Here is a 60,948-nt window from a genome sequence, read left to right as displayed (position 1 = left end):
AGTCACCTACTTCTCTTCTGCTATTCACTTCCAGGCCTCAGGACAGCTGAGAATTTGCTGCAGTTATAGCCTCTTCACTCAGTTGTGTTTGGGAAGGGGCTTTCCACCACTTGTGCACATCACACACTCTTCAAAATCCCGTGGGACTGGAGTTTAATGCTTTGACACACTATGCCTCATGATCTTACTAGTCTGGTTTCCCATATCTTACTAATAATTACCATTGACTGTACAAATACACTCACAAACACAAACAAGGTTACAAATGGCTTAGAAAATGATCTTTAAGCAAATATTTTATTATAAAAATAAATCATCTTATAGTTATCACATTTCTGTTTTATTTTAGCCATCCCTGTCAATAATGTCTTATTGTCAATTGATTTTTGTTGTTAGTACCTTTAAACCCTGTAAAAGTGTGCTGCACTAGGAGGCCATTTTGTCAGACGCAGCAACTGAGACGTCACGCCTCAATTTACCAGGATGTAGGGAACTTCCTCTCTTACTTAAAACTAGAATGTTTTTAACTGCAGAGGGGGATCAAATGGCAAGTACCTCACAGTCAAAAGGTGCCTAGAAGTCTGAGAAAGTAATGACGTTATACGTCGTAACCATATAACATTTATAATCGGAAACTGAAGTTTGATATATACGGTATATGAATCAAATAGTAAAATATCAAAAGATTGTTAATAGTGTGTACTGTGCTGCTCTGTATTTCTTGGTACAAATAATGATCTGATAATTATTTAATGTGATACATTTAACCTGAAGGCAAGTAATAACATTATACCTACAAATGAAATATATAAACATTACAATATACTTTACAAATAGCACCGTGACAAAAGTATGAATTATATTCAATAGTCTAATAACAAAGAAGCTTATGAATTAAATATAAAAGAATATGTACTTTTATCATCTGTATTTGGAAATAATTATAATATAGCAAAAAGTGCAAACCAGCTGATAAAGAGAATACATATCAGTGAGGTATATGATACCCATTTTATGATCCATCTGAACTATACACAGATCTGCAATACAGCATAAAGCAAAATTTGACTGAAGCTCGTATCATGCTTAAAACCATGACACCAAACAAATGGCAAAACCCAGTGACTTATAAACCACAATTGCTTGAGATTGAATAACGTTTCATAACCAAACCATCTGCATTCTATGACAGCCATGTGAGTAAGCCTTTCAACTGGAAATGACCAACCTAAAGTCATATTCTGAGTCCTGTGCCACAAGCAATCTTCTGAACATCAACCAAGTCCACAATCGAAAAGAAAAAAGAGAGAGGAAAAAAAAAGCTCTTCCTTCGACTCCATCCTGTTTAAACGTGTCCCTGCCTTCATCAACACCCCTATCGCACATCTCACAGTCTGCAAGCTTGTAGTGATTATGTCCTCAGTGCTTTCTGTGCCCTGTGAAAAGTCAGTGAGGTAAAAGACTCACAGCTTGGCACACTCATCCCAGTGGTTTAGGTATTCGGCCGCGTGCTCATCGTCATATGTGGTGAGACACCGAGGGCACTGCAGTTCAGCGGCTCCCTGTGGTGCAGTGTTACTGATAGTCCTTTTTGAGCTAGCTTCTGGGGGACTGTTCCTTAGTGGTTCGGCAGTGTCCGTTTGTCTGGGAACTTTTTTAAGGCCCATGTGAAGTCGGCGTGAGGATGAGGCGTCTTGGACGCTCTGCATGATGAAAAAACAAGGCATGTAATTAGAAGGAAATGGCCTTTGGATTAAAAAAAGAAAAACTCATGCTAGTTGGGGGGTGGGGGGGGGAGTTATGCTGGCGTTAAAGGAAAATTAACCTATCTCTATTTGTAAATACATTACAGATATTATTGTGAATGAATCATCCATGTATATTACATTTTTTTTACCAAGTAATGTTTAATCAAAATGTCGTAATGACAGACTTTTCTCTATGATGTATACTGGACTTCACCAATAATTTAGTCAGCTTTAATTATTGAGTGCAAAGTCCATATCTCAAAATCAAATCCTCAAACGATGGACAGTGCATTTAATTGTGTATATATATTTTTTTTTATAATCCATTGCACTTGGATGTGTGTGTGTGTGTATATATATATATATATATATATATATATATATATATATATATATATATATATATATATATATATATATATATATATATAAATGAAAGAATAGATCTGTTGCTACACCAATTTCATTGTGACTTAAAAAAAAAATATATATATCCTTTTTGCACCACATGACATCTTACATCCCAAATTAATCTTGTCACAAAGATTAAAAATGTTCTTTTCAAGAATATAATTCTTATTTCATAATTTCAAATTTCATTGAGCATTTTATAAATGATACATGCCTGTGTGCGTATTTGCAGTTGAAGTCGCCCAACTTCGTCTTGAAGGTCCAGGATTTTACCCTGAGCCCTCTCTCGGTCTGCCCTCTCCGATTTGAAGTCCTCAATATAGGCCAGAACCTATGAGAGAACAAGGAAAGGACTTGGTTTATGGGCAGCAAACAAAACAAATTACTTCTCATCTTTGCTGTTACAAAAATATACCGACTTCCTGTTTAAGAGGAATTCAAACTCTGCTAGTTGAACTGATACAGACCTGCTGCTCAAGCATCTGAATGCGCTCCTGGTCTCTTCTTGTATTGTCATCACTCTCTCTGCCGAGTCTCTCGCACTCCATCATCCTGTCCTGCAGGAGGCCGTTGAGCCGTGCGATCTCCTGCTGGAACAAAGCCATGCTGCCCGCAGCCTGAGTTTGGGTCAGGGTCGGACCTGCAGATGCCAGACCGTTTGACTCTTTCAACTTTTGACACAAACCCCTCACGTACTCCTCTCTACTGGAGTCATACTTCTGCCACTTTGAGTTTAAACTTTCCACCTGAGATGGAACAAAAACATATATTTATGATGTGAACAGAAAAAAATGACATGACATTTTCCAGGAATATTTTTACATTTCCGTAAAATGTACTGAGTGACATTTTCTGACAAATGTCAGTGATCATGTGATCCTTACATAGGCAACTCTCTTTTTAAGCTGGTCATTCTCCTCTTCTAACTTGCTGATGATGACATTTAGATGGGGTATTTCAGGGGAATCTTTTGTCTTATGAAGATACAAAAAAACAAGGTCAAATATAATTGTTAAACAGCAATTTCTAAGTTTTTTAAAAGATGGTCCAGATTTTGTAGAATGCTGATAGTTTCCAACACACCTCATTAACTTGAGCTCTCTGATCGGTCATGGCTGTCTTGCTTTTCTCTTTCTCCATGTGCCCCAAAAGCTCCTGGCACACATGCACAGTGGCCCCCAGTTGGGCCCTCAACTGCTCTGCTTCTTCAGCAAGAGAGTTGCAAAGGACGGCCCTGGTGGCCTGTGTCCGATCCCTTTCGGCCAAGGTGGAGCGTAGTTGCTGGATCTCCCTCTCTTTCTCCTGCTCGGGCCTTTCCCTGATGGTCTTCAGCTCTTGATCCTTCTCCTTCAACTTTTCTTGCAATCGCTGAATCTCCTGGAACAAGCAAACAGTCAGGAGACTCTCTCATGCAGTTCAGGTGAATGTTAACAACAAATGCACTTGTTTCGCCACAGCTCAAGCATACAAGTATCCAAATACACGCAAAGGCAAACAAACGGTACAAATCTGCTGAAAGACATCTTAAACCATGATAAACTGATTTGCTGGTCGGGCTTATCTGTTTGGATTTTGAGCATTTCAAATTATCACTCTGGGAGACCACCTTAAACCATTTAAAAAATAATACTAATAATATATATATATATATAATGTATATGTATATGTGTATATGTACTTTTTTTTGTAAGGAATTCAAAAACTTTACAAAGATGATTCTCTACAGTGGGGTTGTTGGCAAAAAAAAAAAAAAAAAGTTCTTCTACATAATGGAGCAGTAGGAACACAAGTGAGAAATGTGTTGTAAGGTAACTTACTGTTTTACTGGTTTCCAGTCTCTGGGCGGTGTCCACCTCTGATTCCATGAGTTTTTGCTTTAATTTGCAAATTTCCTTACACAAACTCTCGATTAGAGATTTCGACGGCCCTACAATATAAGGGTCCTCTCCCTCAATGACCACGGTTTTCTCATACTTCCCCAGTCTTGCCTTTAAATCGGCGATAATTCCGTCTTTGGATGTAACCAAGTGATTTAAACGAGCAATTTCTTGTTGTGTTTCGTGGTTAAATGTGTTGAGTGTAGAGCAGCTGCGCAACTTCGCCCTCAGCGCCTCGTTCTCCCTCTTCATCTCATCCATGCTGAATAATCCGCTCGCGCGTTTAAAACGAGTACATAAAGTACGAATTTCCCATAGATTGTACAGGTTTGAGTGTCATAGGCTACAGACGTCTGCTGTAGACCAAAAGCAGAAAGCTTAAGCCTGTGAGAGTCTCACTCAATTTCGAAATTATTTTATGAAGAGGGGATTTCCTTGCGGGGACTTCCCCCATCTCAAATTGGGTATATTTTTTCTCGTACTTCACATAAAACATCGAAAAATTGTTAGGTAACAGTCCCTATTTTGGCATTAAAAGAGGTTAACTGTGGAGTCGCGTGTGATTTAATTGTGGTTTTAGACTTTTTAAAGGCAGTTGTCTCTCTTTGGTGTCATATCAGGTTTGGGGAGATCACAGTTCTGCTTGACGCCGCCCGGTGCGTGTGCACGAAGAATGCGCGCTACCCTTCCTGTACGTGCCAGTGACGCGACGCAAAAAAAAAAAAAAAAAATTGTGTAGACATCTTCCTGATTATAATAGGGACGTTTTAGTTTGACAGTGTAAAAACGGGCTGTATACTGGACTTTAACACTCACGCTTTAGTCATAAAGTCCTTATGTGGCGTCCACGCGCAGAGCGTGTGAAGCTGGGAGCTGCCTGTTGAACTTTGCAAGGTGGCACGGCTTTCAGATAACTGAAGACTTGAAGCTTCTCTGTCGACGAATCTAAGGCATGAATGAAAGTAGGGGAAAGAAAAACAGTATTCACATCTCTAAAGTGATAGTCCACCCAAAAATTAAGCCTCTGTGATCAAGGATACTCACCCTCATGTCGTTCCAATCCAAACCTTTAGCTTATGTCTTCTGCAGAACACAAAATATATTCTGAAGAATGTTTTTAACAATACAGCTTTGGTTCCTATTAACTCCCGCTGTTTATATATATATATATATATATATATGTATATGTATATATATATATATATATATATTATTTTTTATTATAATTTTTTATTATTATGTTATTTGCAAGGACAGTGCATATTAACATAACAGCTCAACTGTAAAATATGCCAGAGTTAGCCAAAAGGCTAGTTTTCATCTGTAGTCCTAGGCCAGATGTACAGTAGGCAACCTGAAGGTTTCCAGTATATATATAAAAAAAAATATTTTCTTTTCTTCCATACAATGAAGGTCAATAGGAACTAAAACTGTTTGGTTACCAAAATTTGGTAACCAAACAGTTTTAGTTCCTATTGACCTTTATACCAACAGTCTTCCAACAGTCTTCAAAATATCATCTTTTATGCTCCACAGAAGAGTGTTATCAAAAATATTCAACCCCCATTGCAAATCAGACTTTCAGCTGTTTGCAATGAACAAATAAAACAAAAGTAATTGAAATAGCTCAAATCAACAAATGTTTCAAGTAGTTTCCCCAAATTCAACTGAAAATGCAACTTTTAATGACTTCTACAGTCCCAAAATTATTCAACACCCTGAATAGAATCCCTCACAACAGTCTGCAAAACAGGTGTTGTCTCAAGCACACCTGATGCAACTAATCAAGGGCTTCATTAATTGCACCAGGTGTGCTTGAGCTAGAACACATAAAAAATCTGAACGGGGTTTGCTGAGTGTCACATTTGAGTAAAATGTGTGGTCCAAAAAGTTAAGAGAATATATCATCGCCATTCACAAACAAGTAATGGGATTCAATAAGATTGCGAAGTGGAAGCATGGTTCGCAATTTCAAAGTTAATGGAACAGTGGTAACACTACCTGGATAGGGCAGAAAAAGTTATCAATGGCTGCAACCAGATTTTTGAGAAGCCAAGTTCAGAAAAACCCTCTAGCTACAAAAGACCTGCAGCAAGACTTGGTGGCTGCAGGCACTGAGGTTTCAGCTTGCACTGTAAGTCGCGTAATAATTTAAATGCATGCAGTTTCCATGCCAGAACTCCACTACTGACCCAAAAGCACGAGAAAAGTCGGCTCCAATTTGCTCAAAATCATATAAATATAATATAAATAAGCCACAAAAGTTCTGGGATTCTGTTCTGTGGAGCAATGAAAAAAAACTGGAACTTTTTGGCCCTTTGAATCAGCGGTATGTCTGGAGGAAGAAGAATGAAGCATATGCTGAAAAGAACACTGTCTACAGTTCAGCATGGTGGTGCTCGTTGATGCTCTGGGGCTGCTTTTCATCCTCTGTCACTGGAAACATGCCGTCTGTGGAAGGCAAGATGAATTCATTGAAGTATCAAGAAATCCTAGGAGAAACGTCATGCCGTCAGTGAGGAAGCTGAAGCTTGGGTGTCATTTGACCCTCCAACAGGACAATGATCCCAGGCATACCTCAAAATCCACCAAGGCTTGGTTGCAGAAGAATATTATCCTGGAATATTCTACAGTGGCCATCACAGTCACCTGACTTGAACTCCATAGAAAATCTCTGGTGGTATTTGAAGAGGCCGGTTGCAGTACTCAAACCCCAGAATATTACTGAACCGGAGGCCATTGCTCATGAGGAATGGGCTAAGATTCCTCAGCAACGCTGCCAGAAGCTGGTGTCTGGTTATACGTTTCGTTTGCAGCAGGTCATAACAGCAAAAGGGTGTTATAGTACTAAATATGCTTGCCATGAAGGGGTAGAATAATTTTGAGACTGCAGAAGTCATTAAAAGTTGCATTTTCAGTTGAATTTGGGGAAACCACTTGACACATTTGTTGTGTTGAGCTATTTCAGTTACTTTTGTTTGATTTGTTCATTGCAAACAGCTGAAAGTCTGTAAATTTGAAGTCTGTAAAGCTGATTTGCAATGGGGGTTGAATAATTCTGATTACAATGGTGTGTGTGCGCGTGTGTGTGTATATATATATATATATATATATATATATATATATATATATATATATATATATAATATATATACACACACACACACACACACACACACACACACACACTTTACACATTTATCACCAAACTTTTCGGGTAAGAATATCTATCTATCTATAGCACTCACATTGGGGTCCTAAGAGCATGCAAAATGAGTGACATTGTAAATCTTAGCTGATTGGACAAACTGACAGTGTTATAATTGACCCACATTCTCATAAATCTATTGCATAACTTTAAATAAAATATCTAAATAAATAAAAAATTCCAATGTGTTATATATATCCTATAAGTATTTTATTCTGTATTCTGTTGAAACAATCAGATATTTAGATTTCCTCCTTTATGTCAGTATTATTTTTAACTGTATTTTAACTGTGAACTTTGAGAAAAAGCACATCAGACTAATTTATATTGCCTTAGGTTTTATTTTAAAATTCTTTACTCCACATTTTTGGAATTTTTTTATACATAATACACTGTTGTCTCTAAAAAAAACCCTGTATTTAAAGGTTTCATCTTAGACCATCCCTCCTTGTCATAATGGATAATGCCTACCATTATCTTGGATCACACATTATGCCAATTGTCTAGACAATGAAAGCCAATGGTGCTTAGTCTGTTATCTGAAGATTGAACCATAAAACAGTAATTTTAATTATACAGTAATTAACAAACTTACAATGTCTAAACCCTCATTCTGGAATCTTTATCCCTCTGCCAAAAGCAGCACACATGAAACAGCAGAAAGTCCCGCTCAGTGTGTAATGTTTGTGTGAGTTCATGATGTTCTTCCTAGGGAAACCCCACCTCTGTTCTTTAAAGTTTGCCACCATCTTGTGGTATCAAAACAGTAATGACATGTGTTTGACAGACATGATATATTACTTGTAAATATAAGTCAATCACACATATAATTGTTGCAATATTCCTTTCTGCTGAAAGTGCTCTTTCATAGCTTGATTTTACACAACAGTCATTTCAGCTCTCTATACACATTTTTATTGTTTAATGTTTAGGCATGCTTTTGCAAAGGTATGAGCTAAATCTGTGAAATTATAGGCAATGAAGTTGGTAATTACTCTTGGATTGCATTAGGGCAACTCTTTCATTTTATGAATGTGGAAGTGTTTGCGTTTGCAGTTTTGTAGCATGAAGAGTTCCTGGGGAAAAACAGCACTCATGCAAACAACGGCATACTTTTTCTTTACTTTATTTGAAAATGGTTAATACCAACAGTAAAAATAAATGACTATACAATCTATAAATAATAAAAAATTAAATAAAAATTCTGCACACAATTCGGTAACACTTTGCAATAATTTTTCATTTGTTAACATGAACTAACAATGAACAATACTTTTACATTTTACAATTTTAATACATTTTTAAGATAAAAACTAGGTGTTCACTGTCAATACACATTAACATTAATAAAGGTAAATCAATTCTGTAAGAATATATTGCTCCTTTATAGTTCATGTTTGTTAACAACAATGTTATGTTAACAAATGAGACTATATTGTAAAGTGTTAACAATATGGTCAAGTATAAAAACAAAATATCAATGTATGCCTATAATATATTTTTAATTTTAAGTTAAGAATGATCTAGACTGAGGTACCTTAAAAATATTATTATTAACATTTACTTAACGGTTTATATTAATATTATATCAATTTCCTTACATACCCTCCTTTAAATATTTTTATTAATAGAATATTCCCATTTTAATATGTTCCTGGGATTTCCACTTGCAGATATCAGAGCATTGTGTCATAAGATCATGTCTTAAACTGCTGCTAGGGCTCAGTGACATCGGGCATTAGGAAGCCATTGAAAGGGTCGGTTGCACCATCATCACCGATATCCTGAGGAAAGTCTTCCTCGCTGTCACATTCTTGGCTGTCAGCCCCGGGAAGGCACTCAGTTGAGCGACTTTCGCTCTCCATTGCACTGCTTTTGGACTCAGTGCTTTCGCTGCTGCTGCTGCTGCTGCTGCTGTTGCTCGTACTATACTCAGTACCTTCCATGCTTTCACTTGTGTCGGCACCGTTATTCTCTTCCTTTGTGCTCAGAACAACTGTTTCCTGGCTTTCACTTGATTCACTGCTTTCACTGGATTTGATGTCCGGCTGGCTGGTCGCTTGCACTTTGCCGCTGTTACTCGTATGGACCCATTTGAGGGTGTAGATCCAGCCCTGTATGAATGCATAATGATGGTCATTATTCTAGTGTAACCACACATTTTGTATGATGCATACAATTCGATGTTCCTTACCCTACGGACATTCTCTTTACTGCTTTGAGTGTTATCCGATGTCAGTGCAGTCTCGCTTTTTCCAATCTAGATAAGCATAGATAAAACAGGACCGTATAAACAGAGAATCCATTTCTATGCAATGTATAGGCTTTAGAGCTTTTTCCTTGTTAGATTAGACAGAGCAACATAACTTACCAAATTTTCCACAGAATGGCTTTCACTCTCTTTAGAGATCTTGAAACAAAAATGATAAAAAAAAAAAGAAAAACATTGACATTTTCAGTCATATTCATCTGTTTAGTGGTTTCGTAAATTTGGGAAAAGATATGAACAGTAATTATTATTTATAGCCTACCGTTTCATCCGAGTCAGATTCAAGCGATTCTGAGCTCTGTCAAGAAAAAAAGAGAAATTGAAGTGAGTCTGTATCCTTAACAGAAATATATTTAGTATAGTCATTCAATTTGTTGACATGGGCCTAATAGTCTTTGCACTTACATTGCTGTCTGAGACATTTTCCTTGGACTTCTGTAAAATAAATAATTTATTTTTATATAAATTAATATTGTGAAACCAAAGTTCTTTTCTTCAAAGTTTTTTTCTGTTTTTTTCACAGCAGAACTTTTGCATTACATACATGCATTAGTTGCCTATATAGTTGGATATTCTTGGTATGAGAAAATACAGATATTCTCCTGTATGATATCAGGTGAGAGAACTATTTTTTGTTATACTGTGAAGACATCCACACTGTAAAAAAATAAATAAAAATTGCTGCCTTAAATTAAGTACAATCAACTTTGATGTTTAAGTCATTTGAACTTAAATGACATTAAACTGACTTTAAAAATGAGCTGAATCTTGTATAACTTAAAATAAAAGTTAAAAATTGCTTAACTTATTTAAAGCAATGTAAAATTGTATGTTGTCATAACTTATTGATCATATATTTTTTTTTACAGTGCAGCTGTCTCTCCGTGTAGATACACATTTAAGTTAATTTTTGCATACATGACGTGGAATTTGACTGGAAGCGTACCTCTTCTGAAGGTTCTGAGGTATTACTCTGGTCGGAGGATTCAGATATTGAAGAGCTTTCCGACTGGAATATAAAAGATTATAAGAACAGAACTTTAAAGCACTCTTAAAGTTAACACAAAGTTTCTTGAAATTAAACCCAGCATCACTTACAGAGTTGGATGCATGTTGAATCATCTCCATTGCCATTTTATGCAAGATCTGTGTAATGTAATTCAAAGAAGGAAAAATCTTTACTCCTTGAAACGTATGGAAAGACCATTTAAATGCTTTTTTAGGTTATTCACTGCATACTCACTGGATTAGCATAGGCTGTTCCCAGCAGACATAGAATCAGTATGGCAGGTTTCATTCTGAAATGCAAAAACCTGAAGATTAAAATCTATATTTCTGTTCAGTATTTATTATGTTTTAAGAGTTCTTGAAACCTTTTTACGTAAAAATAATAAATAGGGTTTGAGGACCTTACCTTGCTCTTCTTTTAGTCCAAATGCAAAGTCCAAGAAAGCAGAGGAGATCGACTAAATGAACGAGTGTTTATAGCTAAAGCTATAGACTGAGTTTAATGGAATGTCTAGAGAAAGCGCTATTTAACAGGCTGACTCTTCATTAAGGTAACAGCATCACTTCCTGCTCGCCAACACTCAGATTACTGTGGGGGCACATTACCTCAAGCTGGAATACAAGAAAATGAGAGTGCCACAGTAAGAATGTTTACATAATGCAATGACACACTACAGTGTGCGCTCACCCAAACTTCCTCTCCTGTACGTGTCTATTTTAGGATGCTAAACTATAGGGTGTGTGGCCTCTAAATACTAAGTAAGAGTACAGTCTGGTCCCACACTGGGACAGGAAGTCCATAATGAGAGCATTCCAACCTCCTATTTTTTTCATAGACAAGCAGTACTGTGTATACCTTATATAAATTCAGTTTATTATATGCACCTTATGCATATGTTATTGAAAACAAGAAATTAAATCATTCGTTTGTAATAGTTTATGCTTGTAGAAAATAATCCTATATTAACATCCCATACTTAATTTTATTTTATTTCTTTTGCTAAATGAATTACATCACCACTTCCTGGAGCTCCATATTTGGAGTGCTGCAGTTTTTTTTTGTTTTGTTTTTTTTTGCCTTGGTGGAGAGTGGAATATTTCCATTTTACAAACATTCCTCACAATTTTACTCATTTAATCATTGCAGTGTACCCAGAAACCCACATAGAGATGTTTTCTGATAACGGAGCAGAGGAAATATAAAACAATGCACAGTGGTTCACAAATGAATATGCAGCTCTTGCAATTTAAGTGGAATTTGCTTGCAGTTATAATTAGATTTCCTGAGAAAGGTGAATGTGGAAAGGGTAGATGGGACAAGGATAAGTGAGAGAAAGGGTCTAATATTTAAGAGATCTAACTTAAAGAATTTATTATTATTATTATTATGAGAGAATTATTATTATTAATATTATTATTAGATTTCCAGAATAGTTGAGGTTGATTGTTATTGTTAAAACTGATTAAGAATATACCAAGCAGTTTTTCTAGTGTATAATGCAATCTTTTATATTACTTTACATTTTTATTTGCTCACAAAACTAAGATATATGTAGGCCTATATAAAATATATAATTATAACATAAACCGCGATGGTACATTTCAGTTTTCTCTGATCAACAGAAAGTTCTTTAAAGTGTGTGTGTGGGATAGAATATACTGTATGTACAGTATAAAATCATAAAAACATGAAAACCCAACGTGTGTGTGTGTGTGTAATGTTTATTTTTATTTAAATAAACCTAAATAAACTGATACTATAATCAAAATTGGTGCACAGTTAATAAAAGACGCTGATTGGCAAACCAGTTGGCAAAGATTCAAGATCTGCAAAAGCACTGGGCGCCATCTACAGGTGGCTTTTAATATCTGCTTGTAGCTTTGAATGTCAAAATTCCCTGTCCCAGGGCTGTGACAATCTGTCAAGTACCAGCAGGGTTTCTTCTGTGTTTTCCCCATAGATTTATTAAATATTTTGGAAGAGCACAACTAGACTGTTAAAATAATGTAAAAAAAACACTTAGTGTTAGTTCAAAGTATTACGGTGTATTTTCGTGTCACTCTCCATCTCTCTGTTCCTCACCCCACCCCACCCCCTCTGAAGCTTCAGTTGGTTGTCTCTCTTTGTGGCCCAGTACAGATGAAGGGAATCTGATGAACAGTGCTGAGGGGGAGGCATAAGGGAGTCAGAGGTACTTTGACTGACTGCCTCTCGGTGACTTTCTGCAACGTGAAATTTAAACATTCCCCCCAATTCTACCGGCAACCTCACAGCTCAGGTAAGTGTCAAATTTCCAATTTCTTGTTACTGTAATTGAATTAACTGAAGGATCACTTCTGAAATAATAAGTTAGTGTAAACAATAAATAAATGAAAAAACTGCATGATGCAAATCATGTTGATGTCATCATTAAGAATATACATATTGCCATTTATTTGCATTTTCTAATTGCTGTAGAGCGAGTAAAACTTTAATCTATTTATTTTTTTTAGTCTAACTCTAAGTATTTGATATGATAAATATTCGGGAATTAAAATATGCACAGACAAATCATTTAAGTCATTTTTAAGAATTTAAAGTTTTCTTTGCATTTCTGTCTTAAATCTGAATATTACAGACAAAATAGTATAAGAAAAAAAGAAATTTAATTAAATAGCGAAAAGTTATTTGTCATCTTCAGGAGAGCAGTATCTTCAGTTCATACCATTGCACCCAAGCCATTGTCTACATCAACATGGCCTATAATAGGCATATTGTCTCTGTGCAGGAGGCAAAAAGCTTGTGTACTTAGTCAACTCTTTTTCCAGTCTAGTAGCTTCTGATGTTTGCTTTGCCCCTCCGGACTTTGAATGTGACTTTTGAGCGGGGCTCATCTCTTGGGCCCTGTTGCCACAACAACTGAGATGGCTGATTTATGCCGGGGTGTCATGGCAGGGGTACGTCCAGCATACAGATGGAGAACTCTGAACCCTGTGTGAGAACGGCCCAGAGGGCAGTAAAGCAGAATTCTTAGATAAAAAGAATAGGGAATGGGGAGATCAAGACACTTCAAGTTTTTCAGGAAGTTAGAAGATAGGACACAGGACTGTGGTGACATCCATACAAATTATGTTTGTTTTGTTTTTCTAGAAATGAAGAAAGACCTGTTTCTTTTCTGCTTTTTGGTCTCTGCACTGGCTGCTTATGTAAGTAAAATATCCAAACATTCAGCACAAACATTAATTTATATAATCCTTCTCTTAATCAGAATCTACAGCATCATGTCCAAAGGCCAACCCAAAAGACATTTCCAAGAACATAGTTCAAAAAACAAGTATGTGTACTGGGAATTTGAGAAAAGGAGATTTTAGAAAGCCAGTCAAATTATATCAAGTGTACAGATAAATCAGCAGGAACATTGTAAGCAGTAATGAAATGCGTTGTAATATATGACCAGGGTCAAACGAGCGGGTTTGACACCGCTAATCACAAACATGGCTATATATTTTTCCATTGCCTTACTCTTGGGATTGGAAAGGGAGTGGACTAACTCTTAAATGGAGTTCTGCTGGGCAGTAAATCAATCCCACAGTCCCATGGCTGGTGATAATAGTGTAGGTTTAAAATTACAAAATGCCTCGCTTAAATCATAAGACTGAGGCATGTTTTGCAATTCAGCTAGGAGAATGTAATGTAAGTGGACTCTCAACATTAGTTGCTTATTAGGGTATGAAAGGCAATACTTCTCTGAAATAATAATATCTGCATTCCTCCAGGAAATTAGCACATGAAGAGAGCGGTTTGGAAAAGATAATCTCAAACAATTGAGTCGGAAGGATATTACATGAAAAGCAATATGTTGTAATTGTATGAGTTGTGTAGCTGAAACAAGATTGTTGTCTGGGTAAATACAGTTGGTTCTGTAAAGATAGCAGCGAACATAATGTGCGGTGATGTGTGCATGTGTGGCACATGTATGCAAACTATTATAAAAACTAAATTTTTGAACACTTTTTGCCACTTGGAAATGGTCAAATGAAAGCTGTTTGACAGCTTAGCCTAACTTTCATAAACCAAAACAAAAGGATAAGTTGCTTTTTTTTCTCTTTTTTTTTTAGGTACAAAGTAAGCCTCGTGGAAAAAATCAGCATGTCAAAAACAACCCAACTCCACAAGAGCAGGTGATTCTTAAAAAGTTTTAATTTTATAAACAGTTCATTCTCGAATTTGAGGACTTTTTACCGTTTGTGTAATTTTATATTTGTTTCCATGTTTGGCGTTTTTTATTTATTTATTTATTTTTATCAGTGACTCATTAATCATTTGTAAATTCGTTTAAAAACAAACAAAAAGATGGGAACATTCAGAAACAAAACAACTGACTGTCTTTATGAATGAGTCATTGAATTATTCACTCAACCGATTTGTTAACACTAATTCAATCAGGAATCATTTTATTTTTTGTATATTTTGTAAATATAATTTGCTGTCTTAAATGTTTTCAATCTGTTATATGTACTTAATTATTTATTTATTTTTATTTATTTTTAAGTCAGTGGAGCTTCTTGACAGTAAGGATGGAGTTCTGCCCACATTTCTGCCTTTTGAGTCCAGCTCTCAGGATGAGGACATGAGTGAAGAGAAGGAAAGCCATGTGGAGATGAAGCAAGCGGGGGCAGAAGAGCTTGAAGGTTCAGAGGGAGGTGAGAATAATACACCTTTGCTCCTGAGTGAGGAGGCACTGACTCAACTCCTGCAGGTCTCTGAGGAGGCAGAGGAAACTATGGAGGAGGATGAAGGTGATGATGACAGTCCAGAAATAGACAAAGAAGTTAAGGAGATTGAGGAGGAGGAGGGAAAGGAAAATGGAGAATCTACAATTGAGAATGAAGATGTAACTGAGAGTGAAGGTGAGGATGCAAAGGAGACTGACAGCAGTACTGAGTCAGAAATACCAATGGATTTGGACTATGCAGCTGACCGTGATGCGTCACAGCCACTATCCATCAAGCTAGAGGAGACCAAAGCTTCATCCATCAACACTATGGAAAAAGATGCGACGGAAACAATCGAAGATGTGATCCCCACAGCCACAGTGGATTATGATTCCCAGCAATCCATCAACGACTCAGAGGACATTGCAGAGGAACAGGAAGTGCCAGCAGAGCAAACACAAGATGAGCTGAAAGAGCCTTTTCAAGACTCTGAGAATGACAATGAAAAAAAGAAGAGTGATCAACAGGATGAGAGGGACAACACTGAACCTGAGACCACTATTCTTTCTAGTAGCAAGAAGGCAAAGAAGGAGAAGAAGCAAAAGAATGAAAGTAATACACATGGAAAGGCCAAAGCCAAGAAGCAGCGAAACAACCAGCAGCTGGAGAAGATGCAGAGTGACCAAGCCAGTGCAATGGAAGCCGATGAGGAACGTGCACAGAGGCAAGACCCAGAAAAAGTGGTGGAGCCCACTGAAAACACAGAGCCTAAATCCAAAAAGAAGAATGGGAAATGGGTACCAAATACATCACACATACATTGTTATTATAAAATATCAAAAGTGTGATTTTCTAGATTAATACAACCAGACTGCAAGCTTTGACAAGCCCTGGTAGCTTAAATTCTGCACATATGTGCTTTTTGTAGATTTGAAATTCATTTCAAATGAATTATTATTTTCCAGCTAAAGTAGTTTTAAAAATAAATTCACCAATCACTGCAAACGGTTTAACACGCTATTCACGCCATAAGCATTTCCATTATTTACATCATTGTTATTCAGTGAAAACAATATTCTTGCTGATTTTACCTCAAACACAATAGCCGGCAGTTCTGTTGTGAAATGTCCACTGATTGACAGATCTGCCCCAAACTTCACATCTTTGATAAGAGTCCTGTCCTGAACACATCTACATGACAATATTCAGTTATAGTAATAGCGCAGCCTGCTGGTAGCAGGAAGTGTGGCAAATACAAATGACTTTGACATAGTCCTCCTATATTTACATACTGCCCACCGTGCTCTGTTTTCCTAAAGCCGCCGGGTGGCGGTTGCACGGGTGCGAGGGCCCTTTTCATCGCTGCTTGCAGCTTTAATAAAGACTTGTTTGCACATGGCTCCTTGCACAATTATGTTATGACCTCAAAACACTTTTTCCCATAGTGCATGATTTGTAAACTAATATATTTTGGAGTTTGCATCACACATCACGAACCATATGTTCGGTTGTCTGACGTACGCTCGGGTACGAATCCCGAGAAAAGCCCTATTCGGACGGGATTAGTTTAACATGGAGAGGTGGGGTAAAGTAATTATTACCAGAGCTTCTCAATTATTTTAGTCCCGTCTGAATGTGCCAAAAGATGAGTCAAGGTAAAAGAGCTCAAAGACAAGTCCAAAAACCAGTTAAAATGGCATGGTTATAATCACATTTTTATGTCACATTTGCTTTTGTTAACACTGTCAACCGCTTCCAGTTTTAAACTTGTATTTGTTTTCCTATTGTTTTAATTCATTATTGATATCATAATTATCTGGTTTTTGTGTGGAAATAGTTTTACCTTTTACTGCACTTTGTTATTCTACTAGTTTACCATATAGCGGCAATGAATCGGAAGTCTCACATTCACAGGAAATTAGGTTCTTTGGAAAATGGTGAAAAGTGTAAGTAGGTGCACTAGTTTAATGTGTTTGATAGATTGCTATTGTAAATAAAAATTGGTTGTGCCTCTTTATAGACTCGTTTGGTGGGGATGAATCCTGTACAGATTAGGGCCACTATGGAGCTTTACCCTGACATTCGGCCCACACATCGGCCCAGCAGACAGGGGGAGCCAGCTGGTGAGTGTTGTTTCTGTCTCCATAGCGCCAAATTCTTATTAGGAATTTGCTGAGCAGAGTTTTTCTTTAACAGACTGTTAAACCGACCTGGCTTAAGAAGTCATTGAGAGCCTTAGCCCCTGGTTTATGCTCTATCCAAACCAACAGATGCAAAGGAATGTTGGCACTTTTTACAGGGTGGTTATATATAACCTTTATTAGATGTCTCTTTGAGAGCCTTTTTAAAGCAGCAGTGGATGCCTGAATTGAGGATACACAGTATTTTATCGAATATTTGCACATTCTTTCATTGTTTTATCCAGACCCTTGTGAGAACTTTCGCTGTAAAAGAGGAAAGACATGCAAAATGAACGATGAGAACAAGCCCGTCTGTGTGTGTCAGGAGCCGTCAGAATGTCCTCCCAGTGTAAATGATTTTGACCATGTAAGTATGTGTTATCTAGCAAATTAATTTAATTTTAATTCAACTGATTACAATAAAATGGCTTTGTTTATTTCATTACTGATCAAACTTAAGTAACATATATTGATTAAATAAAAAAGCATAATAACATTTGCTAATAATAAGCTGTTGGCATTGGGACATCTTCACTTTAGGTTTGCGGAACTGACAATAAGACATATGACACATCCTGTCAGCTCTTTGCCACCAAGTGTAGCCTTGACGGGACCAAACTAGGCCACAGACTTCACCTGGACTACACTGGGTCCTGCAAATGTAAGAAACATTTCTGACATGCTTATTTTAATTGTTAGCACATGAGATGTAAAATGTGGTTGGCAGTGATGCTAATGTGATTTAATAATTTTAGCAAACCATATTTCTCATTAGAAAAAGCCCCTATAAATATTGTGTGTCCGAAGAGATGTACGTATTTGTGTTTTAGATGTAGTTTCCAAAGAGATCTCAACAATGTCTCTGAAATTACATCTTGATTTAGCAAGACACCAAAGTCTGCAATAAAAATCTTGAATAATTTTCTGAGCTATCCAGATTAGTATTACTATTTAATATTTCCATTTAATTTAATAAGTTCTATACACTTATGTATATCTACAGTTTTTTTTAATGTATATTTTAATCCTTAAAGGAACACTCCACCGTTTTTTGAAATAGGGCTTATTCACTTTCTTTCCTACATTTAGATAGGTGGGCAAATGCATTTTTGTCTCAGTGCATGCATTGTTTTAGTTTGACAGGGTCGGCGCTAGCTTAGCTTAGCACAATGAATGGAATCCTTTGTTGCCAGCTAGCATGTCCTGAGTAAAAGTGATATAAAAAATTAAAAAAACCCACCTAATTACTTCTTGTGGCCTGCGTATTCACAAAAAGTACAAATAGTGATGCAGATTAACACTAGGCGATTTCCTAGGCAGATATTGACATATATATTAAGGACTATATTAGGGGGAAGCACAGGCGAAGCACTGGAGTGTTCCTTTAAATGCATAAATGTTTATCCAATCATTATTACATATTCAGGTCTTTTTAGCGACCTAATTCTATATCTAACATGGGTGGACCTCTACTGAGCCCCTAAAAGGACATGGTGGTGGAAAAAAATTGCGATGGGAGGATATATATAAAACATTTTGCGTTCCCCCGCAAAGACATTTGCGTTCTCTCACAAAACTTTTGCGTTCCCTCGCAAAGATATTTGCGTTCCCAGTATTTATATCATCATCACTGTCCTCATCAGAGCTCATTTCCAGTAGCCTACATTCAGCATCTGGCTCATATTCGCAATCTCAAACATATTCTCAAAACTCAATTATCTCTTTTTTATTTTTTTTATTTTTTTTATTATGAAAAATTATTTTCAACATCTTCAAAATCAATATTTTGATTTCTGACAGCTCCTTCACCAGATCCACCATCAAGTGACAGTGACTCTAATATTTGATTGCGTTTAGTAAATCGCTGAGCCATTTCAAGTTTTGCTGATGATACTTCCTATTCTTTTGTTTTCTGCCTGTGGTAACTATGAGTGAAACGTCACTTCATCATTGTATATCAGACATTGCCACCTTGTGAAATAAAGGTAAATTGCACTTATTCAGTCATCAGAGACTCAATTATTGTTGTAGAAAAAATATATACTTACACTCATGTATACCCTATACAATTTATTTTTTTATTTTTTTATTTTTTATTATATTGTGTATAATGAATTGATTGAGGAATACTAAGAAGGTTAAAGTCTAACTTTAAAAAAATGAATGGGGAGGAGGGTGAATGACGTTTAAGGGTTAATATAGTTGGATACAATGCAACATTTACTTTTGGCCTCACAACCAAATGTAACCAATTTAAGTTTAACCACCCCTGCACTTAATATATATCTTCTGTTGTTTAATTTTTGTCTATTTTTATTTCTCCTGGCAGTTATTGCTCCATGTCTAGAGTCAGAGCTGGTGCAGTTCCCTCTACGTATGCGGGATTGGCTGAAGAATGTGCTTCTGCAGTTATACGAGCATGACTCCATGTCTCCTGGCTTTCTCACAGCTAAACAAAGAATCAGGGTATGTATATCAGGGATACTGGACAGACAGTTATTTATTTAGATATCGCATGTCTTCTAAAGAGACAAATAGTAGATTTAAGACAAGAAACTGGAGACAAATTTCACTCAGCTCCCCAACTTCTGACAGTAAAAAATAAACGCAGATGTACTTCTTTGGAAAATAGCTCTTGTCTGTATCTAAACCATCAAATGTGAATGGATTACAGATGATGAATGCTCTGCTCAACAGGTTCAGAAGATCTATGAGAGCGAGAGGCGTCTTCATGCAGGCGATCACCCCGTCGAGCTTCTACAGCAGGACTTTGAGAAGAACTACAACATGTACATCTATCCAGTGCACTGGCAGTTTGCACAAATGGACCAACATCCTTCAGACAGGTGGGGTGGCTGAGGTTCTGTACAAATTCCATCTTGCAATATTGTTTTGCTTATCATAAAGGGGAAACCCCAATTATCTTGATAAATTCACTTTACATTTATATCGGCTGTTAAATGCCAGTATTGCAGAGCCAGACGCTGTGCTAAAAGACTGATCAAAAATATCTGCACACTGACTCCTGAAATTGCTTAAAGCTACCCAATCAGATCAGTGCGATTTTGGGAAATGCTTGCCATTTTGGAGTGCATTTGTGAATGGTTCATGAGCAGTTCGTGGGCAAGACGTCTGAGGCTGAGACTATTCTAATTCGAACTTACTCATACAGGAGGTTCAGTAATATTTTTAGCTGGTGTGAGGATGTGGTTGAGGGACATTTACAGAAAAAGAAACACTCGGTGCCAGTATCCTCCACAACGTCAGTGGTCAGCCTATGAGACGGAGGCCTTAAAGCTGCAGTGTGTGCTTTTGGAGAAAATCTGCTTGTGAATCAATTACTTATAGATGTATTACACTGGGTACAGGGCTTGACATACATTTTTTTCTCACCAGTTTTCCAAAGTTACTTGCCACTCATAATTTTCATTGGCTACAATTTTGACATCGATACCATAGGGAAAATCTGGCATAGAGATATTAAAAAAAAAAATCGTATAATTAGGCAGCAGGTATATTAGGCTGCTGTCACTTTAAGATCTAATGCACGGACCCATTATACTGTTTTATATAGCCAATAGTGTCATTATGTGCACACACTTTGGGTGTGAGCACAAAATCTGCAGGAATGAGTAAAATTATGCTCAATATGCGCAATCCCATGCCCAAATTCAAGCCCTGTAAGTAACACCAACAATATTCATCCGGAGCAAATTAAACCAGTGAGTAAAGGGACACGGGTTTGTGTGTCACTCGCTATCAGAGAGTTTAGAGAGCGAGAACGCGCATCTGGTATATTGTGTATATATTCTGCAGAAGAGTTTCAGATATTTCAGTATCGATATGTATCGAAAAAACTATATTTCTGACAACACTAGATTGCACTTAGTTTATTATTTCTGATGCCTTTTTAAAAGACTACAATTGAAAAATTTATATTATATAAAATCAATCGCCAAAGTGTCTAGTAGGCGTGACTGTGTTACACGCCACTGCTGAAATCCACCTGCATTTGGCTGGTTGACGGGTGTAAGTCAAGCCCTGCTTGGATAGAAGAAAATTACACACTGCAGTTTTAAGAATCTTGTGTTGGTTTGTGATTTTAAAGAAAAGGTTCTATAGAACCTAAAGGGTTTTGTCAGGCACCCATCATGGGATCTTTTTACGGATTTAGTTTTGATGAATGAATTTTGTTATTGTATACATTTTAATTGTAATTAATATTCATAAATTAAACAGGTCGTAAACATACTTTGTCACTAGATTTATTTGTATATAAATAACCTGTCAAACACAAAAGTATTTATGTAATCATTTAAGACATTTCTCCTTATATAGAACCTTTTTGCCATAATAGCACAATAATCTATTCTATATAGAACCCCATTGAACAGTGTGGACATGAAGTATGTTAATTACAAGATTTTTCTTCTTTCTTCTGTTAATTCATTTTTGTCCTCATGACAAATGGACACTACCTGAATCATGATGTTAAGTAGTTTTTTTTTTTCACCAGTGATTATTTATAATACTGTTGCAGGATTCTTTCTCACTCTGAGCTGGCTCCTCTGCGCGTTCCCTTGGTTCCCATGGAGCATTGCACCTCTGTCTTTTTCCAAAAGTGTGATGCTGACAAGGACAAGCTAGTCTCCTTCAAAGAGTGGTGCAGCTGCTTTGGCATTAAAGAAGGTAGGAGGATTTTAAAGGCCTTGCCTTAAACAGCTCAAAGAGTTTTAAATGTATTATTCATTCTCTTTAAATGCATTATTTATGCACACTTTTTAAATAAATCAAAAACTTTATAAACAACCCAGGTTGGTTTTTTAAATATATTTCTCTATATTTTTATTCCTACAGAGGATATGGATTCCAATCTGCTGTTCTGAGCATCTCTGAGCTGCAAAAGGAGAAACTGAAGGTTGTTATCTTTGAAGAAAGATATAGATAATCCTGGAGGTCTGTTTGTTCAGTGAAATGGTACTGTTTTTTTTTTTTTTTTTATGTGTAATGATCACGATGGACAAGAATATCTAAAACTCTTTTATTTTTTATGCATTATATTGTGTAGCATATTGGTTATTAATAAAATGAACTATAGTTAATTATTTAGCTAAAAAACAAAAAAAAAGTGTAGTTTTAGTTTGAGTGTTTTTGTATGCATTCCAGTGAGGGAAAAGTTTACATAGTGAATAAAATAACAAAATAAAAGTAATTTTATAAAAATGTTTCCAAATTATTTCAGATAATGAAGAAAAATGCCACTCTGATATATGCTTGTTGTTGAACAATTAGCCTACATATTTATTGCAAATTATATTAATGATTAAATGATTGAATCAAGAATGATTTTTTTTATTTTTTTTTTATGCTCATGTAAAATAAATCTTAAACATGACTTCCTTAAAAATTTATAACTGATAATATCTTATCATTAAAGTTCCGGTTCAATTTGCATAGCAAGTTTTATGTCCTCTGTCACAAGCCTTGGAAGCTTTGTTATGCACACTTACAACGATTACTGTGTTTGGAAAAGAAATGTGTGGGTTATGACCACTGTAATTAAAACAAATAAAAAACTGTGTCTGGAACAAACCCTTAGGAAGTCATTAAATTACTTTGGTCAGAACTGTGTGCCTAAGTGTGCAGCACAATTCAATGACTTCTGTGTGAGCAGTTGATGCATGGACATTTATCATCTGACAGTCTCAATGCAATGAACAGTACTTCATCATTTGAGGACAATGATCTCGAATAACCTTGTATAATCAGTTTTTGTAGCACGTAAAATCAGAAATATGTACTAAAATGATTAGGAAATACGGCGCCTAAAGCTGTATGAGATACTTGTAAGCTCCTGCGACCCTTAAGTTGTTGGTGGATGGATGGACAAATGCTCTGTTTTTGCTCTTTTTTTTTCTGTAAGATGAATGAATAGAGAAAAAAAAAACTAATACGCACGAAACGAAAAAGATTTTCATACTTAAAAGTTCACACTTTTGAACTATTTGTTTCCCTTCTTACCGCAGTCTTTTTTGAGTATTGGTGTCAGTATCTCCAAAAACTGAATTTCCACTGGAAGTTTTTTTTTTTTTTTTTTTGAGGCAGTTTAAAAGAGCTGAATAATTTTAGTTCGATTACGGATTTTGCATGCATCTCTCTGTCAGGTTTGATAAGATAAGATCACCTGGTGCTAAGATTTCAGATTTCAGAGGAAGATATAGTCTAAATAAAAAAAAGTGCAGGAAGGATTCTGGAGAAAAGTAAAAAGATCGAGGTCAGTGGTGGAACAACAAAGATAATGCAAAAGACAAGCCAACGATAAATACTCTAAATCACTGAAACATCTGCATGCGTTTTACTGTGCTGATCATTGATAGGCCTTCACACTTAAAGTGAAAAAGGGAAGCTATGAAAGGCACGACTCAAAAAGAACAATGCATTTGACTAATTAATCTTCAAATCGAAGACAAAAAGTGATCAATATTTTATCTTCAAATTGATTAAAACAGTTCATCAATCTTTAAAGCTTCTCTTCCAATTAGAAAAATGTATTGTCTAATCTATAGCTAATGTAAGACATAGTCGTCTTGCCTATGCATTTTAGCATTTCACATTTAGATGTAGAGCTTTTAAGGAGTTTCTGAGGAATGTAGCCTATCTTTTTCTGATGTAGGTTTGTTTTTATAAATAAGGGAAACGAATATTAAAACTCTTAATAATACATTCTTAATGAGAGCAATGTTTTGTGATATCATTTTCTTCTATGCTTCTTCAGATTAAACGATTGTCTCTAATGTCAATTTGGTCCTCATTAATACATAAAATAGAAAAGGCCTGGGAGTGGGAGTAATACAATACAAAGCGGTACCTAGCTACTATTTTGTTACTTACAAATATATGAAGGCCTATCAAATCAGACGCATAGGTCTACGATTGAATGCGTCAGTTCACGTGTCTGTGTCAGTTGAAAGTGCGCACGCTTGCGGCAACGTCACCCTTGGTTTAAAATGGGGCCGATTGTTTTACTTACGTGAGCGATTTTGCAGCGAGGAAGAAACCGAAAATGAATTAGAGTAAACTACTTATCGCAGTCCCAGACAGACATTGTTGAATGAGTTGAATGTCTTCATCTGAGGTAAATCCACACTCACACTCTCACAAATGTTTTTCCTCTCTCACAAGACGTTAGGCCCGTTTAACAGTAGGCCTATCTGTTTTTAATTCAGTTTATTTCCTGTTTCTATAGCCTACATAAACACGTTTACACAAATATATTTAATAAAACAGTTCAACAAACACACACACACACACACACACACACACACACACACACACTAACTTTGAACACGCGCGCTTTTGACAGTCTAGTACAAACAGCCTCTCAACAATGCAAATATTTCATATTCATGGTGGTACATTGAGTAGCCTATTCGAGTTTTGGCACAAATGGAATGTCATTTGCGGACAGTGTAATCAAGAGATTTGACGTTTATGGCTTAGGCTACTCATTACTTGGATGTGTTAGTTAGGCTACTGTAAACGGATGCTTCCACAGCTCTGAGTAGCCTATATGAATAATTAGAAATACTGATTTAAAAACTAAAATGAAATGTAAATACCTGCCCACAAGAGTGATCATTGCAAGTACTTTTCCAATAGAGGGCAGCATAACATCAGCGCAATGTTGGCCCGTGACTGCATTTAAAAACTTTGAGGCTAGTTAAGATATTGGCCTACACGTTAGCATTTATTAAACACAACTCTTATATTTCAACATTCTGTAAGAATTTAAAGTGTTCTTTTTTGGTGTGCTTTTATCAAATATTTCTGAATATGGATTTGCAAGTCTGTTTTGAAGCTCTCTGAGGTTTCATCAGGTCTTGCTCTGGTTCTTGAAAACATGTTAGGCGTCTGAATGCTAAAATTACTCTCTTAGGAGAGGATGTTCAAACATGATCTTCACCGACTTCTGAAAACCAATGTTAGCACTGGCATATTTGTTTGGCCGTGGCCCCAGAGCATTGTATGAAGTAGATGAAACAGCTAATGGTGTACAGCAGGTGAAACTTCAAGGGCTCTCTGGCACTTTAATGGAGTACGAAGAGGGTGCATGTGAGATGTGCTGTTAGGGAATGCAGTTAGAAATTGTGTGTGTGTTTGTGACTGGAGTAGCATCTGACTTAAACATCCCCCTTTGATCCCCCATCCGGCTCTTTGTGAGAGTTTCCTCCTGGTATCATCCTGTCCATTTAGCGATCACTGCTGTAAATTACAGAGGAAAGAGGTCATGTGAAACCATGCCATGCATTTGGAAAATTGTGTGTCATTATGGCGCATTATCATAGTTAGCTATTTTGTGTAAGATCATAAAGGTATGCATGGGTTTTTTGTGTGTGTGTTTGTCTGAGCTTAAATCTGGTACATTTCTTTTCTTTTTCTTTTTCCTTTTAACTTTGATTAATGAATTATTTATAGCCTATAGATGAAAAGCCTCAATATTAGAAGCCCAGTCTCCTCAGGTCATACCTAGTTGTTTTGGCAGAGATTGTCAGTTTATTGATTTCACATTAAGCTCACAACCTTCCTGCCCTTTCTAGCTCTGAATATTCAGATGAATTTTACTCGGCAAAGAAGACCTCATTAAATATTCATGCCACTTTATCAGCGCAATCAACGAGCGTATTTACTTGTTCGCTAAAATACCATTCTACAAAACCATCTCAGTTCTGACTACCCTTTTGAAACATTGTTTAATTTGACCAAGGGAAAGGATAATGAGTGTTCCTGCACATCTAAGCCAGGCTGCTGCAGTTGGTTCTTGTAACTGGCTTACACGCAGCTTGTAAATTGATTTTTTTGAGTCGCACAAGGTTCAAGGTTGGGATGAAATGTCCTTCTAATGGAATTAAAATTCAATTCAATCAAATGCAGTTGTACTAAAAGCTGTTCATCCAATTTACCCTCACCCCTCTAGCTTGTTTTTGGACACCTCTGTTTTAAATTAGGCTGTAGTTTTATTCTAGTATTTTATTGTATTTAAAAAAAAAGTTGTGTAGGTTAGCATGGCTGATGCTGAGTCTATAAATAGGCTAAATGTTGTGAAATTTAACATCTGTTACTATAGTGTTAATATGTAGTAAGTAGTATTTGACTGTTATATTTGAGTAATATAAAATATGATCATATAACACCGATTTTATCATCACTGCATTGGTTACCTATAAAGTTCCGTATTAATTACAAGGTATTGCTACTGACTTATAAAGCCCTAAACGGCTTAGCTCCAGTCTATTTAACGGATCTTCTATCGCCCTATAATCCATCGCGCTCTTTAAGATCACTAAATTCAAGGCTTTTGGTCATACCTAGGATATCCAGAACCACCAAAGGAGGGAGAGCATTTTCACATTTGGCTCCAAAACTCTGGAATAGTCTTCCTGATACTGTTCGTTGCTCAGACTCGCTCTCCCAGTTTAAAACTAGATTAAAGTCGCATTTCTTCAGCCAGGCATTCATATAATCCTACAGTTCAAACTACAATCCGGCCTCTAGCTCATAAATGCCAGAGGAGAACTGGCCCCCGACTGAGCCTGGGTTCTCCCAAGGTTTTTTTTTCTCCATTAGGTCACCTGATGGAGTTTTAGGACACCATTAGGTCACTTGATGAAGTTTTTCGGTTCCTTGCCACTGTTGCCTTTGGCTTGCTCAGTTGGGGATATTTTGGGGATATTTAATTTAATTTTATTAATTTAATTTTATCAATCAATAAATTCCTCTTGAAACAAACTTTGTTGTATTATTTTAATTTAATACTGTGAAGCTGCTTTGATACAATCTGTATTGTGAAAAGCGCTATACAAATAAACTTGACTTGACTTAATATCTGAACCTATTCAGGTTTTTTTTTCACATTCCATATGTCATCACATTGAGTGTTATCATTAACTAAAACTATTTAAAACCATATTTATTCGTCGAAATAAAGCTGAAAAAAGTGCAATATAAATATAAGATAAAAAAAGAAGCAATTTCTGAGAAACACTGTTGATATTTGAAATTAACCAAACAAACACCGGTAACACATTAATTGATAAAGTTACACATTACTACATGTATGTTCTATAGTAATATCTATAAATTATGCATAATTACTAGTTCCTAACCCTAACGTAACTCTATAGTAAGTGGGTGAATGACGGATAAGGATTAAGATGTGAAAAAAAATAAAACTGCCAAAAAAATTATAATTTTAGGATTTTCTATACTTATTAGAGTGTTGTGTATGTAATGCAATGACATGTACACATTTCAAGAATGTAATTAACCACTTTTTTTGGTGAATCAGATCTTTTTCCCCATGAAAATGTCATTCCTGGCCTGGGTAACGTAATGAATTTTTAAATTAATTACATTTCTACCATTGTTGGCATATACAAATGTACTGATATCAATAATTGGAGCTCAACAAACAACTAGTGCTCGTAAAACTACATTTTAATCACAATTAATATAATCAATTTGGGATTTCATATAGACATGGGCTCAGTTTTGGCTGCTGATAACTCAAAATTCAGAACCAAATTTTTAAAAAAGCTGGAAAATGTTTAAAAATGTTTTCCAATAAAGTAAATAAGACTTGTTTTATCATTAACTCAACAAAAAACAGAATTGTGTAATCTAACACACAAATATGGGTTAAATGAATTGCCTGTGTCATTGTTAGCCGGAATGACATACTGTTAGACGGAAGGACATTCTGCAATATTTTTCAGGATTACCATAAAAACCATCCTCAGTATAATTTTTTCCTTTCCAACACTCAAACTTGAAACAAAGTAAGAGACACTGACAAGTTTTTAATGATTTAAAAAAGTTAAATTCATTGATAATGACCCATGTGACTCATTGAATCATATGAAATCAAGATGAATGACAGCTAAAATATGGCAAAAAAACCCATACAATTATGTAAATAATGTTAATGTTAATAATATAACAATAATAACTTTGCCTAAAAGTTTACAAATGTTAATTAAAAACTAGATTGTTGTGCATATGTCATTCTGGATAACGGATGACATGTCCTGGCTAACAGAGGTTTTTTGTTATACAAGAATGACATGTTGTTATCCAGGAATGACAAAAAACAATATTTTTTCTTTATAATCAGGCACTAACTTAACCACCTATGGAAAACTACAACTTAGCTATCATCACTTAAGGTAACCTTTTAGATCAAATAGATCGTTTTTTTAAATATAAAATCATTATAAATGTTTTATTAGTGTTATCCAAAAGGACACATGAAATTGCTACAAAGTGCACCAGTGACCGAAATAGACGCTTCCTGACCTTTGCACATGTTCTAGTGCTCCTTCAGGGTCTTCTTTTTGATACAATATTATGTCACATGACATACCAAAATGCATTATGGTCCAAAATGGTCATTGATGTCTGTTATCCAGGACTGACATTAGCGAAATCACAATTTGGGGACAAAAGTCGTTCTGTCATAAAAATGTAAATAAGCTTAGTATTATCACTATATTTGTAGGAATCATTGAAAACATCAATACAATTATGCCCAGTAGATTTTAAATACTTTTATTTATATTTTAACAAAAATTTTTGTATTTTTGTATTCAGATTTTAAGCCGGGACAGTTACCCGGAATGACATTTTGAGACTTTTGAGCTCAATAGTTCCTTAAAGATTAATTATTTATAATGAATTCTCACATGAGTAATTAAAGAGGGGGAAGTTGAGTCACTTAATGAAGTGCTTTTAAAAATGTATACATTTTTATATTATGAATATGCTTGGGACACCAGAATTGACACGCCACGTCATTGACCCAAGTACATGAAGCTAATTGCTCTACCCCACAAAATGCACAAACAGACAATGCAAGAGTGAATGTTTTTTTTATAAAATAAAGCGAAGATGGTGAACGAATGACAAGAAAGAACAAAAAAATAACACTGCACACAAGAGTATACAAGCAAGAGTTTGGTGTTGGTCGCCAGCTGCACACTGGCTCCAGACAAACAATGACACTCAATAGTGATGGGGACGAGACCGCCTATGCCGAGTCCGAGTCAAGACCGAGTCTTTGAAGGGTCGATTCCGAGTCGAGACCGAGTCCGTTGGTTTTCAAATTCAGTCGAGTCCGAGTCAAGACCGAGTCTTTGAGGAAGCAAGTCCGAGTCGAGACCGAGTCTTTATGAGTCGAGACCAAGACCATAAAAACATGTCAGTTTTCATATTCATGATTTAATATCACCCCAGTTAATAATCAACAGTTAGGCCTACAGACTAAGCTAGATTGGGAATTGTTTAGAGGAGCAGTCTTAACGTCTTAATATGGACTATGCTTTTACTATCATTAAAAAAATCCCTACCACATGCATCATCTTCTGCCTATTTTTCTAAACTGCTTCAACAGTGCTGCTCTGTCATCAACATGTGAAGCCCACCCTGACTTTTTTAATCATAATTAGGACATGCAGAGCAAATAAAATGTTCTAGTGAGTATGTATTCTAGTGGACTAGTGATGGGGACGAGACCGCCTATGCCGAGTCTGAGTAAAGACCGAGTCTTTGAAGGGTCGAGTCCGAGTCAAGACCGAGTCTTTGAAGGAACAAGACCGAGTATTTGAAGGAACAAGTCCGAGTCGAGTCAGAGAAAGCAGAAATCGGTCTCGAGACCGGACTCGAGTCTACATCACTAACACTCAAAACTGACCTGTTACAATAGCTAACATTACAACAACAGCATATAGGCTATTGGTTCTGTGAAACTTAACAAAACCAATGTTACTACCGTATGGATCAGAAACAACTCAACCTCGGCGTCCATTTTCAAGCCTTCCCTGAAAAGCTGGAAAGCTTTTCTAATAGTCTATTAACGCGGGTCCTAAAGCTTGTGCCTTATCATAACCCTTCTTTTTCCAATGATAATCCTTTTCTCTTTTGTAATGTCTCTCAGCCATCTCTCTTTCTACAGTCTTTCTTCAAATCTCTCTCTTGCTCACTCTCTCCTCTCACATCACGAGTGGACACGCCCCCTACTTCTGATTGGCTACAAGTGTGTTGTGGTGCTTGGTCTGATCCACTTTCAACAGCATTTCTCAGAAATCACACCTTTAAGTTGAAGCACTAGGCCTAAATTACTAACTGAAATAAAACTAAAACATATCATTATTTAGAAATATATTAAAAAAATTAATACAAAAATAATATAAAAGCTAAAATACTAATAAAAACAAGATTAGTATATAAATGATAACACTGGTCACATCCAAGTTTGGTAAACAAACTTCTGCCTGCATTTTCATCAGTGGACATTCCTAAGTTTTGATTGTTGAACTAGACAAGCCATAATGAAGTAAAAAATGAGGAACTACACTGCTCAAATCAAACCCGTCATCTGCCTCAGAATTCACCTTATGTGAAAGTAATAGTATATACTGTATTCTGGAAGTTTACTAATGAGCTTCTGCAGCGAGTTTCTGGCTCTCTTCACCCAAACATTGTTTACATGGTTCCCCTAAAGAAACAAGAACATATTGAAAACCTTTATTGTAGTTTATTCCAGGTCACAAAGAGGTGTAATTAAATGTTTGGTAACATTTTGAACGTTTCTTCTTTAGGCCACATAGGGTGAGTATCAGTGTAATGGAGTTATCATTGTTGTCTTTCAGAATGCTCACACAAACTGCACTTCCCTGCTGCATATATTGCAATTAGAGATAATTGTTTGTCTCAGTCATTGCAGCTAAACTTATGGCTGTTGATTCAGCCAGATAAACAGATGTTAATTGGATTTTCATTTAGTAGGAAGATAACTTGCAGCCTAAATTATTTCTGTGGATCGTAGAAAGCTTGTTCATAATCCTAATGAGGCGATTCATTTAAAATAGAAAATAAAAAAACCCATTAAATTACTCTGTGGGATGTCAACACAGTATTGGGTATAGTTTGCATCACAATTCATTGCCATGCTTGCAAAATATGCACTTTTACCTTTGTGTTTGTTTTCTCTGTTTTGTCACAATAATGAGCTTGTGTCCTTTGATACTCCACAGTCACAGTTTCAGTTAGACTTACTATGAGGCCCTTTGTGATACATAGTCAAGCAACTGATAAATCAAGAATCACTCAATGTAATCAGGATAAATGTTGATTTGAAAAAAAGAATCAATAAATGCAGAGATTAATAAATACAATGAATGCAATTAAATTGAACATTTTTAATATAATAAATATTGAATTGGAAATTACACTGATATAATGTAAAATACAATTATATGTAGAGTTTCAAGGTCAATAACTGGGAATCTGTGCTGTCTGACAATTAAAGACCAGTGTTCAGTGAACGTCATCAATTTCAACAACAAACAACTCAAGTTCATTATGGCGCTGTTATAGCCATGCTGAATACCAAAATACCATGCTGGCATTTTTTTTTTTTTTTTTTTTTTTTTTTGCAGTTAGCAACTTGGCATATTAATAGTAATTTTACAGTTATTTTAAAATGATCAAATAAAAAATATAGTCAGTAAAACAGTTTTATAAATTCTGATGTAATCACAATTCAGTATGTGAACTGTAAATGGAACTCTATTTCTCCTTCAGAGAGAACATCACACCACTTTTCCATCATCTGTGTTTGAGATTGTGTGACATAACTCTAATTTATAGCTGTTGCAAAAAGTCCAATGCAGATCCACTGGGTTGGGCTTGGAAACCACTAGTTTACTCTAAATTTTCAGAGGAGAGCCACATCAGAGTCTATATTAACACAGACTCCTCTCCATCCCTCTTGCCAGCTTGGTGAGATCGATGAATGATCCATGTCATAGTGGCAAAATCAATACTAAACGCATAGACAGAAGCACAGTGTGTCGTTAAGGTTGCGTCTTGGAAAGAATTACTTATTTCCTCACAGGCTTTTAGTGAGTGTTTTGGTGTTTACCGGTAGTTTATTTAATACATGGTTAACAGAGCTACAACAAATGTGGAGAACAGTTTGTCTCTAGATTATAATGTGATTTGTAGCCGGTGTTGCCCTTGTGGATATTGAGGACACAATGTGTTGCTTAGGTACATCCTCTTTTTTCTTTAGGTCTTTGATTTTGATTTGACATACTTTTTTTTCCAGCAAATGCAAAATGACATGTCGCAAAATGGTGATTGCTATCCATGGCGATTGTGAGTGAGCATTTTTATGGTGTTGGGTTTAGTCGACAGAACAGTCTGTGCTTGTTCCATTCGTTTTCTTCCTGAAGCTGCACTTGAACATACTTTTTACAGCAGGCCCTGAAGGGACAAAGACACAATCACAGGGTAAAGTAACTCCAAAAACAGCATCTAAATTCAGTTTAATATAGTTTGTTCATGAGGTACTCCTGTTCTTATTTTGGCAGGCTTCAAATTGATTTGCGCATTGACATTTCACTCTGATTCTCTCATGCACGTCAGAGGCAGTCGTTTAATAAAGCAAGTCTCTTCCATTCTTAATAGGTGACTGTGACAGACCTCTAACAGAGGAGTCGGCTGGTGTGACACTGGTTGTGTGTGGTGGAGGAAAACCTGGGTGGACTTTGCCAAATAATAGATCCTGTTTTCTATTATCTGCAAACAAGATTGGGCTGATTTGTAATATATAGTATTATATAAGGGAACATATAATGTCTGTCATGTTATTGTTCCCATGAAAGGTGTAGGTTATTTCAGATACTGAATTTAAAATGGCTAATTATGTGCGAATACATGTTGCAGTTAAGACATTTTTGCTTTAGCCTAGGGCTGGGCGATAAAACGATAACGATATGTATCGCGATAGACACGTAATCAATATCAATAAAAAATGCGCTCGATAAAACGTTCGATAATTTTTTCTTTTTTTTTTGTCAGAAGAAACCAGAGGTTGCGAAGCAAGTTTGGTTCCATGAACAAAAGCACTCACTCTCTGGTAAACTAGCAACGTAGGGGGTGACACGCTAACAGCCGGTTATGTAACAGTGTGGTTGCGCCATATCGTTGTCTCGTGTTGCTGATAACAGTACAGGGCCTGAATTTCATTTTAGAAAATGGGGGGGGAAATCCCCCCTTAGGTGATTCTTATGGGGGGGAATTTTTTATTTGAGGGGGGAGTTTAGACTTTTTTTTTTATTATTACATTTATCTCGCCTAAATGTATGCTCACTCATTGCATTTTTACAATGGGGTAATTTTGTTCTTAAGAATTTACACAACTCAAGGAAGCTTGATTTCAATCTTTGAATTAAATTGAAAAAAGTAGCACAAATAAATACAATAGAATAAAGATCCCAATAAAGAGAAATAAAGAGAGAAGTGTTTGCTTAGGTCTAACACTAGTATTCAGAAATACTACAGAGACTGAATAAAGTAATCAAATGTAAAATAACACTGGGTAGTATTTTAGTCCTGACTAAATTAAATACATTAATCCTGATTCCTTAAAATGAAAGCTATGTTTTGTTGTTTTGACAACCAAATGAATGACAGACACATATGGCTGCTGTCCCTTTAAGAGCTCGTGCACGGATCCTGTGTTCATTATACGGTCACGTGCGATTTATGCTCATTTAAGACATCGTGGATAATTTTAGAGGATACTCACCAAGACCGAAATTGACATAATTTTCGTATATTTTTGACTGTTAAAGCTATATAATCCACGAAAAATAACTTTTGTTACCCACGAGCTGTTTGTGAGGCGGCTTTACTCTATAAGTGTGCAGAGAAAAAAACATCTCTCAGACAGATGTTTTGACACATGTCCACGTACCGAAGAGTTTAAAATCGCGTGAATGTTTAAACTGGTAAGACTTAAAAAGACGTGCAAATGGTAAACTTTAGTTACTCGTGATGCAATGCTGGCCCGATTATGCAAGTGACAATTCCGTCTATCCCGACTCCCGAAACGCGAGAGTGTATTACCGCCGCCTGCAACGCGCTTAACGATTGCCTTGTGCAACCCATGTTGAGAGACGACAGATAGAAGACGCGGCACCGCTGAATCACTCGCGCTGTTTGTGAAATTGTCTCGCTGACGCTGACAGTTTTAAAATGACTGATTTGATTGTATAATCTGTGTGGATTAATTTACCAATACAACCTACATGCTTAAGTGAATCAATGTTTGCGGGAATTTCCCGCATTATAAGTGGGAGACCTGCGGGAATGATACAAATTATGCGCAATACCCGCAATCCCGCGCCGAAATTCAAGCCCTGCAGTAACAGAACCGGCGTGGAGTGATAAGTGGAAAATGAGTGCAGCAGCGAGCAAGGGAATTGTTGATAAAACAGGATCAGTATGGCAGTTTTTGGGATTTTATAAGTCTGACCGTAGTCAGACCAATGTCGTCTGCAAATTATGCAAGACCGTCGTTTATATTTATGTTTATATTGATATTTATTACATGTTATGTTTATATTTAACACTTTGCACTATTTTATTACACTTTATTAAGCATTTCTTACGTATTCTTTAATTTTGCAGGTAATTGTTCATTGTGATTTTAGACTTATTTTTACATTTTAATTATTTGAGTGTTTTCCATGGTTGTGTTGACATTTCTGCCTTTATAACTGAGGGGATTATAATCAGAGGAAGGTTAAGTTTAAAATAAAAATGTTAAATTTAATATATTTTTCTCCTGGTCCTTATTTTAAATAGGTCATAAAAAATATCAATAATTATCGATATCGACCGATATGAAACGCTTATATCGTGATAAAGTTTTCAGCCATATCGCCCAGCCCTACTTTAGCCTACATCTTAATTATTACAATAGTCAATATATGACATTACCGCTGTCTTCTCCGTCCTGCACACACTATATTGTGCCTATTGTTTTTTTTATATCACTGCCCCTTCCCATTCTAAACAGTAGATATAACCTAGAGGATGCGGTTTGAGTTTTTTTGTGCTAGTTTATTTGTTATATGACTCAATGCTGCATTAAAGCAGTGCTAAATATGCATCTTATCGTATCAGAGGCGATACTGCTTTGGTTTTGTGCTGGTAAAATGCAGTCTTAAACTTTGCCACAACAGTTTTATAATTTAATTTAGGACTAGGCCTATGTAATGTATATAGCCTATGCTTATGAGGAAAAAAAAAAGTTCAATGGGGTTCTATATTCTTAACTCAATTTTAAATAACCCTTTATGCCAAAAGATAATCTTAAATGTTTTTTTTTATTTATTTTTTTTACATTTGCATAATTTTTTATGCATGAGCTCATATTCTCATCATTTCCAGTTTACACTCATTGTCTTTGGGGTCCGTTCAGATTTGTACAGAGCTAAAAATATACATGTTTAAAAATACAAATATATAATTTATTTTTGTTTACTTTACAACTATACGTTTATGCTGTGTTTTGGGGGATGTGTGGTACTTTTTCTTTCTTTCTTTTTTTTAAATTTACATATTTACCACATAATTACTCAACTACACCATTACCTTGCATATGAAATGTTAAATTTTTATGAAAAAAATACTTCAACAATGATTTAAACTAAATATAAGTTGTTTATGAATATTGATCTAGGTGTTAGGAATAGAATCCTGCCATCTGCTGGTTAGAGAAATTTGTTTTAGGAATTGCAGCTATAGATAAAAAAAATTACTGACCATCTTCAGCAGATACCCATAGACATCCATTGATTTTTCTGGAAGCGGGCAAATGCTCTGTGGCCAACTTTTTTTTTTTTTGAGGATAGGCTATATATATATTTAAACATTATAAAATACATTCAAATTAGTGTTTTGACAAAGTTTGTAATTTATTTTTAAGTCTTTTGAACAGTCTTTTTTTTTTCAGTAATGTTGCATATATTTGCAAAAATGGCACATAAGTTGCCACTAAAAGACAAGACTTAGTCTGATGTGTGTGTGTATGTGTGTGTGTATGCATGTGTGTATGCATGTGTGTATGCATGTGTGTCAGTGCTACGTTTCACCCCATAAAATCTGTATTCTGCTTTTATTGTTTATTTTATTCACCAAATTTGATAAAAATGCTGTCTGTTGCGTTCACACCTGTGCGTGCATGTGTGTGTGTGAGTGCATGTGTGTTAGGTCTCACCCCTTCATATGAGTGTTCTCAATTTGTACCTGATTTCATTTGTGAAATTCTATAAAAATGCTGTCTGTTGCAGTCACATGTGTGTGGGTTTGTGTGTGTGAGTATTTCTTCCACATTGCATTTGAGGTGACGTACCAGGCCTTTCATTTCTGTGTAATTTTTTTTCAATTTTAGATTTAGGTCCGAACGGGCCACAAAGACAATAGGGTTAAAATGTAATTAAAATAAATTAAAACAAAACCTGTAAAAGGACTGAAGCACCTGACAGAACCCTTTAAGGTTATATTACCTTTTCTTTTATGTGTACTTCAGAATTCTGGGAAGTCTGACCTTTTTTTTGCCAGTTGTCTCCATATAAATAATCATCCTTCAGGTAATTAGCTTGACACACTAATGCATGATTTGAATGCAAATCCATGCACACAACAAGTGGGTAAGAGCTCCGTTTAGACTGCATGCATCAAGTATTTAAAAAGCTATCATGTCACAACGTTCTCTTCAGGGCAACTCTTCAATTTTATTCTGAAATATTTCATGCGATTCACATTTAAAATGCTGTCTTGGTCAGAAAATATTCACTGTTTGTGGGTAATTGATCGGTGACTCATTGCATTTTCTTTAAGATCTTGAAAACATTTTTGTATTCAAGCTATATAAGAATCATTCATTTTACTTATGAGATGTTTTCCTCATGGCCCTGATGTGCAAGTCATAATATATTACAAACTCAGTAACCCACTGTACATTTGCTCGTCCTCTCTTTCACGCTCTGCAGTGCAGTTGCACATTATAAACACACCCAGCACTGAGATTTATCTTGATATCCATAACGGTAATGGTGTGTTAGATGAAGCTAGCCCGAATGCTGAGAGGCGCTATAGCATTTTCAGCAGACTTTTGGGTGCTTGTTAACTTTCACCCTTATCACCGCTTTTGCTCAGCCCAGCCTCGCTGGACCAGTCTGAGAAATCAATAACTTATTCCCCAAGCGAAATCCTATTTCTAACCCCTGAAATACCCCGAGCAGAAAACCAGCAGCTTTCTGTAGCCTTTATTATGTGGAGACTGAGGTGCATGTAGGCGTGGAAACAAATAGCCACAATTTAGCAATGGTGCTTTGATGAGACAGAGAAATCTGTCAGACATGCAGAATCTAATTGAGTCTCTGGAGTCTGATGTTCTCTCTCTATCTCTCTGATGCCACTGGATTTTGCTGCAAACCACAAGCTGAATGCATTGCACAACATGAAGCAGTACCATAGGTGCGTTTGAAAGCAACGTGTTTTTAATTCGCCAGAAATTCGTTTTTTTTCATCTTGTACAATAGCAATGTTCGCTAGGATCTCTACTTGCCATAACAAATGGTGACTGATGTGTGAGGAAATGCAGAAGCCGTAGCCAAATTATAACTTGATAACATGTTTAGACTCTAGCCTTTTATGTTGCATTTTTTGGTTTGATAAGTGTTGCATGAAGCCAGCATATTTATTGTATTACTTGGGCTCAACGTGCACATAAAAAAGATGCAGAAATCCTTGCTTGCTTGTCTTGAGTTTCTGTAGATGGAGCTATTGGCCTCGTCTCTGAAGCTAGAAATATATCCTCAGGAATCCAAAAGCCCACAGGGCCTGATTAATTTAAAATAGGAAGTGTAGCAAAACAGACTTTTAATCACTTCAAGACTGATATGGTGAACTGGGAGAACATATCTTAAAAACCCTCAGAAATTGATATTTATCGCGGGAAAGAATAATTTAATATTCTGTCAGCAAGAGCTCACTTATCACCATCACGCTATTCATACAGTCATTATTGTGACTGAATGGCACTTCCTTCTGAGGGATTATGAAACATTAGGTCAATTTTGTGTTGTTATATGCTGTTTTTTATCCTCTTGTGACAAGACATAATACTATAAATTGTGCATTTGTAAGCATATGATAATTTATTTATTTGGGACTGGCATCCTGTGTGTGTGTGTGTGTGTGTGTGTGTGTGTGTTCAACAGCAACGATCACAGAACTTTGTACTATTCAGTATGTCCTTACCCTAACATTGAATTTTTTAGAGAATCTTTGAGTGTTTTATTTTTTACATAAAATTCTTCATTAGTCTTCTGGGAGGGAGAATTAATTGCATATCAGAGAATATTATTGTGCTGGACTAACTTTTACTACTATTTTGACCTTCAGATTGTTTTAAGGGGTTTTCTTTTCATCATTCATAATGATGTGTGTAATGAAGATATTTCAGTTTCATTAGATATGACAGTTTATTTAAATATATAATTTTCTTTCAATAACCAATTTAAACTAAAAGTAATAGAGGTTTGAGACTCAACTGTGCAATTTAATCAACTGCAAATATTCGTTATAAGATTTTGTTTGCTTTGATATTAGATTTATACTGTAAACCATAGCTAGGCTGTCCAGGGCTTCGGTGCAGGTGTTGCCGTGGGCCCTCCATGGTTGAAATTGCGTTCTTCCCCCTCAGTTGAAATCGCGGCAGCCTCGAGAATCATCACAACCTTTCTCCCCTCTAGCGACAGCTCCGCTATAACAAATACTTATTCTTACTTTGAGCTACTGTAAACAGCTTTATTTTTTTCAGCAACATTTGGTGCAGGTGTTTGGCTAGATAGCTGGGTGAAATAAAAACATACAGTGAGGCCAGTGACAATTGCGTATGGACACTAGCCAGGATCATATGATAAAATATTTACAGTTAATAAATGCATTTCTGTGGTGAAAGTTAATAATCTAATACACCAATCCTGGAAGACAACATGACTCTGCAAACAAAGGACACAATTGATCGGTCGCTCGCTTTACTGTAACTGAGGCAGTCATGCAGCCTGCATGCCATTCTAGATTAGAATAATTACAATACTTAATTAAATTAAAATTGACTCGCCATGGCTCACAACGGGACTTTGAGAATGAATACAGCAGACATGGCATGACATGTAGTCTGCGAGATTAAAGACCTAATGAAATTGTTTGACTACTACATTTTTCAGAGATATTTACTATATAGGCCTACTGTATAGTATTACTATTGCAATATTTACTCCATATAGCCTATGTGAAGGGGTACACTTGCTTTTGGGTACTCTCAAAAATCACAAAAATCTATTTCGATTGCATGTGGTGTTTAAGCAAAATGTTTTGCTACACAACAAAACAATACTAACTCCATGTAGGCTAGATATAAAATAACTTTGAAGGTGAGTTATGGGAAAAAAATAGATGTTTATTTCCTTCAGGGACAGATGGGAGGGGGACAAGTTTTTTCTGAAGGGAAGAGTCACTGTAGCCTTTTTTTTTTCAAATTGGTTGAAGCTCCTTATGGAGACAAACTGCTGCAGGGTTGAGCATAATGACGCATTGGCAGCCACCGTCCGTGGTTAATTCAGATGACCTTTTCTCATGTTTTCTGCCATGTTGAGCAGGTGTAGAATTGTAAATGCTAATTGCTGAACTTGTTAAATTATTTTTTTTGCTGCTAATGTGTATCTAACTGTAACTGCCAATGGTCTTCTCAGAGGCTAATAATACGTTTGGAAGGGGGCAAAAATAGGACAATCTCGGCCATTAACCAGTCCTGTTTTTCTGTGGCTGTGCATGTTTTGGTTACCTTAATATATTTATTAGAGAAACAGCAAACTGCTCTGGTGGTCTTAGGCTCTTTAAGCATCACTCCTTAACAACAGATTCACTTTGAATGCAATTACATTTTGTGTGTTTGCTCAGAGCTGATAAAGGTCTCTCCAGTGCTCTTTGTCCCCAGACCTTCAGTATGGCTTTCATTCTCTGCTGTTCTAAATGGACTGAAAGGAAATTTTGAACAGAGAACCGTAAGCTGAATTCAGCGACTGTGAGCCAGCGAACAGGAGCTAAATTTGGCCTTGTGATCTACCCACAGTACACCTACAGAAACTTTTCACTAAATAAATAGGTTATTCTGTTGTGCACTGTAACATAAGCTTATTCTGTTGGGTGTCCGACTGTAACATTGAAAGCAGGATTCTAGCATAAACCATTTAAAAATTTACAAATATGTACAATCCAGGACAATCGGTCAGTCTGTGGACGCGGCAAGAGCGCGCAAGTGTTTTTTCTCTTAATATCCAGTTCTCCTGTTGCTCAGTTTATTATTTGCCACAAGGTAAGGCTAGTTTTGATTCTCTGCTTATTTTTTAATTTTAGATCCGCAAAAATCTGTATTTTAATTAGACGCGTTCCTATTTAAAATAACAGCCGCGTTTGATAAGTGTTGCAGTTTGAATTTTATTGCACGTAAGTGTAGCGCTGTCAAACAGCTAGTTTCGAATTCTCCCATTTTCGGGTCATTCGCATTTGCTGTGCTAATTGCGAGGGCTGAGGCAGTAACTGGACGGATATAAACTAGAAGAAAAATAGCAGAAAACCAGGACAAGCAGTCAGTCTGTGAACGCGGCAAGAGCGCGCAAGTGGTTTTTCTCTTAATATCCAGTTCTCCTGTTGCTCAGTTTATTATTTGCCACAGGGTAAGGCTATTTTCAATTCTCTGCTTTTTTAATTTTAGATTCGCAAAAATCTGTATTTTAGTTAGACGCGTTCCTATTTGGCAGTATGACAGAGGGTATAATGATGTTAATGAAAGTCTTTGTCTTACAGATGGTAACGTTTAGCAGTCTGGTGGAGCACACACCTCAGTATGATGGAGTATGGTGAGCAGGTTGGTAATGCTGAGGAGAATAACACTCTAGGAGAAACAAGAGGGAGAATCACAGGTAAGTACGCGGTAGATCATATACAGGCATGGGAGATCAGAAATGGGTCTGTATTCCTTGTTCAAGGCCAGATGCTGAGGGAACTGGTGTGTGTGCTTTTATAAGGTGGTGATTAGCAGAGAAGATGTGGATCATGTGTCGGTTATGGCTGAGTGAGGCCAGGTGAGGGATGATGGGAAATGTAGTGTGCTATGGTGACTGGGCTGGTGACTGGAGTTATTGACAGTTAAATGTTTTATGTTGATAATTTTTTTTTAATGTAGGCTATCTCCTTTTAGTCTTTTTTCTTTCTTTTGCAACCTCTTTAATATCTCTCTGAATCAAGATTGATATTATCATGTACACTACATCAGCTAATATTTGGCATTTTTTTTAATTTTCAGCATCAGCTAGTGTTTTTTTCTTTCTGTTTGAAGTGTCAGAAGCTGGACTATTATTTTTACAACCAGCGCCTGAGCACAGATGCACATGAGTGCCCATTCTCCATCCTCCTTAAACTGTTTTTTTTTATTATTTTTTTTTAAAGCTCTGTCTAATAATTTAGGCACTTTTTTCATATCCCTTCGGCATTCAACAAAAAAAGTATTTGAATATCTAAAACATTTAATGATACACTCCAGCCGTTAGGTCTTCTATTGTGCATAAGGCCATCCTTAAAAATATTTTGGTTTGCCGTAACAGCCAAAAAAAAAAGGATCGGTAGGTCGGACCATATATATTTTTTCAAGATTCAATGTAAAAAAAAAAAAGTAAAATTTTTGTCATGGTGATTACGTAGGTATGAATTTAAACAAATTTGCATATCGGGACTTCACTGACAAAATTTCGTGCCAAGTTAAAGAGGTGTCGAGAGAGAAAAAAGAGAGATTTTGATAAAAAAAAAAAAAACAAAAAAAAAAAAAACATTTATATTTATATATTAAATAACATTTAGAAAACCTGTATAAACTAAACACCAAAGAATAATATTAACTATTGAGCGGGTGTGACGCGTTCATGTGTAGGGGTGGCGCTGCCAATAACGCACCTAAAAGCTGTCACAAAGTACTTGGAAAAGTAATTACCGTAAAACTTCAAATAATAGCCGAGTCCCAAATAGACGCCTGTCTCTTTTAAACGCCCGGTGTGACGACAGGTTTGGGTAAATAAACGCCGGTCTCAAATAGAGGCCTGGTCGTTTTTTTTGTTTCGGTTTGTATTTAATCTTCTAAAACCTGTCAGATCATCTTTTTAAACCAGTTCTATGGTGCAGATTGCGCACGCAAGAGAGCCGTGCGCTCGGGAGCTGTTAGTGCAAGCAAGGCGGAGAGGGAGAAGTGGATGGGAGCGACGAGGAGGAATTCGCCAATGAACTTGTAGTTGAGGTGTATCGCGGTGAAGATGATAGTAATGAATGTTTTTTTTTATGCTGCCAATAATCTCGCACACAAGACGAGAAGCGCCACGCTGCGTCAATGACAACTCGAGGTATTATGATATTATCTATTCATTCAGTTAACGGACGCTCTGAGGTAAAGTGTTCAGACTGCAGACTTAGCAACGACTGTATTTAATTGTACAGTACAATCATAACATAGTACAGTACAGACATTATATTAACTCCATAATGTCCTTAAACCTAAAAATATTGCTGGCCATAAACTGAGCAAGTGCGCGACCGGTGTGTGATATCGTTACCTCGAGTTGTCCTAGACGTGACACGACGCAATATAATGTAATTCTTACCTTAACTGATTTGTTAAACACATTCGAATTATAAATAAAACGTAATATGATGTGGTAAACTCTTACTGTCATGCTTTCTGTCTGTCAGCCTAAATTCTATGGATGTGCTACACTCAATGAACAACATCAACACTGAATTAAAGGCCTGTCTCTTATAGACGCCTGTCTCAAATACAAGCCGGTGCAGTTCGGCGATTTGGGAAAATAAAAGCCCGGGCTATTATTTGAAGTTTTACGGTATTATTAATGTGTCAAATATATCAAGGAGACATTTCAATTGTTTATTAATAAACAAGTGTTTTCTGTGTCAAAGATGAAGTTGACGATGCTGACTCGCGATCTTCGTAGTGGTGAACACGCCAGAGAGAAATGCACATTTCATACGGATGACATAAGCAGAGAGCAGTCTGTTTTTCTTTCGTTTTGAATTGTTTTGTTTAAAAGTACACATTTCATGCTTTCTATATATACTGTGAGGAAAATAAGTATTTGAACACCCTGCTATTTTGCAAGTTCTCCCACTTTCAAGTTCTCCCTACAGAGCGCTGTAACGACCTCAAACAGGTGCATCTAATTTAGGATAATAAATGGAGTGGAGGTGGACATTTTAAAGGCAGACTAACAGGTCTTTGAGGGTCAGAATTCTAGCTGATAGACAGGTGTTCAAATACTATTTGCAGCTGTATCATACAAATAAATAGTTAAAAAATCATATATTGTGATTTCTGGATTTTTTTTTTTAGATTGTCTCTCACAGTGGACATGCACCTACGATGACAATTTCAGACCCCTCCATGATTTCCAAGTGGGAGAACTTGCAAAATAGCAGGGTGTTCAAATACTTATTTTCCTCACTGTATATTTCTCAGGTCTGTGAGGCAAGTAGCTTATACGCTGAGTTTCGGTTCATTTAAGAGATGAGCGCGCCGGCGACTCCGTGTCCTGATTATCTATTGCCTGCTATATTTTCTTCTTATTTATTAAATCCAGGCAACTGGTTGATGAAACATTGATTAAAATTAAGATACAATTAATACAAAACGAAATTCACTTTAAAGAAAGGCTTTCTACAAAAACATAGCCTACTTAATGAAGTGGTCAAGATTATGTCTGCCCACTCCATTTGTCTCCCGATATTTTCGGGATCATCTTATCTTTTCATGCTTTTTATATAATCAACATAAAATAAAATAAAAATATATATATTGTTTTATTTAAACATGAATATGAAACTAAATCGTTTTGGGCTAATGTCTGGGCTACAACGCATAGGCCTATTAGCCTACAGTAGGCTACAGAGAAATTTAATGTCGGAGCGTCTTGCCGGTGAGCATGTGGGGGGAGAGATACGATTTTCGATCAATCATCGAATATTATTTTGCTTGATATGCCAATCCTTAATATTTGGTGTTTTAAATGCCTGTTTGAGATCTCTGTGAAAGTTTTAAAGAAGTCTTGTAGTGCTCACGTCATTGTTTGTTCCTTATAAATGCGAACACGAAAAATAAAATAAAATGAATATATTATGTTCTGTGGAGAGCCAACCCTTCTTCATCCGGTGGGTATATTACTTTTGGTTTGCGCAGTGTAATTCATAGAATTACTAAAACATATTTTACCACCTAAAAGTTAAAGATTTTTTGTGTCACGTCCGGACCGTAACGCAAGTGTATTTCCCTCATATTAAATATAAAACGCATGTGTATACTGATATTTTTCTAACGTCTGAACTCCTTAATTAAGGGAGTATGGATGTATAAACAGACGTTTCAATATATTAGTATTAAACGCATTTTCTGATAATTTATATTTCAAGTTTTGACTGCAAATGTCACGTCCATTACGCTGGAACTGCCCAATAGTTGCCTGATGTAAAGATGTGGTAGCATTGGATCTGGACGGGAAGGATAACTCTGGGAGTTGGAAGGGATGTGTCGTGATTCTGCCTTCTCACACCGCGACACAGGTTCGTGGATCTGAGTGTCGCGATTTCGGTTTCATTTCGCATATAGCCTACAGCCCTTATAATCATAGATGATGCCATGGGTTTTTATTTAAAAGAAAGAGCGTAGCCTACATTTGTATGTAGGCTTATGGGAAATTTATATTCACAATACCGAAAAAAACCCTGCAACGTCTTAACGCAAGTTTACAACCGGCAAGTCGGTCGGACTAAAAAAAATAAATAAAAATTAATTGGGTCGGACCTAAATGGACAGGGTCGGTCGGGTTACGGCAAACAAGAATATTTTTAAGGATGGCCTAACCTTGAAAAAAAAAAAACGTGTACTCTGTGTGTCACAGCCCGTCTGTGTGAAGGATACAATGTTGTTTTCGTCAACGATGACGATAACGAAATGATTTCGTTGACGCACCTTTTTTTTATGACGATAACGCGACGATGACTAGCTAAAAATGGCTCTAAGGTGACTAAAACATGACGAGACGTTTTCGAGTTTTCGTTGACGAGACGAGACGGAACGAAAATGATTATAAGTCTGACGTTCACAATGCATGTCATTTCTGCCTAATTTGCGTGAAATCTGTCTGTTTTGAGCTAAAAAAAAAAAAAAGTATCAGCAATGCTGCAGCTTCCTATCCTTGTTTTGGGTACGCCCACCACCCGGCTGCCTATGCCGCGCACCAGATTCCACACAACAACAACACACCTGCGGCTGCGGCTAGTCACGAGTCGCCACACATCTTCGATATGAGGCGCCGGACTGGACAAAAGCGAAACGAACTGCGCGAGCGAGCGACAGTGCGCGAGAGAGACCGAAAGTGCGCGCGAGAGACCGAGTGTGTCTGCACGCGAGAGAGACCGAGTGTACGCGAGAGAGACCGAGTGTGTCCGAGCATTAGTTTAGTGGGCTAATTGGTACAAAGTAATATATAATTATATAACTTAGATTATAACATAAATTATTATTTAACTAATTATATAAAAAAGCCACAATTGCCAAAGTAAGAATGTTTTTATTCCTGGCTTTTTTTGAGTAAAACAGTGATTCCATGTTACCACTTTATCTGTGTGTAATGTTGTAGTAGCTCAAAGTTTTTTGCTGTTTAAACTGTAAACCATTCCTTTATTACTGTGATTACTGGTGAAAATAGCCAATGTGCTGAAATTTTAGAAGAGCATCAATTCATGGAAAAAATATATCTTGAAATATGGGGATAAAAGGTTTCTGCCCAATGCAACAATGAAGTACAGCTTGGCAGCACTGCATCTCCATCAATGAGAAAGTCTAGTTTATTATGCAAAGGTTTTAAGGTTAACTGTTGTTTTATGAATTGCAACACTTGCTACAGTACAACCTGTCAAACCTAAGCCCATTTCCAATACTTTTTAACCTAAATTAATTTGTTAAAGACTACTTTTTTTTTCTTTTTTTTTTACAAAAATTGACTAAAACTTGACTAAAACCTTTTTGCGTTTTCGTCGACTAAAACTTGACTAAAACTATCAAGTTTATAAGTGACTAAAATGTGACTAAAACTAAAAAGCATTTTCGTCCAAAAGACTAAGACTAAGACTAAAACTAAAAGGGCTGCCAAAAACAACACTGGAAGGATATAAGACGTGGGAATTAGATATGAACAGGACACTTCGGCTGTTGGGAGGCCAACCAGTTGGAGTGGAAAAGGGAAATGATGTGCTGTACAAAAAGTTGATGCAAAATCCAAAAATGGTGTTTTATTGGAAGGCGCTAAAATATTTACAGTGCAGGAGAAAACTAAAATAAATAAAAACTGTACAAAAAGAAAAGAAAACAGCAACAATGTGCTCATTTTGGCTAAACCAAATGGCCCAAGTTCACAACACTGCTCAGTATAAGATTTCTCTGAGTCCACAATCAGAACTGAAATCCTTTCAGCCAGCAAGCCCCACCTATAGGGCATACCAACCTTAGGTACAAACTAAAACGTTTGTAACAATCAAATTAAATAATATAAACACCCAACACAACACTTAAACCTTCCAAACAGCTAAAACAACCATTAACAGAGAAAGAGTTTAACAACAAATTAAATGGCAAAAACAACTGTTTCTAAAGAAATTTTTTTTTTTTTAAATGACAAACTTTAAGAAAATCTATAAAGAGTTGAAAACTATAACAAAACACAGCAGTAACAAACTTTAGACTGAACAAAACAAAAACTCCATAACACCTTCCTGATGTGTACACAGATGTTACTATTGTCGGCAATGCACAGTATCAGTGAAATGGGGGCATGTTTGTAAATAAGTCCAAGTTTATAGAGTAACCAGGTTAACCTGTCACATTTCTCCCCCCTTCCTCAGACATCTGAGGTGTCCTAGAGAGGTAATCTGCTGTATAATTTTGTGCCCCAGCTTTGTACAAAATTTCAAAGTCAAATGGCTGGATGGCTAAAAACTATCTGGTGATATGGGCATTTGTGTCTCTCATACTGCCCAACCAGTCCAATGTTCTGTGAGGTCTCAAGTGTGAATTTGCATCCCATCAGGTAGTATCTTAAAGCGTCCAATGCCCATTTAATTGCCAGACACTCCTCCTCAACCGTAGAATACCTGGATTCATAGGGAAGGAGCTTTCTGCTGATGTAGGCAATCGGTTGGAGCTGCCCTTGACCTTCCTGAAGCAGTACAGCTCCAATGCCATGCTCAAAAGCATCGGTCTGTACAGTGAAAGTCTTTTCAAAGACGGGACTCTGTAAAATAGGCTCTGTGCATAAGGAGTCCTTTAGGTCCTGGAAATCCCTCTCACAGTCCTGAGTCCAGTTAACTTTATTTGGCTTGTCTTTTTTAGTTAAATCAGTTAGGGTAAATGCTCTTTCAGAGAAGTTGGGGATAAAATGCCTGTACCACCCCACAAGTCCAAGGAAAGAACGGAGCTGTTTCTTGGTCACTGACCATTCTGCATTCTTGATGGCCTCCACTTTCCCCATCTGTGGACGTATTACTGCCCAACCAGTAATGACCCAGCACATACCCTAGGTATTGTCTCAGTCCTGGCTAGGGTGCATTTGTCTGGGCGGATGGTTAGACCAGCATTCTTAATTCTCAGTAGCACGTCCTTCAGAGAACCCATATGCTCTGCCAAGTTTGACTATAGATGATTATGTTATCTAAGTATGCAGCAGCAAACTTCTCAGTCCCCCGGAGGATCTGGTCTATGGAGCTCCGTGAAGCCCAAAGGAAAGGACACAGAACTGGAAATTTCCAAAGAGTGTTTTAAATGCGGTCCCCTCCTTGCTCTCCGAACTTAGTGGAACCTGCCAATATCCCTGACAGAGATCAAGTGTGGTGAGATACCTTGCTCTTCCAAGACTCTCCACTACCTCATCCACTCTTGGCATGGGATACGGGTCAAATTTGCTCACACTATTGAGCTTGCGGAAATCCAGGCAGAATCTGAGACTGCCATCCTTCTTATGCACTAGGACAATGGGATTGCTCCATTCACTGGTTGAAGGTTCAATCACACCAAGGCTCTGCATGGTCTCCAACTTCTCCTTCATAACTGGCAGAAGTCTTTCTGCGACCCGGGCTTTCTGGGACATACAGGCTGACGAATGGGTTTGGGATCTTTGAGAGTGATGTGATGGTGGATAACACTTGGTCTGCCAGGTGTCTCCATAAAGAGTTGGGCTGGGATGCATTGTAGAAGTTCCTGCCTTTGACCATCTTCCAGGTGCTCAAAGTTCAGCTGACTGTTCCCCTGACGACCTGGCAGGTATTGTTCCTCTATTTCCTCCTCTCCCTCCATGGATATCAAGAACAAAGCAGTTGCGGTTGGCAACTCATGTGTCACAGGACCCAATTTCCGCTTTATTTGGTAGGGGCCCTGCCACTTAGCCAGCAGTTTATGCTCACTTGTTGGTAACAACAACAAGACCTTTTCACCTGGCTCAAATGTACGGGATCTGGCTGTTCGGTCATACTACTCTTTTTGTCGTTTTTGAGACTGCAGGAGATTTTCTCGTGCAAGGGCTGTTGTCTTCTGCAGATGCTCTCTCTCATCTTTAGCACGTAAGAGAGCATGTTTTTCTTGTCTGGTTTATCAGTGGCCTCCCAACTCTCCCTCAGTACATCCAGAGGCCCTCTGACATGGTGAGCATACAGCAGTTCAAATGGCGAGAACCCTGTAGATGCATGAGTCACCTCCCGATATGCAAACAGGAGGAATGGAAGCCACTTGTCCCAGTCCTTGCTCGTGTCAGAAACATACTTCCTCAACATAGTTTTCAAGGTCTGGTTGAAACGTTCAACAAGACCATCAGTCTGAGGATGGTAAGGGGTGGTTCGTACTCTCTTTATTCCCAGCAATTTATATACTTTTTATAGGGTGTGGCTCATGAAGTTTGTGCCCTGATCTGTGAGCACTTCCCGAGGTATGCCAACCTGCGAGAAAAATTGTAGGAGTACAGTGGCTATTTGCTTAGCTGTGACCTCTCGTAATGGGTATGCCTCAGGGTACCTGGTAGCGTAATCATAAATAACCAAGATAAATCGGTTCCCTCTCTGACTCTTCTCCACAGGCCCAACTATGTCAACTCCTATTCGCTTAAAAGGAGTGTCAACTACAGGAAGTGGTATAAGGGGTGCGTAGGCAGGAGTGCGGCCAGTAGTGAGCTAGACAAGATTTACAGAACTCCTTAACCTCACTGTACATCTTTGGCCAGTAAAATCTTTTTGCAATTCACATTAATATCTTCATAAAAGCCAAGTGACCTGCCCAGGGAATAGAATGCCCAAGTTCTAATACCTCCTTCCTCTATGCCTTAGGTACTACCAGCTGAAGTCCGTCTTCCTTACTCTTTCGGTACAAAATACTATTTTGTACAACAAAAGTCTCACCAAGCAAAGACACAACACCCTCATTTTCCTCAGCCTATTTAAAACATTCAGTCAAGGTAGAGTCCTCACACTGAAGTTGGGCTAGATTACCAGGGACAACTATGTCTGCTTCAGTGAGTTCTGGTTCTTCTGCCCCTTCCTCAGCTTGCTCTGAAGTTTCCAACAACCCCTCAACCCATTCCCTTCATTTCTGCAGCCTTTCCTGCTCTTTGGGCCGTGACTCACCTAAACTAGCCTCAGAGCTGAAGGGCATTTCTTGCAGTGTGTCTGGTGTTATTTCTTGGGGCTGTAGAACCTGAGTAAGCTGCTTTGCTTGGGCTCTCGTGACAACGCCACACCATACAGTCTCTTGCACCAATTCAGCTAGTACAGGGAAGTCAGTACCTAACAGTACAGGATAGGGCAGCTTGGTAGCAACGCCCACATTCATTAGATATAACTGATTTCAGACCTCAATATAAACCACAGCAGTATGCAACTCAGTTCTATCCCCATTTACACAACAAACTGTTACTGCGTTTCCTTCACTCCAGGAATCTCTGGGTATATATTGGGCCTGTACCAACGTATAAGAACAACATGTGTCCACCAACGCTGAAAGGGGTTTACCATTTAACAGTACAGTGATGACTGGCTCCCGATCAAGCTGTGTTCTTAACTGTTCTGGCCAGGGCATATATTAAAGACCAGTTGTCTTGTGATTTTTGAGTGGGCAAAGGGGCCTAGTATGACCTGGCTCACCACAGTTATAACATACAACAATCTCTCCCTTAACTGTTGTCTGGGGCATTGTGGCCGATGTTGGTGGTTTAGCATGAATGGGCTTAAAAATTTTAGGGCCACTTTGAGAGTTTGAACCCACCCCCAACCCATCGGACTTACCCTTCGAAGAATGGAGGATGCCAGCATATCGAGTAGTTCCAGGTCCCTTCCATGCAGCAATGTAGGCCTCAACCAATGTTGCAGCCTCTGCAGCGGTGTCGGAGTCTCTTTCCTTTACCCAAGTCCTCACCTCGGTACAACACTCGCAGGTACTGCTCCAGCACAAGGGTCTCCATAATGTCCCTCTTATTACTTTACTCATATTGTACCCATTTGGAGAACAAGTCCTTCAGTCGGATGTAGAGTTCAGTAGGGGTCTCATCGGCAGGGGTACTAAGGGACTGGAATCTCAACCGGAATGTATCTGCACCGATTTCATTTTTTTTTTTTTTTATTGCAGCTTTCACTTGGTCATAGTCTCTGGTTTGTGAGGGGTTCATAGCCACAAAAGCACTTCGGGCCTTGCCAGTTAGCTAGGGAATACGACGGACGGCCCAGTCGCCCCTTGGCCACTGATACACCTCTGCAAGTCTTTCAAAAATTGTAAGGTAGTGTTCAATATCATCACTGTCCTCCAGCTTGGCTATTCAAGGTTCATGGTCTATCACCCGCTTTGCAGCTCCTTCCGAAGTGCTATGTCTTGTCCGCTCCATGTTTCTAGTTGCATTTGGGCCTTGTAATTTTGCTCACGGAGCCTCCCTCTCCTGCCTTTCATCCCGGTCCTTTTGATGCTGCATGAATGACTTGAGACGCTGAGATCAGAGTCATTCATGATCAGATCTGATCTCAGCATGGTTGAGACGCTGAGATCAGCGTCTCAACGCGGCCTCAACTGGGGGGATTCTACGCTTCATCGCCAAAGATCTGGGACCAGGGTGCGCCGTTAACTAGCGGCCTCCACTATTTACCGAGCTAGTTTCGGATCTCGAGCTAGCCATCAGGCTTGGGCTTTACCAGAAGCCACCAGGCCCAGGCTTCTTCACCAGCCAGGTAACCTACCAGGCTACTGTGTCAGGCAGTGGCCTCCACTTTCCACCAGGTGAGCCTCTCTTTGATTTTAGTAACAAAGTCATCATGCCTCAAAAAAAGAACCAAGCAACTGGTGAAGAAATGGAGGAGATAAAGCTCTCTTTAAACTTTATGTCTGAAGAGATATCAAAGGTGGCTAAACAACAATCAATACTTATCGGCCTAATGGAGGAAGTGAAGGAACTTAAGATCAAACTCATTGAGAAAGATAAAAAAATTACTGTTCTAGAGAGACGTGTGGATGAACTGGAGCAGTATTCAAGATTGGAGGATGTCATTATGAGTGGGCTCAGCACCAGGCACCGCTCTTATGCTCGAATGGTAGCTGAAGAGGGTGACCAGGGTGGTGAGACACATCAAATCAAATCAAATCACTTTTATTGTCACACAACCATATACACAAGTGCAACAGTGGTGAAATTCTTAGGTGCAGTTCCAAGCAGCATAGCAGTCATGACACAATGGACGAAACAATTTACACTTACAGATTACACCTCTAATGTGCGCACGATAACTCACAGCACCATATATACTATACAATATACAATAAATAATGTACAATATACAATATAGACATCTATACATACAATAAATACACATGCGAAAGAAAATAAATGTAAATATACAGTAGGTTAAGTTGAGGTGTTTTGAGATGCAGTGTGTTTATGGTTATTGATCACTTGGGATCAGGAGTTAAGAAATCGAATTGCTTGCGGGAAGAAGCTGTCATGGAGTCGGCTGGTGCGTGTCCTGATGCTGCGGTACCGCCTACCTGATGGTAGCAGTGAGAACAGCCCATGGCTCGGGTGGCTAGAGTCTCTGATGATCCTCCGAGCTTTCTTCACACACCGCCTGGCATATATTTCCTGGAGGGAGGGAAGCTCACCTCCGATGATACGACTGGCAGTGTGCACCACCCTTTGCAGGGCTTTGCGGTCGCGGGCGATGGTATTGCCGTACCAGGCAGTGATGCAGCCAGTCACGATGCTCTCTACAGTACTGGTGTAGAACCGTGTGAGGATATGGCGGTTCATTCCAAACTTCCTCAGCCGTCTCAGGAAGAAGAGGCGCTGGTGAGCCTTCTTCACAACGGCCTTGGTGTGGACGGACCATGTGAGTTCCTCTGTGATGTGGACACCGAGGAACTTGAAGCTGCTGACTCTCTCCACCGGTGCTCCATTGATGGTGATGGGGTTGTGTTCTCTGCCACTCCTCCTGAAGTCAACCACTAGCTCCTTGGTCTTGCTGACGTTGAGGAAGAGGTTATGCTCCTGACACCAGCGTGACAGAGTGTGTACCTCATCTCTGTAGGCCGTTTCGTTGTTGTCGGTGATCAAACCTACCACCGTCGTATCATCAGCAAACTTAATGATGGTATTGGAGCTGTGAGTTGCCATACAGTCATGTGTGTACAAGGAGTACAAGAGTGGGCTGAGAACACAGCCCTGAGGGGCTCCAGTGTTGAGGGTCAGTGATGAGGAGATGTTACTGCCCATTCTAACCACTTGGCGTCTGTTTGACAGGAAGTCCAGGATCCAGCTGCACAGCAAGCTGTTTAAGCCCAGAGCCCGGAGTTTCACATCAAGCATAGAGGGCACTATGGTATTGAATGCTGAGCTGTAGTCTACAAACAGCATTCTCACATATGTGTTCCTTTTTTCCAGGTGGGAGAGAGCAGTGTATATTGTAGATGCAATAGCATCATCAGTGGAACGGTTGTTGCGGTATGCAAACTGCAATGGGTCCAGTGAGGGAGGTAAAACAGAGCAGATGTAATCTCTGACTAGTCTCTCAAAGCATTTGCTAATGATGGGGGTCAGAGCAACAGGACGCCAGTCATTTAAGCAGGTGATGTTGGATTGCTTCGGTACAGGTACAATGATGGACGTTTTGAAGCATGTGGGGACTACAGACAGGGAGAGGGACAAGTTGAAAATGTCCGTAAAAACACTAGCCAGTTGGTTCGCGCATTCTCTGATGACACGGCCCGGAATGCCGTCTGGACCCGCGGCTTTACGGATATTCACCCGTCGGAAGGATCGGGTTACATCCGCTACAGAGACGGAGAGTGTATTAACCTCTGTAGCTTCAGCCGCGAGAGCTCTCTCCGCGAGGGGGGTGTAAGTTCCCTCGAAACGAGCATAAAAAGTGTTTAGCTCATCCGGGAGAGAGGCAGCGGTGTTCACTGTGGAGTTTGTGTTCCCTTTGTAGTCCGTGATGATGTTAATTCCCTGCCACATGCTTCTAGAGTCGGTGGTGTTGAACTGTCTTTCAATCTTGTCCCTGAAATGGCGTTTTGCTACTCTGATAGTTTTTCGGAGGGTATAACTAGCTTGTTTATGCTCCTCCACAGTCCCGGAATTAAAAGCGAAGGTCCGCGCATTGAGTGCCGCACAAACTTCACTATTTATCCATGGTTTCTGGTTAGGGTAGATCCGTATTATTTTGGTTGGAACAACGTCCTCTACGCACTTCCTGATGAAACACGTTACGCTATCAGCGTAGACCTCGATGTTGTTATTAGAGGCCGACCGGAACATCTCCCAGTCCGCGTGATCAAAACAATCCTGTAGCATTGAGTCTGATTGGTCCGACCAGCACTGGATCGTTCTGAGGGTGGGTGTTTCCTGTTTTAGTTTCTGCCTGTAAACGGGCAGAAGGAGAACGGAAGAATGGTCTGATTTGCCAAGTGGTGGGCGGGGGAGGGATTTGTAGCCATCCTGGAAAGGAGAGTAGCAATGATCCAAAATCCGGTCCCCTCGTGTGTTGAATTTTACGTGTTGGTGGTATTTTGGTGCTATTTTCTTGAAGTTGGCTTTGTTAAAGTCCCCAGACACAATGAACGCGGCCTCAGGGTGCGAGATTTCCTGCTCACTTATTCTCCCATACAGTTCCTTTAGTGCCCGGTCTGTGTCGGCTTGTGGGGGAATGTACACAGCTGTGATAATGACCGCTGTGAATTCCCTCGGTAGCCAGAATGGTCGACACAGAAGCATGAGAAGTTCTAGGTCAGGAGAGCAGAAAGACTTGATAGAATGTACGTTCCTCTGATCACACCAAGATTTGTTGATCATAAAACATACACCACCACCTCTGCTTTTACCTGAGAGGTCTTTTGCTCTGTCCGCTCGATGCACGGAGAACCCCGCAGTTTTGATAGCCGAATCTGGAATCTCAGCAGACATCCAAGTTTCTGTAAGGCAGATAATGCAACAGTCCCTCGTCTCACGTTGGAAAGAGATCCGCGCTCTCAGCTCGCAGAGCTTGTTGTCCAAAGACTGAACATTTGCCAGTAGAATACTGGGGAGCGGGGGTCGATTTGCGCGCCGTCTTACTCTGATGAGAACGCCGGCTCTTCTTCCCCTTCTCCGGCTGCGTTTCCGCGGCCGAGCTGCCCAGACAAAGGGCTCCGCTGCCGTGTTTGTAAACAGCGGGTCGTCTTTGAAGAATATAAAGTCCGGTTTTCGGTGTGCGATTGCCGAACCAATGTCCAAAAGTGTTTGTCTGTCGTACACAATAAAGCAGACAACATCCAAGACGAAAAACATAAGAAATGTAAACAAAACAAACAAAAGACTACTATGTTGTGTCGGAGCTCGCAACGCAGCAGCCATACTCGGCGCCATCTTACTACCATCCATGTAGTAAGATGGATGAAGAAACATGAAGAAACATATACGATTGAGCAACAAGTAGTACATTTTTTAGACTCTAAAAACATTGTTGTAGACAGTAAGATGATTTCAGCTTGTCACATGTTACCCAGAAAAGATAAAGCAAAACCAGCAGCGATTGTTATCCGGTTCACGAGCAGGAAAGCAAAAACCGATCTACTTAGGCAAACAAAAAAACTGAGAGGGACAGCCGTGTATATAAATGAACATCTGACAAAGAAAAATTCTGAAATAGCAGGGAAAGCTAGGGCTCTTAGAAAGCAAGGAAAAATACAGTCGACATGGACAAGGAATTGTAAGGTGTGGATAAAACTACTTGGTACACCAGAAGAGGCAAAGGTCTTACTGATAAGAGATATTGAAGAGCTCGAAACATTTAAATGATGTTACTCATAACGACTCACTGGGCGGATTTTTTTTTGTTTTGTTCTTTTTTGTTGTTGTTGTTGTTCTGTTTTCTCTTTTGGTTTTCCTTTTCTTTTGTTGTATATTAAACACACCTTATGTCCAGTACTCTAGATAAATATTCTTCTTCATCTGATGAAGAAGATAAGAATGTTAAAGCTTTAATTCAAACAGAGCTGGAAAAATTTGTAATCACTGAACAACAAGAAGGTGCTTTAGAGGATATAGATCCAGATAATAACTACTTCCATCATATCAACAATGAGTGTTCTTATTATCAGGAACATCAGTTAAATGGAATTATGACTACAGATCAGTCATTATCAATAATTCACATTAATAGCAGGAGTCTCTATGCCAACTTTGAGAATATTTAACAGTTTTTGAACCAATTTCAGACCCCATTTAGGATCATAGCCATATCGGAGACATGGATTAGTGATGGAAAAGATGCAGACTTTGATCTAAATGGATATGAAATGTACATTCAAAACAGAAAGAGTAAAAATGGAGGAGGGGTAGCTCTGTATGTCGATAAGAACTTAAGAAGCAAGTTAATACCGAATATGACAACAACACTAGAAGGGGTGATGGAAGGTTTAACAATTGAGATTATAATGGAAAATAGAAGGAATATATTAGTAAATTGCCTATATAGAGCACCGGGATCAGATATCGAAATTTTTTAAAACTGTGTAGAGAAGATGTTTACAAAATCTGTCCAAAAGGATATTTTTATTTGTGGAGACTTTAATATAGATCTTATGAAGTCCAAGCAACATAAACCAACTGAAGATTTCTTAGATATGATGTATAGTTTAACTCTGTTCCCAAAAATCACAAGACCAACGAGAATTACAACACATTGTGCAACCTTAATAGACAACATATTTACTAATAATATTGAACTCAATATGGTTAGTGGCATACTAGTAAATGATATTAGTGATCACTTGCCTGTATTTGTATATTTTCAGGTAAATAATGGGATTAATGAGAATAAAGACCAAAGAAAACCAGGTAAAGTCATTTATAAGAGATTACGAACAGAAGAAACAATTACTGCTCTAAGAAATGACTTGATGTCACAAGATTGGAATATTGTCTATAGAGAGGAAGATGTTGACATGGCATATAATAAATGTATTGAAATATTTAAATCATTATATAATAAAAGCTGTCCAATTAAGGTAATTAACAAAAGTTACAAATATAAAAAATGTCCATGGCTAAGTAAGGGATTACAAAATGCTTGTAAAAAGAAAAATCATCTGTATAGAAGATTTATTAAATTAAAAACTAAAGAATCAGAAAATAGATATAAAACCTATAAAAACAAATTAACTGAAATAGTAAGAGCTAGTAAAAAAATGTATTATAGGAAAATGTTAGATGAAAATAAAAATGGTATAAGAGGTGTCTGGGACATATTAAACAAGCTAAGAAAAGGTGGAACAAAGAAAATTATATATCCAGAATATTTTATTGATAACCATGATAATAATTATGATATGAACAACGTAGTTAATAGAATGAATAATTTTTTTGTGAATGTGGGACCAGAGTTGGCAGCAAGGATTTCAGATCAAGGAAGAGATACCATGATTGAAACACTGATTAAGAACAACTCTCACTCAATCTTTCTTTCGGCAGTAGATGAGTTGGAGGTTAAGACAATTGTTAGAAATTGTAATAATAAATTCTCTACTGACTGTGATGATATTGATATGGCATTGGTTAAAAGAGTTATCGACAGCATTTCAAAACCATTAACATATATTTGTAATTTATCGTTACAAACGGGCTCATTTCCACAAAATATGAAAACAGCAAAAGTAATTCCATTATTCAAGCAAGGGAACAAACACTTATATACAAACTACAGACCAGTGTCACTCCTCTCACAGTTTTCAAAAATCTTGGAAAAACTTTTTAACAGTAGACTGGAAGACTTCCTCAATAAACATCAGATACTTAACCAGAGTCAATACGGATTCAGAGCAAAGAGTACAACATCACTCGCATTAATGGAAGTAAAGGAGGAAATAATAAATGCATTAGATCAAGGTAAATATGCAGTTGGTGTTTTTATAGATTTTAAAAAAGCATTTGACACAATAAACCATTCAATACTAATTAATAAACTGCAGCTGTATGGTGTTAGGGGAGTGGCACTGGACTGGATTACCAGTTATCTATCTGGGAGAAAACAGTTTGTGGAAATGGGTGAATATAAGTCTGAGTGTATGGAGGTTGCTTGTGGGGTCCCCCAGGGGTCGATTTTGGGTCCAAAATTATTTAACATTTATATAAATGATATATTTCTAGTTTCTAAACTGCTAAAGTTAATATTATTTGCTGATGATACTAATATACTTTATTCTGGAAATGAGTATAGTAAAGTAATTTATACTATAAATAATGAATTAAACAAAGTAAAAAAATGGATGGATAGTAACAAATTATCACTGAATATAGAGAAAACTAAGGTAATAACATTTGGTAATTATAGAAATAATGATAATGAATATATTAAAATTGATAATATAATAATTGAAAATGTAAAGGAAATTAAGGTATTGGGTGTGATAATAGACAATAAACTCAGTTGGAAGCCCCATATCAGACATATACAAAACAAAGTCGCCAAGAACGTTGGAATTATAAATAAAATAAAGCAATTTTTAGATTACAATTCACTTCATATTTTGTATTGCTCATTAGTTCTTCCATACTTCATTTATTGTATAGAGATCTGGGGAAACAATTATAAAAATTCACTATACTCACTGTCAGTATTGCAAAAAAGGGCAGTCCGTGTCATACACAAAGCTGGGTATTTGGATCGTACAAATTTTCTGTTTTTACAATCAAAATTACTTAAACTTCAGGACCTGGCTCAATATTATACAGCACTGATCATGTTTAAAGTTAGCAAGAATTTACTACCACTCAATATCCAAAATCTTTTCAGCCAGAGAGACGGGGGTTATAATTTACGGGGGGACACAAAATTAAAAATGCATCTGGTCAGAACCACCAGGAAGAGTTTTTGTGTGTCTGTATGTGGGGTAAAACTGTGGAATGGGATGAAGGACGAACACAGGCAATCTCCTAATATACATTCTTTTAAATCATCATATAAGAATATGGTCTTTGAAAGATACAAAAATGAGGGGTTGTGATTTTCACTGATTATTGTTGTCATCATTGTTATTATACTAATTATAGTTATTGGGGTAATGTTAGTGATAATGATTAGTTATTGAATTTTTTTTTGATATTGATGTTTATTAATATCATTATTATTAAATACATTATTATTAAATTGATAGTCTATTAATGGTGTAACTGTTATTGTTATATTAATTACTACTATTAATTATTAATCCATAGATATTGTAATATCATACAAGGTAGTTAATTGTGTGTGGCAAGGGGGTGGGATTGAATAAGCGTTAGCTTCTTCCCACTCCTTTTTGAACAAGGACGTATTTTCTCTTTTTTTTTCTTCTTTTTTAATTTTCTTCTTTTTTTGTGGTAAATATCGATTGTATTGTTTGATTGTTGTTTTTTAATTTGTCTTATTGTTCAAATAAACTTTTTCAATTCAATTCAATTCAATTCAATAAAAAAAAAAAAAAAAAAAATGACTGGAACATTTGTGCCAGCTGTGTGGCAGTTTAAGACTGGAGAAACTGGAAGACCTGGAAGAGAGGGCTACTCTCTGAGAAAATAAAGGAAATTAATATTTGAACTCTTTTGCTATATTACCAAACCCATTCGAGACACGATTACACATCAATCCCTTCACCCATCCCTACATGAATTCACCCAAAAATCTATATGGTTTAATATGAACAATTAACATACAGTATTATACATGTTTGGTATCATTTGAAATGTCTCAGTGCGACTGGTACAAAGGTCTCATTCCCACAGAAGTAAACCAACAAGATAATAAGGTGTGGAGAGTTTAGAGATATCTTGTTAACTGCTGTGGGTGTGCCCCCATGTAAATCAACTTCTGTCCCCAGTAAGTCTGGGACGGTGATTGATGCAAATTCCCACTGTGAACTCATGTTTACATTTGAAAAGAGGTCTCTGCCTTGATCTGAGTATTTAGGGAGATGATGAAGGCGGCTCATGGTGATTTGTAACTCAAATTAGCCTGTGATGCAGAGTGTATGCAGGCATTATGTATTTTATAATGTCAGGTTAGCATCTTCTCTCTTTATTCCAGAGCATTTGGTGTTTTGTATTTATTATCTTTGAACTGATTATGAAATTGGCATGATACATTTACCTGACATAATGATTTTGATAATAATACATTTGATTTTATTCTGACTGACTCTGAAATTGTTTTCCCAAGTAGATTAAACGGATTTGTATGGTGTTTTGCAAAGACAAGTGATTTTTCATTTAGGGCTGCAACAGTACTGCCTGACCAACCTAAATCTTGGTCTGTCTTATCTCTGTTTTAATTTAATGCTACTTTAGATAGCCTAAGTGTACGTCAACGTGGGAAACCACGGCATGACCAATCCAAAGCTATTATAAGACAAGTTAAGTTGGTTGACTTATATCTGTAGTAGTGGCCATACCTCTACCAGCCGCGGCGCTACCATTGGGCCCATTTTAGGTCCGGGCCCGCCCATTTTGACCCAGGCCTATAGTGAGTAGTGAGTGATTTTCATTCTAGCAGTTCATCCAATAAGCAGCCCGAGGAAAGCTTTGAGTGAAAGCCAATCAGCGGCTTCTACCCCACGTGTGGACTCTTAAGCCCGCCCACAGGCTGCATCGTCACCAGCACGCACGCAAGCTCAATGAGACAGACACAGACGGTAGCTATTAGCTAATATGAAACGCAAAGCAAAGAAGATTGTTTTCATTTAAATTCAGCAAGAAACGCTCCGAGGAGCAGGAGGAGGAAACTCCTGCCATTTTAAGTAACGTGGTTACAAGTGACGAGTTACCATCCTGCTCGGCCGCCCTCTCCCCATCAAGTCCTCTTGTAGCCACACAGGTAGGGTTAACGGACGGACGTGAGAGGACGCTGGCGCTGTTTATTCGCCGCTTCTCTGTCTGCTTTTCTTCATTGTGTTCCTATTTGTTTGTGTTCGCTGTACCCCCTACCTCTGGACAGCCTT

At 37.6% G+C, this 60,948-nt stretch overlaps 3 protein-coding genes across 7 annotated transcripts; 1 reads left to right on the top strand and 2 right to left on the bottom strand.

The window, feature by feature from the left end:
- Positions 1 to 278: 278 nt before the first annotated feature.
- tnip2 (TNFAIP3 interacting protein 2) lies at positions 279 to 5,114 on the bottom strand. Its single transcript, XM_082163261.1, has 6 exons — positions 3,977 to 5,114; positions 3,243 to 3,536; positions 3,044 to 3,133; positions 2,627 to 2,905; positions 2,374 to 2,490; positions 279 to 1,703 (listed from the first exon to the last, which is right to left on the bottom strand). The coding sequence occupies exons 1-6, from the start codon at positions 4,295 to 4,297 to the stop codon at positions 1,464 to 1,466; spliced, it is 1,341 nt and encodes a 446-aa protein (XP_082019387.1). The 5' UTR covers positions 4,298 to 5,114; the 3' UTR covers positions 279 to 1,463.
- On the top strand, positions 3,440 to 23,499 carry sparcl1 (SPARC-like 1). 5 transcript variants are annotated; one of them, XM_082163238.1, is made up of 14 exons: positions 3,460 to 3,579; positions 10,037 to 10,129; positions 10,383 to 10,478; positions 12,657 to 12,800; positions 13,652 to 13,707; positions 14,620 to 14,682; positions 15,054 to 16,013; positions 17,237 to 17,339; positions 17,642 to 17,763; positions 17,937 to 18,057; positions 19,726 to 19,862; positions 20,094 to 20,242; positions 21,937 to 22,085; positions 22,254 to 23,498. In XM_082163238.1, the coding sequence occupies exons 5-14, from the start codon at positions 13,654 to 13,656 to the stop codon at positions 22,280 to 22,282; spliced, it is 1,887 nt and encodes a 628-aa protein (XP_082019364.1). In that variant the 5' UTR covers positions 3,460 to 3,579; positions 10,037 to 10,129; positions 10,383 to 10,478; positions 12,657 to 12,800; positions 13,652 to 13,653; the 3' UTR covers positions 22,283 to 23,498. The 5 variants fall into 5 exon arrangements, with proteins under 5 accessions (XP_082019367.1, XP_082019366.1, XP_082019364.1 ...); XM_082163239.1 differs by having other exon boundaries at positions 3,470 to 3,579; positions 10,040 to 10,129; XM_082163241.1 differs by lacking the exons at positions 10,037 to 10,129; positions 10,383 to 10,478 and having other exon boundaries at positions 3,440 to 3,579; positions 12,662 to 12,800.
- Positions 8,355 to 12,595, bottom strand: scpp1 (secretory calcium-binding phosphoprotein 1). Its single transcript, XM_082163274.1, has 9 exons — positions 10,928 to 12,595; positions 10,757 to 10,811; positions 10,612 to 10,659; positions 10,460 to 10,522; positions 9,919 to 9,948; positions 9,776 to 9,811; positions 9,616 to 9,654; positions 9,439 to 9,504; positions 8,355 to 9,358 (listed from the first exon to the last, which is right to left on the bottom strand). Exons 2-9 carry the CDS (start codon positions 10,808 to 10,810, stop codon positions 8,960 to 8,962), a joined length of 735 nt encoding a protein of 244 aa, XP_082019400.1. The 5' UTR covers position 10,811; positions 10,928 to 12,595; the 3' UTR covers positions 8,355 to 8,959.
- Positions 23,500 to 60,948: the final 37,449 nt, after the last annotated feature.

This window comes from Leuciscus leuciscus (assembly GCF_965113295.1).
Source record: "Leuciscus leuciscus genome assembly, chromosome: 3".
Classification (NCBI taxonomy): Eukaryota; Metazoa; Chordata; class Actinopteri; order Cypriniformes; family Leuciscidae; genus Leuciscus; species Leuciscus leuciscus.
The sequence above is the reverse complement of the archived record's forward strand: the minus strand, read 5'-3'. Positions and strand labels throughout refer to the sequence as shown.

Bases quoted from the DNA above. Each gene is read 5' to 3' on its own strand.
- tnip2 (XM_082163261.1), bottom strand. From the start codon at position 4,297: ATGGATGAGATGAAGAGGGAGAACGAGGCGCTGAGGGCGAAGTTGCGC. The intron at 2,906-3,043 runs GTAAGGATCACA...GTTCCATCTCAG, and splicing joins TTAAAAAGAGAGTTGCCTAT to GTGGAAAGTTTAAACTCAAA. The intron at 2,491-2,626 runs GTCTGTATCAGT...GTTCTCTCATAG, and splicing joins TTCAGATGCTTGAGCAGCAG to GTTCTGGCCTATATTGAGGA.
- scpp1 (XM_082163274.1), bottom strand. From the start codon at position 10,810: ATGAAACCTGCCATACTGATTCTATGTCTGCTGGGAACAGCCTATGCT. The intron at 9,949-10,459 runs GTACGCTTCCAG...TTTATTTTACAG, and splicing joins CCTCAGAACCTTCAGAAGAG to AAGTCCAAGGAAAATGTCTC. The intron at 9,812-9,918 runs GTAAGTGCAAAG...TTTTCTTGACAG, and splicing joins AAAATGTCTCAGACAGCAAT to AGCTCAGAATCGCTTGAATC.
- sparcl1 (XM_082163242.1), top strand. From the start codon at position 13,654: ATGAAGAAAGACCTGTTTCTTTTCTGCTTTTTGGTCTCTGCACTGGCT. The intron at 13,708-14,619 runs GTAAGTAAAATA...TTTTTTTTTTAG, and splicing joins TCTCTGCACTGGCTGCTTAT to GTACAAAGTAAGCCTCGTGG. The intron at 14,683-15,053 runs GTGATTCTTAAA...TTTATTTTTAAG, and splicing joins ACCCAACTCCACAAGAGCAG to TCAGTGGAGCTTCTTGACAG.